The sequence below is a fragment of the Passer montanus genome, unplaced genomic scaffold (genome assembly GCF_014805655.1).
Source record: "Passer montanus isolate IOZ18808 unplaced genomic scaffold, ASM1480565v1 scaffold29, whole genome shotgun sequence".
Classification (NCBI taxonomy): Eukaryota; Metazoa; Chordata; class Aves; order Passeriformes; family Passeridae; genus Passer; species Passer montanus.
In genome coordinates this window covers 6,879,842-6,951,930 of record NW_024367596.1, presented here as the reverse complement: position 1 = coordinate 6,951,930, position 72,089 = coordinate 6,879,842, and the positions used below count along the sequence as shown (strand labels likewise).

At 40.1% G+C, this 72,089-nt stretch overlaps 2 protein-coding genes across 3 annotated transcripts; one reads left to right on the top strand and one right to left on the bottom strand.

Annotated features, from left to right (window-relative positions):
- The first annotated feature begins 15,865 nt into the window (after positions 1–15,865).
- On the top strand, positions 15,866–33,967 carry CCDC39 (coiled-coil domain containing 39). The gene is made up of 20 exons (XM_039713530.1): positions 15,866–16,058; positions 16,361–16,480; positions 17,554–17,700; positions 18,718–18,876; positions 19,781–19,873; positions 19,960–20,088; positions 20,597–20,788; positions 22,415–22,518; positions 22,825–22,957; positions 25,881–26,075; positions 26,750–26,914; positions 27,477–27,614; positions 28,924–29,132; positions 30,124–30,247; positions 30,960–31,119; positions 31,406–31,512; positions 32,089–32,229; positions 32,401–32,580; positions 32,797–32,879; positions 33,498–33,967. The coding sequence occupies exons 1-20, from the start codon at positions 15,948–15,950 to the stop codon at positions 33,652–33,654; spliced, it is 2,847 nt and encodes a 948-aa protein (XP_039569464.1). The 5' UTR covers positions 15,866–15,947; the 3' UTR covers positions 33,655–33,967.
- Positions 33,968–34,098: 131 nt separating this feature from the next.
- On the bottom strand, positions 34,099–43,145 carry TTC14 (tetratricopeptide repeat domain 14). Of its 2 annotated transcripts, none has more exons than XM_039713531.1 (11): positions 42,956–43,145; positions 42,756–42,877; positions 42,377–42,576; positions 41,929–42,013; positions 41,715–41,844; positions 40,970–41,122; positions 40,220–40,291; positions 39,072–39,191; positions 38,868–38,990; positions 38,022–38,139; positions 34,099–36,086 (listed from the first exon to the last, which is right to left on the bottom strand). In XM_039713531.1, exons 1-11 carry the CDS (start codon positions 43,111–43,113, stop codon positions 35,973–35,975), a joined length of 1,395 nt encoding a protein of 464 aa, XP_039569465.1. In that variant the 5' UTR covers positions 43,114–43,145; the 3' UTR covers positions 34,099–35,972. The 2 variants fall into 2 exon arrangements, with proteins under 2 accessions (XP_039569465.1, XP_039569466.1); XM_039713532.1 differs by having other exon boundaries at positions 34,099–36,069.
- Between the last annotated feature and the right edge of the window lie 28,944 nt (positions 43,146–72,089).

Sequence of the window (72,089 nt, the reverse complement as noted above, 5' to 3'; positions counted from 1 at the left end):
TTGCCCTGTGCTCATGGGAGACCCTGGGACAGCACTCAAGAATTCCAGCTGAGTTTTAAGCCACTTCTGTGCACAGCCAGCAGAAATCCTGCCTGTGGAGAAGAGAACAGTTCTGCCTTCATGTGTCTATTTAAGCTTTGTTCACATCAGTAACTTTTGCCTCACTCAGGGCAATCATGTGAAAAAAGCCAACCACAGAACTTGGGACTGGGATCTCAGAGAACAACTTCTAATCACAGCCACTCATGTGTTTATCACCCCTAAGGTAATCCAAAAGTTTTTAATTCTTAGGAGTGTTTCCTCTCAGCAGTGGTTTTCAATGCAGAGTGAATCACTGGTTCTATTCAGTGATTCACATTCCTTCTTGTGCAGATCTAAAAAGTGAACTAAGTTGAACAGACCTCGTGCATTTTTATAGAACATGCAAAGCAAATACACACAGTTTTCACTAGATTCCCAGCAAAAAGTACTTTTTCAGCTGCCTAAAATGTTTCAAGAAGTGGTTCATGTAAAAGCAAATATATGAATCCAAACTTTATTATATACTGTACCAATTTAGACATCTCAGAATTAGTCAAGAAAAGTTGAAACCCTTTCTCTTATGGAACTTCCTCAAACTCCTTTCCCTATTCATTTTAGAAGATACACATTTTTACTTCTTTCTTATGGTTTAGCTATCTAATCAAGAGAACAGGTGGCTAACTGATTGAACACCAGTTTTTAGCAATAGCAAAAATATTTAAAAATTCATTACTCAGCTTCTCCAAAATCATTCATTGTTTTATCTATAATTATTGCAAATAGCTACAAATACTTCAAATCTGTCACTGATATTGAGATTTTTAGACTGCACTTCCTTCATTTTTAGACTGTACCTCTGCCAGGGTGAGAGCTTTACATCTATTTTTCTCCACACTTCTTTGTGACATTTCCAATTATCATGGATCCCTGTGAATCCAGGAACATTCTTTGTTGGAAATGTATGCTGTAAAATTTGTGGTAAAATTCTAAAAATTAGCCAGTAGGGTATAATTCTGCTTTTCACACAGAAAAATGCTCATCATATGGTTGTATGCTTGGACAAATTGAAATGTGATGTACAAAACATTACAGAACACTGCTGCCCACAGTATCTGAGAATCTCCTCTCCCTCCTGGCATTTCCATACCTGTGACTCACTTTGCTGGAACCCACCCTGCACAGCCAGAGCTGCTCAGTGGGACACACAATGAATGCAAAGACTCGAGACACACTGTACAAATGATGTGGGATGAATGACTGCAATTTATGGCTTATATTAGGGGTGCACATAGGAATTCTGGTCAGGACCCCACTGTGGTAGATGACACAAACAGGGAAAAAAAAAAAGGTTGTTCTTCCTGTCAGAAATTTGCAATCCAAATAATTTGAGTTGTAGATGTATCTATGAGCATAATGCACTCTGCTACAGAAATAGCTGCTGAGAAACCTATTCTCCTAAAACAATGACAGATGGTTTTAAACAATAATGAGCAATTGCATTAAAAACATTTAAAAATTCTGCTTCCAAACTTTAACAACAGTTAAAGTATTCACTCTGTGTAACTTAGCCAGATGCAGCAGACAGCAATGAGTAAAAGCCTATCAAGAATTAAAAAATGTTTTGAACATAAAGTACACCAAAAACTATGATTTCTTTTTATACCCTCTCAAGTACAGAATGTCCTGTGAGCTAGTAGAGGACATCCTATACTATAAGTCTGTTGAAATGCTATAATTAAAGGTCTGTCACAGTTTCCATTAAATCCCTGATTTTCAGGGTTTAATTAATAATAACAGTGAAAATTAATGTGAGTAGAATTAAAGCCACTGTCATAGCTCTGCTGCATATTAATTCCTGATTTTAAGTCTCTACAACATGTGGGACTGATCTGGCTTCCTCTCCTCAGAAAAAACTCCTATAAGAATGTAAAATTCCTCACTGGAGACAGTGGATATTTGTCTGAACACAGAAAGTGTGCTCAGGCTCTGAAATACCTATGGCATTTATACAGTAAATTAAATGAACATTTCAGAAAGCCAAGAATTACTAAATTGCATAAAATTTTGGAATAAATTCCTAAAGTTCAGTTTAAGCTCATATACCTGAAAACCAATGAACATTCAAAATTTCTCAGATAATTCCCTCTCAGCAATCGACTCAATGTAAGTTTATCCATTTATCTTTGGAATATTAATAACTATAATTATTTGTATTTTTTCCTAAGTAAGAATTAAAGGGTTGACTCCTTAATGGAGGATGGAGAACATAGGGAAATTTTGGGGAATGGACTTTCCCTGGAACTGCAAGAGCAGATCAGATGTTCTGTTACTGAAACAAAAGCTTCTGGAATTTTGGATTTGGGTGCAAATAATTTAGAACACGGAACATTCCATGAGATAATTCCCTGAAAATAAGCACTGGTATCTCACCATGCAACACAAGGAAATTTAATCTTTCACATAAAAGGATCAAATAAAACTACCTCAGTGTGGAAGTCTAGAGAGGGACCTGGCAGAATACTAGAGGATATTCAGTTCTCTTCAAAGTAAATAGTATTACAGCTAAAAAATGTAAAGCATGAAATTTTCTCAACACTGCTGTGAGAAACAGACCCAGAAATCCCAGACGTATGCAAAACACTGTAGTGAAGGGTGGAGACAGTACCTTCAGAAATTGTTAAAAATTTTAAGAACACTTTGTTTCACATAAAAGAACCTATTATAAAATACTTTTTTTCCCCAGATTGCAAAATAATAGGTGGAATTATTTCATCTTACATTAAAACTTATGTTGTAAGTCAATATCACAGATTTCAGAGGTTAATAGATAAAGAGGATCAATGCTATGCACTGTTAGGACTGCTAAGTAGGTCAAGGAAGTTCACAAGAAACTTTCATGTAATAAAGAAAAGTGGGAATTTATACAGTTAATGAAATCTATGCTGTTGCACTAATGAAAAATAAAGTTGACTTAATTAAAAATTCACATTATATCATATATAATTATAAATATTAAGATGGAGGCAAAGGACAGAGAATATAATCTGTTTTCAGTGAAGCTGGATACATTTGCAGCACAACACAAAAAGGGGGGTAGAAGGTAAGCAATCAAAAAGGCTCTGTGGTGGTTTTGTATCTGCACTGTCTTGATATCTAAACATGGGGATCCACAGTGGTTGTCACAGTGCAAGTCACTAAAAGACAGTCTTTGATCTGCAGAACTTAAAATCTAAACAGAGAATTTGGTTAAAATGTTGGAAAAGGAAGAATTATCATTCAAAATGTTAGGGAAGAAAGAATTCATATCCTTTCAATCTAGATTTGAGGCTGTAACCCCAGACCAAGTTGAACCAGAAGTGTAACTGCCAGGCCCTGCCTCTCTGTGTGCTCCCCAGGCCATTGCTGAGCTGTCCTGGTTCACTATTCCAGCATAAAAACATCCCTTCAAAACCCGGCACAGTAAGGTACTGTGATCAGTAAAGGAATTGGCAAATACCTGAGGCAGCAAGAGACAAAAATGTGTGGCCAGGTGGGAGAGGATGGAGGGGGAAAAACTCCTGCTTTGGGATAAGTCATACATAGAAATTCAGTCATTTATCCAAATTCACTTAGAAAAAATTCTATGGCATGCATCACATAATTTTTTCAGTTCTGAGAATAAGTGGCCATAAACAGACCCTGGATAAGTTTAAAATGGACATTTCAAGACACTTTTTAATCTCTGAAGCACCCAAAATTTTCATCAGCCATCCTGTGAGTCTAATAAGAGCAAAAACTGTAAAAAGATTTTAGATAGAGCTTTCTACTGTATGAGATAGTTGACAAAGGTGATAAAGGGTTGAAAACTCTAAATTGTCCTTTCAGTTCTGTGCATTTTGAAATGCCTCAACTAATTCTTAACTAAGAAAAGCTGAAAAATCTCCCTCAGGTACATTGTATTGGAGGCAGTTAAATCAAGAGACTGATAGTGCTAAAACTAGGAAAAAGATAAAAATCTAAATCTGAGAGCCCTAGAGGTGGAGAATAATACCTTCTGTGATTTGCTAACATTACTAACCAGTCTTCATAGAGAAAAATTACCAACCAAACCAGACTAAACTATACCATTAATCTGGAGTGTATCTTGCTCTGCTTCCACAGTCTTTCAGAGCTTAAAGAATTGAAAAGCCAAAGCAAAATTTGGCATGAGGACATAGTTTGCTGTAATCAATATCATGATAAAGCAGGGTATTTCTCAAAAAAATGGAAAAAGCCAGTAACTGTTTGTGTATATCTATTGCTGAGCTATGAGCCCTTGTGTCAGATTTCAGCTAAGTACCACACCATCACGTTCTCCTCTCTCGTGTTCTTGAACGCTGAAGTCACATGGCAAACATCTGGTGATCAAAGTGAAATCACGAACTGGATAATTTCTATTTGGATGTTACTTTTTGGCTCCACTTATCCCTGCAGCTGGAGCATTTCCTTCCAGCAGCTCTATGCTGTTTTGTGAGCAACGCTGGAAAAATGCCACAAATTTATGAAAAACTTTGAAGGGGTTTAGCATTAACAACTTCTGCTTTCCAATCAGTACAGCTCGAATCAATAGCACTGCTGCTCAATGTAAACAGGCATAATGGGAGTTTTACAAAGCAAGACTATTTGTATGTAACATCAAAACCAGCACAAAGTCCTTTCCATAAGAGTGCAAATCGCATTTAGAGTAAGACCAGGGAGAAAAGCAAGATGACTTTGTGATGATTTGCTGCAAAGTTCACTACACTCTTTGCTTGATAATGAATTTCACTCATATTGTCATGTACTTCAGGTTATGTCAACAGAGCGCTCAACTGCCAAAAAACATGATTTTAGCACACAGAACAAAGGTGAAAAAAATAAAAAGAGTACACATTACTATTTGATTTTCTGCAAGTAATAATTCATAAAAATATTATTTTACTGCCCAACCACAAATTAAAAAAAAAATAAAATGAAGGGAGAAAATATGGAGGATGCTGCTGGGAAGGATGAACTTGGATTCAGGTATATGAAATATTGTCTTATTATGTGGTAAGATTTTGCTTCCATCAGAAATAATAAATGGGAAGAGATTGCTAAATGCATTTCCACTGCAAAGGGAAAAAACCAGTTTCTAGTATGTTGCACTTGCAACAATCTGAATTTTTTTTTGGCTTGCCATAATATTTACAGTATCTTATGTACATTAGCAGCATCTTTTGTTGCCTCTCAAGTCATACTTCCTGTCTGTTCCAAGTATGCTTTCTAACAGCTCTACACACTGACAGCAGCTGGTGAGTGGGTCCAAGCAGCCTTCTCCTGGCTTTTGGACATGTATAAAAGCATGGCCCAATTGTAAATAATTAAAGGATTTACTGATCAGGCCAGGCTCCAGAAGCTGTCGGGAATAGCCAGGGAACAGCCAGGCTTGGTGCCTCAAGCTCCCATGTGATACAACAATTACAGAAGTACACAGATCTTGGTCCATCTCCTCTCTGTTTACATTTAGCCTCTGGCTGCTTCTGCTCTCACAGCTGCTCTTCTTAAACCCATGGATATGCTTTTGAGTTAGCAGCAGTCACTGGACAGGCAGGCAGAGAGCAGCTCCTTTTGTCAGAGATTTTGTAAAGAACTTGCTGGGAATCCTTCATGAAATCAGTTCTCTGAACTGAAACTTTTCACCAGAGTTTATCCACTTCAGCAAAACTTTCAGAGAGAAAAATATCTGAAGTCAGTATTTGTGACAAAGCAAAGAAAGAGATGCATGGCCAGCATCCTAGGATAGAGGTACCAGCCTGGAATGTCAAAGACAAAGTGTTCAAGTGAACCTGAGGCAGCATTTGTACACTTGTAAATACAACACTGCCCTTACTAGAACACCTACATTTCCCAGATCGTTGTCAATACAGAAGTTTTGGGTGCAGACTCCTGGCTGTTGACTCAGGTTTTATCCTGTACAACACTGAGCAATCCATCAGGAGCCATCTTTCCTGAGATGTGCAGTGCTGGATGAGTGCCCAGCCTGCCCAGAACCCCCAGCCTCAGGAAGATGCAAATAGGAGCTTATGGTGAGTATTGAGGGGCAATGACTGGAAAGCTGCCTAAGGACTGTGAAAGTGCTCTCCCAACATCCATTTGATAATGAAGTTACTCCAATGACTCCAGTGAAATTATCCTTACTTCACACAGGAGTCAGGGAAAATGAAGCTGCCTCAAACTGTAAAACTTATCTTGTACATCTTATCATGCAAATTAAATTAAAAACCCCCATGGAAGTAGTCCAAAGAACTTTGTCAGCATGTGGCTGTAAGTCACTTAAGTCATTCAGTGAGACAGGATAATGGCCATCACTTTTCACTTGGCCAGTTCATATTGTGGCACTGGGAGGAAGACAGTCTGTCAAGTTTTTGTCTGCAGTGTCTGATTTTTCACCACATTGCTCCTGCCCTCCCTCCATTGTGTCAGGAGTGCATTAGGTGTTGGAAGGGCAACAAGAGGCTCAACCAGTGGGTGGGGAGGCTGGAGAAGGGGAATTGAATTGTAGGCAGCCTGCAGAGCCTGTGCTGGCTCCCTTTGTGGCTGATGTGTATCTGTGTCCCTGTGCCACATTACATGGAAGGGATTAGAAATAGGATTTCTGATATTTCAGCTGACATGACAGGAGTGATAATTTCATGCAATATGTTGCAAGCTAAATTCAAATATTCCACCTTTTAAAGGGATTGTATATATTTTTATCTGTGCTCTTAGGCTCAGAACCTTTTCCTGAAATGACTGATACAACAATAAAATGCACTTCAAAGATGCTAATACAAAGATAATGACCTGTCTCTCTAAGTGTACCTTACTCACGCCCTAATGACTTAAATGACTACATGAAATGGCAATAAGTGTTAAAATAGCCTCCAAAATCTCTGTGGATCACAGTTTATAAAAGTTTGGGAGATCTTTTGAAAATCAAAAATCTAGCAGTGTTTTGGTTTAATTTTTGGAGGTGCTTTTCTTTTTTAACCAAGGCCAAGAAAATAAAAAAGCAACATAAAAATAACTCTAAGTAGAAGGTATCAAGGTCACTGACTATAAATATAAATAATGCTGCTTCATAAATCTTAAAGAGCTTACTGCAACTACTAATAAAACTTTACAGTATTTACAAGATTAATCTTTTTAAAGTAAATTACAGGATCATAATATCAAACAAGATTATGCTATGTCCTATATAGCATTTTACTATGAACATAGCAGTAACATGACAGCAAATATGCACTTCAGAGATATCAAGTAGCTGTTGCATGAAGAGGGTGACACTGTGTGCCAAATACTAAGCACAGCAACAAGTCTTGGGGCCATCTGATCTCCCCATAAAAATATTTTTGGTAAACCCTTGATAGCCTCATTGTATGTTTAATGGGAAATGCATAATTTTTGATGCCTCTTTGGAAATAAGCATTGAGTATTCCAACTATAATATACAGGTGTAAGATTTTCTAACTGCTGGCTGTTGAAGCAGAAGAAATACCAGGAATGCTACAATGCAGAGAGTATCCTTGGATCCTGTCCTTGGGACAGAATGAAGGAACTTTTGCTAGGTTATAAGCACTTCTAGAGCTCCTGCAATGGCATTTTCTGTGTTGGCATCATGCAGCTCACAGTGTGCACCAGGTAAATTTTAGCATGGGTCTGTTGGTTCAGGTGAGCCCTGTGCCTTATTCTAGCTAAGGATCTCATTCACTGTAAGGTTTGTCCATCATGAGAAGCAAATGTCCCAGCAGAGGCAAGCAAGATCACCACAGGAATGCAGTTAGCAATTAGATCAATAGACACCCTGCTAGAGCACTGAATAGAGATAAAATTTTTAAATAGAAAGCTTTGCTTGCTAAAAATTTTCGGTAGGAAAGAGAACCAAGATCTTTTTCCCATCCAAAAGCCTAAACCCACTTGATTTATGGCTCTGTTTCAGTAGGGCCATGCCCAGCAGAACAAACACTCTGCAGAGGAGCCCAGAGTGGGTCTGTGACTCCAGGCCTGAGTGTCAGGATGCTGTTTGCAGAAGCTCCACCTCATTATGTTACTGTGAGTAACTTCTACTTTCCCTGACCCACCCATAGGTGGTGTTTGCAGTAAAGGACCACACGTGTTTCTGTGTCCTGCAACAAAAGCCCAGAGGATGTTCCTGTCCCTTTCTCTTCTGCAGTTCCCCAGGCAAAAGCTGTTGCCTTGACAACTCTGGGTGTTCTCTGGCTCCACAGATGCTGGCAGGAGGAAGGACAATTTCCTTCCACAAAATACAGAACTGCTAAGGAATAAACAATTAAAAGTGTTCTGATTCCTTCAGTAGTGACAAAACCAGAAAGAAAATGAAGAAACTTGCTACAGACACAGGATTTTATAAGCCAGAAGCAGCGGGATTCAAGCACGGAGAATTCACAAACACAAGTAGGGAACAGAAGAAATTGCAGTTGCTTGAGATTTCAGCACAGAGCTGGGAATGGCTGTGGCTAAGGTCAGGCTAAGGCTCTTCTCTTTGATCACCCTTCTGTAACTGGAAGACCTCTGGCCTTCCATGGCACTGCCCTTGCTGTACCATTACACTCTTTGTAAAGAAGGTGATAAAAACAAGAATGAAAACAAAATTAAAACAGCAGTAAAAGAAATTTTAAAAGGTTTGCAGATTTCACTGCTTTTGTGTATAACATTTCATAATATTAAGTAGTACTAACTTGCTTTATTTCTAATTTTGAGCTGCATTTTAATTTTTTTTACTTTAACTCTGCTTCGAATAAAAGTATTTTTGAAGCAAAAAAGAAGACACAAGAAAACTGATGGTCAGGAACGAGATCACAGTAGCTGCATTCCACTAGAAAGGACAGCAGACAGAGATGATGTATGTAACACAAAGGAAACATGGTGCCTTGAAGATCTGGCTTTCTGTGTCCTGTAACTGACCTGAGGGCTTCTCAGCCATGGAATACTCAGTTGTGTGACCATTCTGTCACATCTCACTACATCCATGAGGAACATCAGATCTACTGAAGCTCATATGTAGAAGGACAGATATGCTGTTGTAATCTTTAAATTCCTCATTACCTTAAGCATATATAAGCACAAAAGCTTTTGGCTTTTCTCATTTATGAAACCTTCCCCTCCTTCAAGGGTTAGCCAAAGCATAAGCTGTGCTATATCTACTGCCAGCAGATACCTAATGATAACAGATTATGTGCATCCTTTACCAGAAATAAATTATCTTTGAAAGTATCCATTAGTAATTAGAGCTGGATTTTCAGAGCAAATAAAAGCTAAAAAGTACAGGAGAAGCTACTCACAACTTCATGATGCCAATAAAATCTGTAATAAAAAGCAATGCACTCTCTATTCCAAAAGGCTGCATCATATCAGTAGACACATCTGAAAAAAGCACCTAACACCACTGAAGCTCCAGCATGCATTATTGTATTTTATTTGAGGAAAGCATAGACAAAAGCTACTGGAGCAACCTTTCTGCTAGCAGTTAAATTTAACATGCTGCCAGGTATGACCAGGCTTCATGATACATCAACCTGCTAGTCAAACTAATAGCACCTCTATTTTAAGCTAAATGAAAGGGGATTGGGGTAAGAAAACTCCCTCTATTGACCACTGGCATTGTTTATTACATAGAAGGTAATTGCTTGGAGAAGAGTCCATCTCTTTTTGCTGCAGAAAATGTCTTGGTTTGCTGTTAACCCTTCTCCCATTACAGTGCAGCCACACTCGTGGCACTGCTCACAGAAGCACAGAGAGCCTTCTGCATGATTGAGGGCAAGAACTTTGTAATGCACTACCTTTATCTGTCATATTTTGGTCTACAGCAGTAAATTTTGTATGCCTCTGCTGACTACTCCCTGGAAATATGGTAAAGATGTGGCCTTTTATACAAAGATAAGGTACACAGAAATGATATCCAGAGAAAATATGGTAATAGAAAAGAACAGGCTCAAACAACAATGAACAGCTCACAGTCAAATCCAAAAGCATTAGAAGATTTCAGGCTGTGTTGGTAGAGTACAAATCCATCTTGGATCAAATTATTCACCCATTTACTCTGGTCTCTCGCTTGGCCTGGCAATTAGTTCAACTGTGGAATGCTACTTAGGAGTACATTCACAATCCCTACATATTCTCTACAGCACAAATGGACTTTGGGAAGGAAGAACTGGATCCAGGCTGCCCATTGTAAACAAAACAGCCATTGCTTCCCCAGGGTGCTAAAGCTGTGCCTGGAAATAAAATAAAATAAATAAAAAATTAAAAATAATTACAAATAAAATATTTCTAATTTCCTACTTGGTATTCTGGGCAATATGAGGGAATTTACTTCACCTCTTCATGTCCCTGTTTTGTCATCTCTAAAACAAGATTCACACTACTGCCTTCACAGGACTCACTGCTATGTTTTGGCTCTGGCAGGGCCATGAATTTTTCTTTGTAACATACATGTGCAGTTTGGAAATTCTGTGCATTCCTGTAAGACAATTCTCTCTTGTTAGGCCATGGACAAAGCTCATCTGTCAAGCAGAAAGTTTTGTTAGCAAAATTCATTCAGCAAAACAACATCAACAAATAGGGAAAACCAAAATCTGGTCTTTAGCACATTCTTGAGGAACTCACCTGCACAGACAGAAGGTAGAAATTAATGTCAGTAGATGGGCCTCATTTGCAGAAAGAGATTTTTCCATTTTGTTTAAGAAACAAAGTGAAGGAAAAAGCTATTTTTGGAATTACAATTTGAAATGCCTGTTGGAGAAATTATGAAAAGCAAAAGTATATTTTGCCCTCTTTTTTCATACCACTTCTGATTCATCATTGCATGACACAATTTTTGCAACAACTTACAGTAAAATATTGAAATTGGTTTAATCCCTTAGGGATGTAAGCTACTTTGTACATGCGTAAATAAACTGCTTTATGCTAAGCTTGAAGTCTCAGTCTCTTCCCCAAAATTGTTTAAAGTAATTTTGGATATAATTAGCAACCCCTGAGAACGCAATTAGTCTATGACTGGCAATTCTGCAGTAATGATTCCCCTCCTGTCAAATGGGTTTTAAATTGAAAGGTCATTTTGGATAATAATTTCTATGATTTTACCTTTCTTTCCCCTCAAAGTTAAAACTTGGGTTAACTCGTGGTGTCTTAAAGGAAATGAACATGTTTACTTGGAGTGTTTTTGAAAGGTATTATAACCTTGATCAACACAAAAATCTTTCAGACCTGCAGTTTTGTTTCTCAGAGTAAGTCCTTGGCTTTACTCCCGAATTCCTCAGAAAGCTGCTACTCATAGCATCAAACAAAAGGGTGATTTTTAACAAGTTTTGTGCTTGAGTCTGTAGAATTTTCTCCCCTAACGCACAATGCTGCATTTCCCTTTGCATTTGTCTGCTTTCACTGAGTGTAAGCAGGCCCTCAGTTACCCTTCAGCTGACTGGTGTCAATGACAATAACAGTACATTTTTATTTTTCAACCACTCAAATCTAAAGGCAAGTTAGCTCTGCACACGTATGCACGCGCACACAAATGTAAGTAATATGTGAACATTTCCAAAGGACAACAAGTCCTTTCGGAATAGTAATGAATAGAGAAATCATCTTGTGCCCTGCATGAGATAGGTGCATTTCAAAATTTCCCTGTATAGCTTCCATGAAAATTGGCCCCTAAGCAAGGGTGTGAGTCATTGATGAATACAGCTCTGAGGCTTCACGCTGTGCAGCAAGAGCTGTAAAAGGCATTAGAGGAACAGAGGGGAGGAGGAGGAGAGAGAGAGAGGGTTAGGAGGTTATTAAATAAACCCCGGTAATGGTTTTACACGAACGTTTTCTGAGCAGTGTTTGGAGCAGGCACACCCCGCCTTTGCCGGGCGGGGCACGCAGGGGCTGCTCTGCCCCTCCGCAAATCACTCCTGCCTCACCAAAGGCTCTGCTCTCGCTGCTGCCCTCCCAGTGCTCGCTGAAACTCAGGACCTACAAGCAACACAAATTACCCTATGGCACATTGTCTTATAGTAACTTTTCAAATGAATATTGCAGCAAAAGGATGGGGTTTTGTCCCCCGTGCCCATCTCCAGCACACAAAAGCCACCGCACTGTACCAGCAATATTGCAGCCTTTGCCAGCACAACTATGCAAAAAGTGTAGAACGGGATAAAGAGAATAAATTTAAGCTTCTTCAAATTTCAAAAGAATTTGATTTTGGATCATATTTGTCTTTTTTCTTTTCCCCCAGACCAACATATTAAATTGCTGTTAATTTATATCATTCACTGGTTAGTGATAAACATATCTGATAACACATCAGACCTGAACTATGAGCAATTCTCCTTTGTCATGCAGTTGTGCTTCTCCTACCCAAGTCAGGAGGTCAAGGTTTCAATAAAGGCATTGGGCTTTTAATCAATACTTCAGTCATTACCATGCCAGATCCTCCATCCTTCAGACTTCCTGCATGTCCTGATCTCACACTCACTTGTGTGGTCCCCTCAATCTCTCTTCCTATTTTTGCTTCTTCCATTTTGCAGCAGCCTAAGAGCATCCATCTGAAAGAGAAGATACAGTGTGGGCCATTACATCCCATCATCAAACACCCTGCCACTTGCAGGTTCACATGGGAAATTGATTATCAACAATGATTAACTGACACCAACTGGCTACACTGGGTTAGTTATAAATAATCCAGGAATCCCCTAAATGAGTCTTCTTTCAGAGGGTGGCTTAGATGTACAGTCAGAAAAAGATATTTTCCCATATTTTATATAGCAAAAGTATTGTGTATTAGAAAGAAATCCATAACTGAAATCTTTCTTTTCACACAGATAACTGTTTAAGGAGATTGGGCATAAACAAACATGATGGTTTCTAACAGGTACAAGAGGAGCTTTAAGTCTTTTGAAGGCCAGAAACAGTGGGTTTACATTTAAATCTTTTGAACAAATGGGCACAGTGGTCTACATAAGTGAAAATTCAACCCAAAAGGAACGTTAACAGAAAAACAATTTGTCATGTAACAAGTACTCCTGTTCCTCTAATACGTTTAAGAGATATAATTTTAAAAATAAAACAAAACAAAAGAACATTCTCTGTATGTGTACATATATATATAAGAACAGGAATTTTATATTCCCTTCTAACTGAAGAGTCGATAACTGACTGGTGCTGTTTTAAAAAGAGACACCAACAAAATCCGCCTGAATCCACAGACACGCAGCACCATCTGGTGGATTAGCAGGTCTGGCAAACAGTTCTGATTTACTGCACACATTTCCACAGGCAGGAGAAGGGTGAAACCAAACGAACAAAAGCATATAATGGAGATTTGTTTAGTCAGCGTCAGGCAAGAGAAAGTGAGGAGGGTGGAATTTACTCTTTACTCATATGACACTTTATACTTTTCAGACACTATGTATAAATCTGGACTCAAAAATATGTGAACAGTACACTTATGACAAAATTTCAAAAGTTCAGCATTCAATTTAACTAACTGCATCAAGATTTATTTAATTTGATTTCCTTCATGCATGCATTAAGGCACGTGTTTATAAATTACCATTTTTCACTAGAAGCCTTGCTTAGTGAACAGGACTGATTGCTCGCCTAATAACAGTTTTCCAATAATTTGCCTTCTTCTTCTCAGGCACTATATGGTCTCATGTTCTTTCACACAAAAACTCAGCTTGGATAATACAAGACTATCAGGTGCTCATCACTGCAAAGCCACAAAGAATTACAGGTGTCAGTTTAAAACCTCTGCAAGGCAAGCTGCATTTATTTTTCACATATAGTGAGTAAAAGGAGCTTCTCCTTTTGGGTAGGAAAGCAAGGGGCCCTTATATGCACAGAGGGATGTGCCATTGTAGTCTCTGCTGTCTCTCTAGGAGTTTCTAGTGTCTTTGGAATTCCACCTCCCCATTGAGCCAGGTCACCTCCCTGCACTCTGCAGTAGGTGGCTCTTGGCACACGACCCTTGAGGAGTCAAAAGGCTCAGTCCTCTGCAGGCCACACACTCTCCTGACACTGTCCAAGCAGCTGAGGCTCAGCTGAGGCTCCCTCCTTGTCATCACACCCCTGCATCACCTCTGCACTGATCCCTTTGTGCTAATCCCCATTTCTGGCACAGTGCTGCGAGATGCTGGTCCTAAGATTTCATTTTGAAAAGACACCTGGCTACACATATCTAGCTTCTAGATGTCTCCTCCATGTATGCTAGAATCAGGACTATATATATATATATATATATATATATATATATATTTCTTTTTTTTCTGCCTATAGAACTTTCCCTTCTTCTTAATGGCCATATATCTCAGCTATCTTTCTACATCATCTGCATCTTTGTCTTGCCCACACTGGTAATAAAGATCCCATCATCCTCGATCTAACTGTACTCAGCACATCATTCTTACAATCAGACATATAATCACTGAGCTGCAGACTGGGAAAGTGTACATACAGCAAGGTCAAAACACAGGAGACTGGCCATCACAACTTCATACATCCCAGAGGGCAAACAGGAAGGTGGCAGGAGGCTGACTGCTGCCAATTACTGTCTTACGACACTGTGTCATCCTTGATGCTTCAAACATATTATTCAGCACTTCTACAAGCATCCACAGCCAGTTGTGCCATATATGAAAAGAGGCAAAAAAGATCTTCCTCATGACATCTGTATTTTTTTCACAGGTAGCTTGAGGCACTGGACCCTTTACCATTCCTTTATTTTCAAGAAACTGTTGCCCCCATATATTGTTATTCCTTTTTTCCCCAATACTTTAAGAATAATGCAGGATTGTTCTCAGAAGATGATCAATGAAATGACCGGCAACAATCTGCACAACACTTCAAGTCACACTTTTGGTGCGTCCTCATCAGGCCTGACTTTCACTGTCCTTCAGCAAACTTTTCTTCTCTAAAAATATCCCATAATAAAAAGATTCCATTTATAGATAGATATGTGGCAAGACCAATGTCTTCCATGGTCTCTGTCTTTTCAGGTGCTTTAGCCAGACAATTGTCACCAACGGAGGGCTTCTGCATCAAGGCTACCCTTCCTTTATTTAGGGACTTTTTACAAGAGCATGTAGTGACAGGACAAGGAGGAATGGATCCAAACTAAAAGAGCATAGGTTTAGATCAGATATTAGGAGGAAGCTCTTTTCTGTGAGGTGGTGAGGCCCTGGAAGGATGTCCCATCCCTGGAATTGTTCAAGGCCAGGCTGGATGGGGCTCTGAGCAACCTGGGCTAGTGGAAGGTGTCATCACCCATGGCAGGGCTGGAACCAGATGAGCTTTAATGCCCCTTCCAACCCAAACCATTCTATGGCTCAGTGATTCCTGCCAGGAGTGTTGCGTCTGCCTTGGTCTGTGAATGGTGGAACTCAGTGGCACAGGGTAATTTACAACCCAGAGGCACTGATGGTTTCACAAGGCGCCAGGCAAGTTCACAAGGACACTGCATTAGAGTTTATGGTCACCTGAACGCAGCGTGGCTCAGGAAACCCACCTGTTGTGGGGATAATGCCAAAGGCCCGTTCACAAACACACCTGTCAGGCGGTGCCACAGCGGCAGTGCTCAGCCCCATCCCAGCTGGCGTCCGCAGGGCCGCCCCTCTGCCGGCCCCACACGCGGCGCGGCTCCGGCAGAGGAGCTGAGGGCTCTGAGGGGCTGCCGGCGGCTCTGGGGCCGACACCCTGCTCTGCAGCACGGCCACGAACGGCACAGCCCGTGCCCGGCCGCTGACCCCCAGAGATCCGCGCCCATCCGCGCAGCGGGCCCGGCCAGCGGGGGCGGCGCCGCCCGAGGCCCCTCCCGGCCGGAGCCGCCGTTGCCGCCGTTGCCAAGCGCCCGGAGCCGCCTCAGCCCCGGCCCTGCCGCAGCCCCGGCCCTTGCGGGCCCCTCCGCGACCATGGAGAAGCTGTCCAGCCCCACCACCGCCTCGGTGCTGGCCGAGCTGCAGTGGGAGCCCGGCTATGCCGTGCCCGTGGCCAACGCCGAGAACAAGGCGCTGGAGGACGAAGTGAGCGGGGCCGGGGAGGGAGGGATGGATGGATAGAAGGAAACCTCTCGGGTTCGCGGAGCTGCCCGGGGAATCGGGACCCGCATCCCCCAGCCCCGCAGGAGGAGCGGTGCGAGTTGTCCGTCCCCTTAGCAAACTCCGGGTTTTCTCCTGAAATCCCTCATTCCACTGCTTCGGAGGGATGTAGCAGCTACTTCTTACGCTATTTTTTCATTAATACTTGCAGTGACAGCTTTTAGGTAATTGCAGGTAATAAGCACTTAACCACAAAGAGTAACGTGGCGATTCTAACTCTTGAACAGCTGCACAAGTTGCGAAAGGAAAAGGAAGACCTGCAGAATGAGCTGAGCAACTGTGAGGAGCGCATAGAAGCAATGACGTCTCATTTGAAAAACGTGAGGCAAGAGATAAACTTCTCTCAGGTAAATCACCCCCTCTAGCAGGTCGTTTGGACAGACAGACCTGTAACCCGAGTGTCTCTCTGTGCCTGGTGCCCCCATCTATTTTGCCAGCTTTGTTGGAGATTTGTTAGGCCTTTATTCCACGATTTCCACAGGAAACAAAAGTTCAACTATGTACATTTCATTTTAGAATTGAGTGTCTCTCTGTGCCTGGTGCCCCCATCTGTTTTTGCCAGCTTTGTTAGGCCTTTATTCCATGATTTCCACAGGAAACAAAAGTTAAACTATGTACATTTCATTTTAGAATGCTTCCTGAATGGGGACTTTTGTAGATATTAATTTAAAAAAAAATTGGTCAAGGAAAATACCAGTGTAAGGGAAAAAAAATTACAGTCTTTATAATGGTGAAGAATTAGTTGTGAAATGCTGGTGAAGACTTAATTCACAGACATGAAAAATGAAGCGAGATGGTGAAGACCTAAGTCTTTACCTACACTCTGAATTAACTCACTAAAAGGGCTACTTTAGATTTCTAAAGAGTCTTGAGAGAAAAATTTACACCTTTTAGATAAAATATCCTGGGTGAAAAAGTCTTAGGAAACTTCCCTGCAGCTGAACAACTTCTTTATTTTTTTTGGTCAGATTCAAACATTAATTTGAATTAAAGGAAAGAAAGGTTAGGCAATATCCAGGTACTGCTATAGGCCAGCAGGGGAGGTCTCTCAGCACAGAACAAGAAAATATATTTTTTGCTGTGCCTCCTGGATCTGATGTAAAGTCATTGGTGATCAAGAGACTAAGATTTTGGTGTTGAAATGTTAAGATTCTGAATATTGGGTGAAAAAAATCTTACAGTTGAGTTTTTTGGGCTACAAAAGCTTGATCTTTGAATACTTGATACAATATGTATATATGTATATATAAGAATATGTGTATTTGAGATACTAAAATAAAATCAATAAATTTTCTCTGAAAATTTCTTTATTTACATGGTAAAATCATCTCTGACTTGGGATTCAATTCTATATAAAAGAAAAGATTGTTGATGTATGCTGTTTGTTTATTGTAAAATACTGAATTTTATTATTCTTCAGTCTCTTTACAAAGCCAAAGAGAATGAAATTGAAACTGAACATCACTTTAAAGCCCTTGCTGAGAGGGAATATGGACGTCTCAAAAATGACATTAAACGGCTGAAGGATGAGATAGCTTCCTTGAGAGAAAAGAAAAACACTCAAGAGGTAAGGTTTGAAATTTTTGAAAGAGAACACCTATATTGCAAAATTTTATGGCTTGTCCTCACTTGCACATGGTGGTATAAGTCATTAATAGTTAATTATAATAAAGCTTATAAACTGTGGTAGATGATCTGGATGGGCTCTTCCCTGTGTAGGCAATTAGAGTGACACTGAGAATGTTACTGCATAGAGTGGTCAGGACTTAGCAAATGTTAATTAGCTATTGAAAGAATTCTGTTCTTCATGCCAGATACACAGCCATGCATCCATCTCACTGTATTTCTAATTCTCACAGGTATTTTCTAATGGTTTAAAAATCAAACGGTTGGTGGCAAATCTTCTCTACATAAAATAAACTTTGGGTCATGATTTCAAGATCAAAGATTTGGTTCAAGTTACAATGTAATCTATTGGTGCTCAATTACAGGTGGTCTTCTGGGTTTGAAACTATGTAATTCATTATTTAATTATTTTTTTTAAAATTTGCTCTTTTTCTTCTTTAGTCTGTTTGTAATCTCCAGTCTCTCAGAATGGGTAGCAGGATGAAGATATTCACACTGTTCAGCTGGGTCTACATTCTCTCATTTTTGTGTCAGGAAGTCTCTTCACAGTCATGTGAAGAGGTCACATTTGAAAATTGATATGTAAGATATGGATCTAATAACAGGGCCTCAATGAGTGAGGGAGAAACTTCACCTTGGGATGCCTCAGATCAGTTTATTATGTGGAACAAATACTCTGCAGATGGGTATATCTTTCAGAGGCTGACTTTTCTGTTTAAAATTATTTGCATTTTAAATTTGTGGCAACCTATTGGCTTGTTTCTTGTTTAAGACCAGGATGTGCAATAGCATTCCTCAATATAAGACACAGTTAATAAAAAAGAAAACTATCAATTCTGTGGACAAGATATGGGTAGACTTGTTACAGTACCTTGAACTGGTTGCTTCAATTACTGTTCAACGGATATTAGACATAGATAGATAGATATTAACCTTTCATTTTCTCTTCCTTTATTAGAATACTATAAATAAAACCACTAAGAAGCTGGAAAACTTAAAACAACAGATGAACTGGGATGAAGAACTTCTGGAGAGCTGGCTAAAGGAATTAAACCGTACAGATAATGATGCCGTTGCAATCCAGAAGTATGCAGTGCAAGATGAAGGGAAACTAGGAGTAAGTGGAAATTACAGCAATTTTCAGAAACAAAAGGAAGAACCATTTTATCACTTGAAGACCTTGTTATCTTATCAAGTCAGATAAAATGAAGACATGATTTTGTACAACACTGCTTTGAAACTGGTTTCCATTTGGCACAACAGTGCAATTCCATATCAGGCTCATTTTGAAGTTGAGAGAGCAGGTTTTACAATAACAAGAGACATAATTGAACACATAAATTTGCTTATTCATCTGGGTAAGATTTAAGTTCAAATTTTTTGAGAGGGTACACAAGTTAAGTCTAGTAAACAGTGCCACTGAATTCAGAGGACTTGGTTCAAAAATTCACACCAAGTTTGGATGGATAGTGTAGGATTTCCCTTTAGAACTGAACTAATGTTGCTGTGAAAAAATTACAGCTGCTTCAGTAAAGCTACCTGGAATAATATAAGCTATAAACATATATTTCTCTATAAAGAGGAATTCCAGTCGAAAGTTCAGAGTTTATAAGGGTGACTTCCCAAGTACATTATTAATGTGGAGATAAGCATCCCTGGTTATTATTCCTTTTAGCCTTTAAATAGAGTGAGGAGAAATTTGGTATTTACTCATTAAATACTTAACCCAAAAACTTTGGTTTACACAAACACTCACTGCTGTATGCCAAGGATGCCACACACACATTTACACACAGCTGAGGGTTACTTTGGCCTTGCTGCAGTTTGGTTCTTATGGCCACTGGTATTGACTGAAAATCTGAGAGGCTACACTGTCAATTTTTTGTTTTCTAAAACACAATGAAATTGATGCCTCAATGATTTAAGCCCTGATTGTAGCAGGGTTTTAAGAATTTATAAAATGTGATCTATTTATTTTCAAATATTTCATTTTCAAATATTTTCCTATCCTTTAATTTTAGAAATTAACCCTTCAAATAGAAAAGTTGACCATGGAAGCAAACCAGAAGCACAGAGCTCTGGATAATGAGCTTACAGAAACCATAACAGCTCAGGTTTGTGCTTAAGATTCTCAAAGATCCCTTGTTTATTTGTGACATTTTTAACTTCAGAAATCATGGGGGTGCTTTCCTTTGAACAGATGGAGCTTGACAGAGCAGCTGAAGATTTTCGCAGGGTTCATCAAGAAAGGCAAGAAGTCATCAGGCAGTGGGAGAATGCAATTCGTCAGATGCAGAAAAGAGATCAGGAGATAGATCAATGTGCTTTGGTAAAACTGCTGTAACTGATCCATATCTGGGGTTTGGGTTTGATGTGGACTGTTTTTTGTGGTTTTGTTTGTTTTTTTTTTTAACATCAAAACTACAGTATAATTTTCTGGGTAGGTAATGTTTTACTTAACCTGTCAAAATGGACAATTTTCACTGAGTAGCTGTAAATCTGTCAGGTAAAGTAAGCATCACTAATCCCTGTTTAATTTCATCTGTTTCAAGTCCACCTGAAGTTTTGCTTAGCTTCTTTTTTCCCAGTTCAATCAATAAAGAATTATTTTATTTCATAAGAATTTACAGTGTCTTTTTTGTTTTTAAATTATTGGAATATTTTGGAAGTTTCCAGTCCAAAACCACTGTAGTGTTTGGTGTAATGTATCCATGGAATAAAGTACTTTTAAGAATGATACCAGGGCTGTCTCAGGCAAATAGTAATCATAATAGGAATTGATCTTCTGGTTGTACCCTTTATTGATCTAACACAACTAATGCAAGCAAATCTGATAGCTAATTGCAGAGGTAAAACAGGAGATCCGAAACAAAGAAATTTTGCTGAGAGAGAAGACTGCCTTTTTGGTAAATGAAACTGTTAATAACATGGAATATGAAAAGAAAATCCTCACTGCTGAGCGGGAAGCAAACAACCTCAGAAAGGAGTTCCAGGCTCAGGATACTCGAAGGACTCAGCTGCAGGATGAGGTAAGGGTGACCAAACAGTTCAGGAAAACAGACTGAAACTAGAACTGAGCACCAGATGGAGGAAATACAGGAATAGCATTTCCTTTTCTCTGGTGTTATACTAGGCTCTTAATAATTCAGCAAAATTCAGCTTTTCTCTGCCAAGTCCTGTTTATTGGGATCTGAACCCTCAACTTAATCCTGTCATTGAGAGTGGTGAAAAGATTGGAATGTATTCTCTGTTGTGTGGGTGTAAAATGGATGAATTTTCTCTTAAATGGTCTAACACTGTTAGATGCCTCAGGAGGCTTCTTCCCTTAGCAGACATAGACTGCAGTGTTGTATAAAGATGAGAGAAATCTCTTCCAGATTCCAAACAATTCCTGTCCTGTGCTCTCAGAAGTGTGTGTTGATGGCCTGGTAGTCAGGTTACAATTCCTGAGGAAAACTCCCAGTGCTTTCATGTGGCTTTCTAATCAAGAGGCAGTGGGACAGGGCTGCCCTGTGAACAAGCCATGCTTGATGCTGTCCATACTGAATTTGCACTTGGGAATGAGCTGCACTGCTTAATTACTTAAATGCCTGTAGAAGTATTTCTAAGAAGTAATTCAACTTTCATGGCTCTGCTGAGAAGGGATACACTTGTATTAACTGAGTAAGTTTTTTCTTAACAATAAAATGGTTACACTGGGGTCCTCAGCAAGCTTAGTGATTTTTGAAAAACCCTGCATCTGGTGTTGTCTTAACTTTGGGATAGCTTTTCTGTAGCAGGTGGTTTACAGACTGATCTCCTAATTAAACTGTGGGTAGCTCAAACAAGGTGTAGGCTATTAGACTACCTTATAATTCATGCAAGCTTGAGGGTTTGTAGAATTGGTCGGTTTTCATCTCAAGCTGTGAGATTCTTGCTTGAAGTTTTTCACAATTAATACTCCATGATGGGATAATAGAACAGTCTCCCCTTATTAGAATATCTGTGGGATGCATGTGAGAAACAAGGAAGTTAGGAGACAGTTCAGCCAACAACTTGTGACCTATAAGAAACCTGCTATACATGCTCTTGATCAGTTTTCTTCATCTGTGAAAGTGAAAACAATGAAACTTATGCTGCTAAGTGGTACTGTGAGGATGAAAGAGCTACTGATTTTACAGTTTTCCTATCCTATTTAATGAGTGTATGATGTCGTATATTTTTTACCAAATTAAATATCTGTGTATTTTTGTCACAGTGATATCTTACTCAAAATAATTTTATGTATCCAGCAAAGTTTGACATAGAAATGTTTATAGATATGTAAGGTTATCCATCTTCACAAAGAACCTCAGCCAAGTCAGCTGTGCACTATAAAGCCATGGTGCAACTTATGCAGATGCTGTTGGACAAGAATTACAGCCCATAGCTGCAGTACTTCCATAATTAATTCTATGTTCTTAATTATTATTAATTTTCCCAGTACTCATGTAATTAGTCTGTTGAATTTACTAGCTGGGTCAATTTACAGTGCCTCAGAATTTGTAGCACTCCTCATTTGGAGAGCACTGTTTAAAAGTAATGGAATGCTTTCCAATAAATAGGAAAATACAATTTTAAATATCTTAACATGTACCAAAGTAAGAGCTTTCTTGCTTTATTTTGTCATTTATTAGCTGCAGACTTTGAAATCTATTGTGAACAAAACTGCTTCTGATCTAGAGTCTTTGAGAACACAAATTACCAATCTGAAGAAAGAAATTCAGGGAAAACAAGCCAGGTAAGAAACAGACCTTTAAAGATAACATTTAATAATACAACCAAATCCTTGAGATAGAAAAGAACCTTAAATAATGTTGATGACTGAAATCTCCAACTTTCTGGTTACTTCATGGATAGATTTGGCACTGGGTAATTTAGGCAAAACACTCTTGGTAATCCTTGTTTTTAAAGGTGGGGAAAACAATCAGGCTTTGCTTATCATAGATTGAAGTTTAGACTGAGGCAATTGCTCTGTCAGATTTGCTGCTTCCTTTCGGCAGCATTGTCTAGGCAACCTATATTTCACTTTTGTCATTTTGTTTAGATTAAAACAACTTAATGAAAAAAATGCAAATCTTTCTGATAAACTGAAGCTGGCAATTGAGGAAACACTCACAGCAGAAGAGAAAGCTTTGAGGTTGGAAGAAATATTGAAAGAAGAAGAAAAAAGTGTTGAGGTAAAATGTTTTTCATGGTTTCTAGAAATGAGGAGTTGTATTTGCAAGCTTTGTATTTTAAAATTATCTCTTTAATTTAAAAATCTTCTATTAAAATGAAATTAAAGTATAGATAGGACATGTAGCTATTTCATCAAACATTGAAGTGTGCTGCAGATATGTCTGTGCTGAGAAAACTCTGGAGGAAAAGAAATGATCCTAGTAATTCCAACTGTATTAGTTCAGGATACTGATACCCATCAATAAGGTTTTTAAAGAGTGAGAATCTTGTCAGGATGACTTTTCAGTATCACTGCCAAAAAAAGCTTCTTGGCTCCAGTAAAACACCACCAAATTTTATAAACCTGCAAAGAGCTGCGATTTTGGCAAACAGTTTAAAAATATTTAGAAATATTTTAATCAGATTTGGCTGGCCTTGTCTGCTCTTCATTCTTTTAATTCTAATACATGATACTCTGACACAACCAACTTGTGAACTGTTAAATAATTAGTTTCATTTTAGATTCATTTTTGTGAATAAAGATTTTGATCTGGGAAGTGGCATATACAAGCTATAATAAAGTGTCTATTTTTTTAACATAATGCTTTATAAAATTGAAAACCCACTTCATAGGTTGCAAATTAAGTAAAATTAAGTGTAGGGAAAAAAATTAATTATCATCTGCTTAGCTATAAAGAGCTTTTGAATAAATGCAGTGTTGTAATGCAATCTTCTGAACTTTCCTGCATTTCAGGAAATCCTTATAATGTTTTGTCATTTTGCTACTAATTCTCTTAGTGAAAAGTATTTTCATTACTTAGCTTCTGACTGAACATGACAGAAATATTCTTTTACATTTTGCTGGACGTCTGAGCATTGGATAAGCTGGAGCTTTCATGGCTCCAGAATGACCAGGTTAAATTAATGTGTCAGCAGGTGTCCCACACGACTGACAACAAAGCTGTGCCTCTGCACGCTCCTTCATGCCACTGTGTGCTCTCTTTTTTCTCCTCCATTTTGTGTTTCCTAGAGCATGCACGTGAAATAATGCCTTGCAGTAGAGTGAATGTCATTTTTCAAACTTTTTAACTCCACAGGCATTAATCACATGTCACATTTTAAATACACTTTCAGAAACTAGAGATGGGATGTCTTTCCTTTATAGAGAGTTTCTTAAATTACAGGCCTTAATGTTTTGGCTTTTCACATAATTTGAAAACAAGCAATGGTGTAGCATTTCATTAAAATGAAAACCTTCTTTTCTTCCCCTTTAGACAGTTTCCAGGGTGGCAAAAGCCTTAGCAGGGTTTCTTTACCCATGTCTGTGGCAGATAACCTAAGATGACATTGAGCTTGGCAGCTCCACAGCTGCAGGGGAATATTTTAGCTAGGGTGAACTGTTCTTGAACAATGTCTGTAATGTATTAGTCAGAAGCCTCCCTTCCATCACCATTAGACACACATGGCTATTTGCTGCATCTGTTAATGTACTGTGAAGAGATATGTACAGGAACAATGTGGATGAAATGTCACTGTGTTGCTCTCTAGTTCTGTGGTACTTCTCCCTTTTCAATTTGTGGCAGAACACTGTTGAACAGTGAGGCTTATTGAATGTCTTGTCTCTTTTAACAACCTCACTTAAAGGGAGAGCAACAATTTCTGTTCAAAAAGTTAATTCAGATATGCAATAAGGACCATGAAGTGAAGGTCAAATCATGATCCAGTGTCAGTGGATGAATTTATAATTGTCATTAGCTTCAGAAATACAGCTCAGCATTTGGCACATGCTTAAAAATCAGTTTGCTTCCAGAAGAAAGTCCCTTTGTTCAAGCATGATGCAAAGTCTACTGACATGTCCTACAGTCCATAATAATTTCATATTAAACTTACACTTGCCTTTTACATCCTGAGTTTTGAATTTAGAATTGCACTTACAGCAAGTTCAACTACAAAAAAAATTCTGTTGGTAGAATGGGCAATGTGATTACAAACCCTTAGAGAAGGCATTAAATTATCTTTCACCATTATTTAAGCCAGAAAGATGGTTACATACATATTAAATCCAGAATAAATGATTGTTAATCAATGCAGAAAAGTGGGTTCTCAGGTGTTTTGCATATTAATTTAAATGTACATCTTCAAATTCTGTGCCAGACTTGAGCTGAATGTAAATGAGTCCTTTGGAACAGGAAGGGGAAATCACATCACTTGTTGCAGGATGGGAACTGGCATCTCAACGGCCTGAGCTTTGGAAGGTCTTGGGCTACTTATGTGGGAAAAGTGGAAGGAGGGAGGGAAAGAATAAAATTGTTTTCCTTATTAGGATTATAAAAAGAAAATAATCTCAATTTTCATTGTTTTCACTCCATTTTAGGTTTCCTGAAATGTTCAGCATTTTTATCCCACTAAAACATCATTTCCTGCACTGATTTAGGTGTTAATGGCAACTTGCCTCTGAGAAAAAGGAAGTGATTTTTGAAAGTGTAATTTTTTAGATTATTCCATCTTAGATAAACACAGACATACATATATGTGCACACACAGCATTACAAAATTTAATAAACCATCAAAAGGCTTTGTATTATATTCCTCAAATATTAACAGATGCTGGAGGCAGTAAGGAGGTTTTTTGAAAAGAGTGACAAGAATTTAGTTTTCTGAAAGGCTGAAAAGAGTAGCATTCCTATAACTGGGAAAAAAGTCATGTAATTGTAGGGTAGGATTAGATTTTAAAAAAAGTAATAAAAATTATTACTTCTGCTTTAAGTCAAATAGTTGTTTTGCCAACCATTTTGAAGACTTACAAAATTTCATGTTCATATTAATGGATACTGTAATAATACTTTTATATCTATGATTAATAAAAACAAATAATTCTTCAGTAATTAATTCTGATGTGATTAATTACTTCTTTCTTCTATTTAATTATCACTTTGTCACCAGGAAAAAGAAAATGAAATGAGACAGTTAAAGGACCTACTTTTCAAGAAGACTCAGGAGTTAAAAGTGCAGAGTGATAAGGAGAAGATAATTCTGGCAGAAATTGAAGGAGGTCAAAAATCACTTAAAAATCTCAAGAGTCGACTGTGCAAACTGGACACAGATCTGTTAAAACAACAAGAATTAATATATAACCAGGTAAAATATTAATGTATTTTCATACTATGATTGTGTCCTGAGTCTACTGATAGCACATTGCTTGAATTCTGTAATCTTGAACAATTTTCCATTTTGGAAATGTTTTGCAGTATCATTTGAAGTCTGCATTTATTTCTGTTTCTAGATGTACAGATAAAATTGAAATTACTGAAACTTGACAAAGTATATCACCTACATTTTCCACTTGTGTGTTTCATTATTTTTTGGATCTGCTGCTTTTCCCTAATTCCTAAAATCCATTCTTTACTTTGATCCCTCTGAACCACAGACACCTCAGGGTATATTTTTAAAGCTATACAAGAGGTACATGCCAAAATCCTGTTATTTACTAATTGGATTATGTGCATATTTCCTATGCACCACTTTGAAAATCTGCTTTTATATCAGCATCCACTGCTAGCAACAAGATGGCAAGTCCATTGTAAGCCTCCCTACAGCAGCCTGTGCTGAGTGTGCTTTGTTACTCTTCTGGAAGATTACCCCAAACCATCACTGCTCATCAGTCATCTGAGATATTTTGCTAATGAGGTCTAAAAGCCAGAAACTGTTATAGAAACAATAGCTTAATTGGGTGACTGTCTTATAGCCAACATTTAGATCCAAGTTTATTGCTTATCTCAGACTATTAATTCTCTTCAAATTTATTTTAACAGGATTTTTATATTCAGCAAATACAGAGACGGCTGTCACGGTTAGAAGGGGAGGTTAATTCAGATGAAAAAGAAGTTTTGGAAGGAAAAGCTGCTGAACTTAAGAAAACTTTGGAAGAAAAGAAAAAGGCATATGATGTTCTACAGTCACTGTACAGGAAACTGCAGGTAACTGCCTTAGAACATCATTTTGACTGTGTATAATTTAGAAACCTTAGTGAATTCAGTAGATTGGGTCTTAATATTCAAGAAGTTGGTATTAGACTAAAAGGTATCTGAACTTTTTGTAACCCATGTGGAAAACTTCATAATTTCCCTATAACTTCTAGGAAAATAGATTATTACTGCCCAAGTGAGACACCTTAGCATGAAGACAAACATTGAATGTTGGAAAGACAAGCTGAGCTTTCATCAACATGTGACTGACTGCTTGCAGATGTCTGAGTTTATCATTAGGCCCATGCAGAAATAGAAGAATGCTATTTTGTAAAGCTATCACTTTTATAGTTTTCATAAATTCATAAGTACAGTTGCATTTAAAGTTGTCCAAATTCCCCATGCAGCACTCTGCATGAGGTCATGCCTTGCAGTTTGCAGAGCAGAATACTGGACACATCGTGGTGATGGTTCCAGGACTTAAATACATCTCATCTCGTTTAAAATTAACTGGTAGCTTTTGTTGCAAGTTGCATTTACTGCAATAAGTTCAATATAATTTATTTTAAAACAGAATGATGTCCAAATCACCAAGAGAACAATTGATAAGACAAGAGAAGAAACAAATGGCGTGATAGTGAAGATAGAAGAACTAACTCTTTTCAATGAGAGATCACTTCAGGAGTTAAAAAAAGCAAAACACATTAAGCAGGTACAGTATTATTTTGCAACTTTACTAATACAGGACATTCTTGTTTGTTTGGGGTGTCATCTGCCTTCCACAGTGCTACGTCATTACAAACATTAGTACCCTTCTGTAGTTTTCTAATTTACACTTCTTTCCCAGACTTTGAAGTCATCTTCACCACTATTATCTTACGAGGCAAAGTGTTGCTTTTCCTCCCTCCACAGCAAGAAGTTTGATGAAATATCAGTTTAATCCCACATCAGTTATACTACAACATCCACCAGGTAGTGGGTGTTGGTGTTTTTTCCCCTGAGAAACAATTAGCTTTAAAATAGAAAATATATTTACTGCTCAAGGATGTCTTTAAATAACACTGAGTTTTTACTCTCAGGCTGTGATGCCTACTAATAAGTTTGGCACAGTGTTGTTATTAAACTGCAAGTATTTTTTTTTCTGACAGATTATTTGAATAAATTTGTATTCCAGTTTTAGGAATTAGAAACAATGTGTAAATCCTTTCCTTACATTTTGATAAGCAGAACAATGCACTTCCCACTCCTCCAACTACTGCATAATTTTTTTTTTCCTGCAGTAAGCTTTAGCCTTCCTAAAGGAAGCACTAACATAGTAGCAAAACGCAAAGTCTAAGTAGCAGGGGAAAGAGTTTTGCCTTTGACTTAACTGGTGCACTTCCTCCTCAATGAAGGCTCTTTCCCTTAACATGGAACTTTTGTGTGGGGATGAAATTCAGGGGAACAAAAGAAGTGATGACCTAAAAGCACTCAGATAAAAATTTTTATCATATGATGTTTTAAAAGAATTATTTAATGTATTTGCATGCTAATGAAGTTCACTACTTGCTGCTTTTCATAAGCTTTGGTACATACAAAATTTGGTCATGTAACAACGTGATTTTAAGGGCTACAGAATCTAGACTATGCTTCAAGACAGTTTAATCAGTTGAGTGAGATATTAACTGCTCCAAAAGGTTCTTTGTAAGGTCTCTTATTTTATTTGAAACCTAAACTACTGAAAAAGTTGTAGAAGGAAAAGTCCAATAACCCAAAACTCAGCCTGAATTAGAAAGTCTGATGAATTCAGACTTTGCAAAACCATTCAGGAAACAATCTACCCCTGTCACAGTCACCATGCTACAGTCACCATGTTAGACTGTTGGCAAATGAGAAATGCAGAGCAAAATGGGTTTTACAGTTGTGTATATATTAAAGGTAAAATAATAATAATAATAATAATAAATATTAACTTATTAAATTGTAAATAATCTTAATTAAAACAATGATTTCTTATTTTGATACCATCTGGCACTGAGTAGGAGATGATGGTTGAAGATAATCTCTTAAAACTAGAGCTGAAGCGTCTTCGAAATATTCTGTGTAATAAAGCAGAGAAAGTTCTAACACTGGAAAAGCAACAATTGGAGTTAAAGAAAGTCATAGCAGAAAGAACTGAGGAAATCAGGATCCATAAGGCAATGCTGGATTCCCAGATAAGGCTGCTGGATCAGGAACGGCACCGCCTGAGGTAACTGTTCTTACAGAAATTCAACTTGTAGCTTTGACCAAGTGCATTTTTTATAGGGACTTACTAAAAAGAGAAGCATTTTACCCAGCTTCACCATTAGAGAAATTGAAGATTAAATAAATGTTGCTCAATGTTTTCTACCAAGACAGATGAGGCCAGCAAGAGACCCCATCTGTGACCCCTGAGGCTGCAGCTTTAACCCCTTGGTGAACAGATCAGTGGCCTTTCTGTGAGTGAGGAACCTCAGCAGAAGTGAGAGGAAACCTCAGTCACAGACATTCTTTTACAGTAAACACTGTGTGTGCAACTCTGTCTTTTTCAAACTAATCTGGGCATGTGAAACCATGTGTCTGGAGGTATGCCAAAGTATATGAAACACAAAAGTTTCCCTCCTATAATAATCAGCCCAAAGTATCTGGGATGGTTTTAGCCCTGAAATCCCAGCATCTAGATTCAGCCAAAAATGAACACTTCAGCAGCTGAACTGCCCTCACTGCTGACCACAGCCCTCACAATGGGAATTAGAGTGATTTGGTGTGCCTGAGAGCACAGTCTGGCCTTCTTCCTTTGGTGTCACCCAGCTGTTGGATACTTCCAGACTCTGATTTGGGGCTGTTCCTGGTTGTTCCTCACACTCACCCCACACAGTGGGAATGTTAAGGTACCATCAGCAGGGGCAGCTCTGGGAGTGCATTGCCAAGCTGTACATTTGGGGAAGGACTGTGGCACAGCCTCCTGGGATGCAGCAATCTGGGATGTGAAAACAGATTTGATTCAGTTTAGAACTTGAAAAGGCACATAAGTAACCAGAACAAGGGATGTTTGTGGCTGGGAGAGCAGAGAATACCACCAAGACCTGTAGCAGCACAATTCCTGGTAGAGACCGCTGGAATAACATCAGGAATTTAAACTGCTGCAGCAAGAACTGCCCACAAAACTCTACCAGACAAACATTTTCTCAACGCATTTGTTTCCTTCCCAAACAATTCAGTGCTGAATTTCAAGATCGCCTGTGGAAAATTGATAAACTGAAACACAAATATGAAGTTTTTACTCTTTCCATGATGCCACCTGAAGGAGAGGAGATGAAAAGTCAGGCCTACTATGTAATTAAGGTATTTTATCATTATTCATGATAATTCAATTATTTAAGCTATAGATTTCCCTGGGCTCTTAGACAAACTCCTTGCCTACTGCCTACTTTTGAGTCTAATTGGTTCATGTTATCTGACATCACTGGTTATTTAAATGATACAGTAATTTCACAGGAATTTATGTGGAGCTTTAATTCTGAGCAGTTTGAAAACTTCACTTAAGTGCTCATTAATTTCCAAATACAGAAGAATTAGTGGTCAAGTTATAATCCACTATGAACTGGAAAGAACTTTATTGGAATCTCACAGGACCTTAAGTTCTTCCTACCTTTCATTTTACCATATGAGATTTATACCTTAAAGAATGTCTCCTTTCCCCTTTCACTTACCAATCACCTATATACACTTCAGTTTTTCACTGGAAAAAAAATCTGTCTTTATCCAAAATGCAATACCCTGCTTCTTGAAGAAGAATCTGTTTATTTTGTTCTCCACAAAATATAGATGCTGCTGGGCAGGACTAAATGAGCTCAGGCAGGGAGGCAGGTATCCATAATGAAGTGCCTCAAACAACTTCAATACTGTACATAACTCCTCCTTCTGGTTCCCTAGGCACCCAAATCTCAGTTCAAGGGGTTTTAACCCCAAAATATTGCTGTATAATAAATATTTTCTGTGTAATTATCTTGGTATTTTCAGTATGTCTGCAGTCACCTAGTGGGTTTGCTTTCAGGCTGCACAGGAAAAGGAAGCACTTCAGCAAGAAGGTGATGATTTGGATGCAAAGATCTGCAAAGCTGAAAAAGAAATCATGGCTATGGAAAACAGTTTGTGTGTACTTAAAAACTGGAACAGACACTACAAAAACTCTTTAAAGGCAGTCCCTGAGACAAGTATGTGAAATAGAAATTAGATACAAAATAGAACTTAATTCTAAATAACACTTATTATTTAACTTTTGTGCCCTCTGCTGGCTCTAAAATCATTCTCCCTCATGAAGTCAGCTACTTTTCCACAGTGATTTGGAATTAGTAGGAGAGTACTTAAAAAACCCTCAAACCTTGAGGCACTGAAATACTGCCAACACCAATACAGTAATGTCCTGAGATACAGTTATTTTCAAGTGAAAACTGAGCTGTATGCACAGCAATAATGCTGCTTCATTGTTTGGGATCACAGGTGAGGAACTTGAGGAAAAATTGAAACTAGAACAGGACATAAAGGATGCTGATGAAAAATACAAAGACAAACAAAGAAAGATCAAGGAACTTCAGGAAAACATCCAGGTAAAATACAAGTAAAGTTCAGTCAGACAAGATTGCAGCATGTAGCTAAATCCATGCAAGTCATCCTAGAGGAAGAATAGGAAATTGTGGTGCAATTTTTTTGATGTTACAGCAAACCCATTCCTGCCTCTTAATATTTTAAATTTTTATTTATTTAATTATTAAAAAACCCAGCTGCCCTTATGGAGCTGATTTTATTCATTCCAGTCAAAGGTATCCCTCTTCTCCTACAGGAAGCAATGTTGGGGTTTTTTTCAGGATAGCTTGCACTGGTAGGCTGGTAGGGTGCCAAGTGAATAGTTTGTGGCCACTATGAGATGTATCTGAAAATACATACCTGTAACTTCATTACCAGTGCCTTTATGAGATGTAAATTACCTGGGAGTTTCTTTGTCCAGGTCTGTATCCACCAAACATTTCGACTGGCAGAAAGTTTCTGGTTAACATTAGCACTAATTGCTTGAGCTACATTTAGAAACAAGAACTAATGACAATGGACCCTTTCACAAATACAAAAAGTGAAAGGATACCAAGCCTGCTTTATAAACTAATATTACTGTTCAAATGAATTTGCAGAGCAGGCAACAACACTTAGATGTACTACAGAAGCAGCAGGCCCTCCTCAAAGAGCAAAAGAAGGAAAAAGAAGTTCTTATTTTGCAGCTGAAGAAAGACATTGATGAACAGAAGCCAAAACTAAACAGGGTTATAAAACAGGTATGTGTATTTATTGATATTTATTTATTGATGAGAACTTCTAACTTTATAGTGATAGACAGTAGTGTGGGTTAAACTCTGTGCGTTAAACTCTGTGGTTTTAACTTAGCAGCTTTCTGAAAAAGTATTGTATTTTCATAAGAATAATGCTTTAAAAATATTTGTGTTAAGTGTTCCAAACTATCCAGAGAAATTGAGTCTCAGAGGGAAGGTGAAACAGAAACACTGGAAGAGAGAGACATTCATCTTCGGGAACTGAAAGCCTTCAACAAAACTGTCAACCAAGTGATAGCTGATGTTCTAGAAGCCAATCCTGGTTTAGTTGCAGCCTTTCAAATGTACTTTGACAAGGTGAGCTTTTCACTTAACTGCCACCAAAATCTTGAGTGAGAGCTCCAGCCTGTTACTGAGTGTCTTTCAAGGACAACTCACAATATGGGAAAGCAGGGAAGTGTTCACCTGCTTCCAACACCTCTTCAAATGCCAAGCTCTGTAAATGCTCTTGATATCCCAATCCTATTATACAAACAACAGGTCAACTTGTTTTTTTCTTTCCAAATTTTCTAGTATGATTTAGAGCTTCCTATGGCTGTTTCTCCCAGTAGTAGTCAAACTTCTCAGTCCCCACAGAGCTCACTACCTCCTTCCAGGTAAGTTCTAACACTCTTGGGTTACTTTCAGGTTTTTCTAGGAACAAGTTTAAGCCAGCAAAATTAGTCCATTACTGAAAGAATTCTTTACTCTTGAAGTTCATCTCAATTTTCTTTTTGCTGAAGACTCTGTAAAAACTTTCTCCTTACTCTGTCATTTAACTACATTCTTCTAGCATATGAGGAAGTTTACTTCAGCATCTATCAATCACAGTTTAGAAAACCCAATGATTACAGAACATTTACTTTTGTTTACTGTGCTCTAACTAAAAAAACAAAAATAAGTGGTTTGGTGTTATAAAGGACAATTTTGAGCCACATTTTACACTTGGTAGTGTGAACACCCCTTCCTAATTAGAGAAGATACTGATGCTTTTACTGGTACCTTTTCCCCTGTTCAGTGTATGCTCAAATAGAGGCTGTGTCATGCTGACCCAGTTATGATCCAACATTTCCAGGGGTTACTGAAGCCATTTAGTGGTGGTAGCTACAGAGATCTCTTAGGGGGTCTCTGGAGTGAGCATGCCTACTGGGTGGCTTCATTGTGAGCCACCCTTGGCAGTGCTGTTTTAGATGCAGGGATTTCTGCATCCTAATTAGTAAATTTTTGCCTTTCAGAGTTCCCAGTAGAAGAGCTTCAGCTTCCAGTCAGGTTTCACCAGCCAAAGTGGAGCTGACCTTGGCCATCCCCACTCCTGAGGAAGCAGCAGCTCTTGGCTCACAGCCGGGCACCAGAGGCAGCACCTCTGGGATTTCTCATCGCAGGAAGACTTAAGTCATTTTTTGAAGGCTACAATAGTTGAGATTTCTTAATTTCTGCAACAAGCTTATATCCATGGAGTTACCTGGAAGACCTGCAGCTGAAGTACAATTGTCATTGTGTGGTTCTGCCACTCACCTTTGCAGATCTCCCTGTAAGCCACGTAACCTTTTCTTCAGCAACACAACTGCTGCCTCCAAGCTCTTGTAAGCAAATCCCCCCCACAGCTCAAACCAAGAGTTCACACTTGAGCTTACCTAGACAATAAATGGTGTTGCAAAACCTGCTCTTCTGCTTCAAGTTGGAGTTTTGGTTTTTTTTTTTATATTACTCTCAGAGAACATGCAGTACACTTGCCTTCACAGCCACAGCAGGGCTCCATGGAGTAGACAGCAAATGTAACAGTGCACTAGGATGAAACATCCTAGCAACATTCACAAAAACCCAGACACAAAAAAATTAAGAAAAATTAAGAAAATTTAATGATCAAATGGGCTATATACATTGATGGCACATGACTTCATTCTGTTATCCCTTTTCTATAGCTGGGAGTTAAGTTTGATAGAAGAATATCAACCGTCAATAGTACCCCAGGGACAAGGAATACCAAGCCCAGCTGTTAAAGTGCATATTTCATGTGAGCACAGCTAACTACACCCAGGGTTAGCAAGGGATTTCAGCCCATCAGACAGAATACTGTACAGGAACACCTCAAATTAAGAGCACAGGAAACTTGTATTTTAAATAACTGGTATTTTATATAAGATATTCTTCCATATCTTTCCACTATATGATCTTTTAGAATTCTTTGACATTCTGAAATGCAGAAAAAATTCTGCCTTTTTCTCACACTTTGTGTGTATTTGCTCACAAGATGCTAAGTTAAAAGTTGACATAACTACACTCATCCAAGTAGTGTATTCTCAGGTACTTCACTGTTTCTTCTGCTTGCTTCCTTTTTCCCTCTCAAATTCAGCTATCTGATTAAAAATGTTAACTAAGTTCTGAGGCAGGTTTCTTTTAACACCACTTGCTTCTTCTTCTGTACCATTTAATGACACCTCTTCATCTGGTTCCTTTGTTTTATCAGTGTCTTCATAACTGATTTTTCTATTCTTAGACTCACTTTCATTTTTATGCCGCCTGTCACTATCATAACCTCTGTCACCTTCATGTGAGCAGCTGCTAGAATATGACCTGTACTTCCCCCCTGACCTGCCAGAATAGTCAGACCCTGGGGACATGTAATACCTGTCTTGACCTGAGCCATGTCTCTTAAACTGCTCCCTTCTCCACTCTCCATCCCTTTCAAATCTCCTGTAGTAATGCATCCTGGGTTTATAATCTGATTTATGATACGAACCTGAAGGACCCCTCCAACTGGAGAAGAATCTCTCTGGTTTACTGTATTTTTCAGTTTTGCTATGACTTGGCTGACTTCTGAAGCTACTGTAAGAATCTCGTGAATCTTCAGACCTACCTCCAAAAGTGTCTTCATCATCACCTGAAGTCCTTGAAAAAGAACAGTGTCTGTCTTTCTCTTTTACCTCCGTTTTTGCGCACACTATGCTGTCCTGCCTTTCCAGCAGCTTTTCCACTTCAAAACTTTGGTTAAGAAAGGAAGCAGAGGTATCAGCTGGAGGGGAATACCACTCCTCTTTCCTATTCTGATCTTTATAATGGGAAGAAGCTCTAGATGAGCTTTTTTTGGAGCTGCGAGCAGACTCAGATCTATGCCGACGCTTTTTCCTACGTTTCTTGTGATCAGAGGAAGAGGAGGAGGAAGAAGCTGATACATCTGATGATGAATCGCTTGATGATGATGATGATGAGGAGGAGGAGGATGAAGAAGAAGAAGAGGAGGAAGTCGATACTTTCCTTTTCTTTTTCAACCTAAAAAAATAATTAACCTGTGAGATAACCTTCAGTGTCAGGTGAAAACTACACATAGAAAGCAAATCTGCATACCCCAGCTTGGACTGTAAAGTGGGAACAGAAACTGAGCCTGACTGACATGACTATTTCAAATGTCATTTCTTCATCAACAAATTAAATCCACTGAACATTTTGTTTAAGAGCCCTCTTTCCCAATTTCATGTGGCATTAAGCTTTGCAAAAATGTCACATTGCAAAATATTCCTTAAACAACTTCTCCTCCACACACATCTCCATTAAAGGTTCTATGCACTAAAGGACACTATTCACAAAAACATTCTGAGGGAAAAGCAGCTTACCCAGGGAGAAGTTCTCCCCAGCTTGCTGTTTGTTGAGATGAATTGCTCACAGTCTCATGTGCACTTATTGCCACACAACCAGTACACTGAATGTAACAGTTACCTCTTTTCTTCTTTTAAGAGCTTACGCAACTTTTCTGCACTTGTTTCTATTTTCTTTGCTTTCTGTCTCTCTTCTTTGGCAGCTTGTTTCTCCCTCATTTCCAAAGATTTCTTTTTTGAACCCAAGCATCATAAAAAAAATTACATTAGTAGTGTTAACACGGGTATTAACCCCCATTCAACCCCATCCAAATGTATACACCAGGAATGTTTTACCAGGATTCCCAGACCAAAAATGAATATTATTCAGGAATTTGGTATTGGCCATTGTGACAGGTTTATATTTAAGGACCATATTGCAGTTTTTATTCCATTAAAAAATATATTTGACCAGTCATTGCAGTGGTACCCATCCAGCACACCAGGAAGCATAGAGCCCAAAAGTTATAGACAGAATATGCAAAATATCCCCGGTATTACCAACATGTAGAAAAATAAGGACAAAACCCCCAAACAACCAAAACAGAGAGAAGAGTTTGAGGGAAAGTGTCATCATTATTGTAAACACAAGAGAAACATGGCAGAACCCAGTTGATGATGAATTCAAGTTGGCCATGTTTGAATACAAACCATTTGGTAACAATTTCACAGAGCAGTTTGATGCATAGTTTACATAAGAAGTCAAGTTCCAGGGGTTTGGTGGTGATGAGCAGCACCAGACGCAGGCACAGCAACAACAGTTCCATTCAGAGGGAAATGCATTGGAGAAAAACACATAATCAGAATTACAGGAAAACACACTGCAGTTATTTCAGCCATTCTACACAACAGGGACAGTATCAGACTTATGTATTAAGTTACAGGTAAATGCAGGAGGGCATCTAAGTAGATAAACAATCCTTAAACTACTAAAGTCCGTAAGAGATCAGACTTCTGCCACTTACAGCCCTACAGTCACTCTGTTCAGATTGAGCAGGAAAGTCTGATTTATAGTTTTCAAAGCTCAACAATTATCTTAACAGCTATAACAAAGGAAACCCTTCACTGCAGCCAAGGCCATGCATAGCAACAAATAGCAGCTGTCATATTCTTCGTCTGCTGCATCAATGACCACAGGAGAATGTCTAAGGAGTAACATTTATCTCCTACTTCCTGAGAATATTCTTCATCCTTTTAACTGACACCTCTTTCTAAAGCAGCCAAATGCAGGTACTGCTCAAATTACACCTCTTTATCTCTGGTGTAGCTCGGTTTTATCAGATTGTCCTATCTCCTCTTCCCCCTTGTTTCCACACATCCTGTCAGCATTATGGCTCCACCAACTGAAGAACTGCTGACTAAGGCCATCTACCCCAGCCTGTGTACATCCTCACATGCAGAAGCACAGAACCACACAAGCCTGCTCCTCAGTGCTCTATTTTACTCTTTGACCCACTCTGGAAGACAACACAAGCAAAGGAGGTAAATAAAAGGGAAAAGATGACAACTCAGATTAGCACAGAGACCCAGCAGGCTCACCTGGGACACATGCTGCGTGCAAGGGAAGAGAGAAAAAACCCACCAGACAACAGAGGAGAAAGCTGAGATATTCAAACTGTCTGCCCGCCCACCCTCCACCTCCTGCTGTTTTCCTTTAAGTTACCTTTTGATTTCCCTCTCATGTGAGCCCCCTGTGCCTCAGCCTTGCCTGGTGTTACTCTCTCTAATTACCCCACAGACCAAGGGTCTGGCCAGACTATGGTAACAATGTTTATTTGGCTTGTGGAAGTGTTTTACACTTTGAACTTCTGTATTCACAGAATGTTTTAAATTAACCTCACTAATCACACTGTGTGATGGGAAATTCTTATCCCTGCTTTGCTCTTTCCCTGTCTCCACTGTCTGGCATTTCTTTACTATCCCAAAACAGTTGGGTCACCAATAGGTACCTTTCTTCTGGTAGGTACAGCCATAATGCTCACTAGAAAACATGTGGAGTATAGTAGGGAAGCAGAGAATAAGACAAACCAGCAATTTCACCCCTCCCTGTTCAAAGGATTTAGTACAATTTTTGATGTTCATTTATTGTCACCGAGAGCACCATATGAAAAGAAAGTAAAGAATCACCTGCATGTGCTTACGGAGTTTGGTTAGGGCCTCTTCTGCTTCCTGAAAAGTCTCATCCAAGCTCAAGGCTTTTTTATAATAACTTTCAGCATTTAGCAGTTTCTCTTCCTCTTCCAACCTAAAATTCAAGTGACAATTCATATACAGTTAGGACACACATTTTGACAGCTATTTCTTATTTGAGGGCTTTCCTATTTGCAAGTATTTCTTATTACCACTATGACACAACCACTGCATCCCTCCAAGACCCCCTCTATCATCTCAGCTCACCTCACTAACAACACAAAACAGTATTTCTGACCTTATCCTCTCCTAATTCTGACCTGTAACACTATTCTTTTAAATATCAATTCCAGTTTCAAAAATACTGTCTCTCTCTCTTCTTATCGCAGGGCTTAAAAGAAACCTATTCCCTGAATATTCAAAACTAAAATTTTACATCAGAGTGGGTCACCAATATTTCAGCAGAGTAGCAGAATTTTGTTAAAAAACTTAAAAAAAGCCCAAACCAAACCAATCCTAAACCTTTTTGGAATATATTCAAACAATTCACAGGACTTTTTCACTGGTAGGATACCAGGCTTGTATAGGGTATCAAGGATTAAAAAGGATATTGAGGATTAAATCTCAAATATTTTGCCAGGATTTTAACTGGGACAGAGGACAAAGTGTAAACGAATTACACAAGAACAGATATTTCCAAGGACTTTTATTTTTCTTTAAACACATAGCCGGGAAGGAAAGATGCCATTTTGTGTCCTCACTAAAATGGTATTAAAAAAAAGTATTCTGAGAAAACTTGTTACCAAGTTTGGCACCAACCAAAATCATAACCCCAACACTTACTGCCCGCCTCTTTCCACAAGGGTCTGACACAGATATTTCCTTGCATTTCTATGGGTAGGACAATTTTCTAAAGCAACTTCAAAATCCCCTATGGCTTTGTTCAGACTTCCTTTGGTTGCATACCTAGAACAACAGAAAGTTGCATATGAAACAGTGATGCTTCTCTTTCACAAAAGGGGAAAAAAGTGAAATAAGCAGACTTACAGAGCTCCACGTGCAACCAAAGCTTCAACATTTTGTGGGTCAATTTCCAAAGCCTTGTTGTACTCATTCATGGCTTCCACGTGGCGCCCAACCTTAAAATAATCCACCCCAGCCTTTACACTGGAGAAAAAATATTTAGAAAATAGTATGTACAATTAGTCTATGCAGATTGTTCTGTTACTCACAAATTATGATTCCAATTCAGGTTAAAACCTGACCTTGTTATTGTGTACTTCACACTGGAATTTCAGTTAGGTGATAGTGACCTAATGCCATAAAAATGTATTGTCTTTAATCCAATATCTTAAGGCATTCAAGAGCATTTCTTCAGACAGTGCTACTATATTACATAATTTTTCATTTATGGAATTATTGTTTAAGTAATTTTCTGCTTAAAACTATGGATGACCTACTACCATTAACCTTGAACAGGCTTAATTATATCCACAGCTAAAAATCCCCATTAGAGCAATGGCACAAGGTGGCATGGGCAGATGGTACACGCTCAAACCAGATCACCTCACACAAATATCCTTTACAGTTCATATTCCCTGAAAACTTCTTGTACATTTTCCAAGAGATTAACTTATTAGAAGAGAATTGATATGAGCTGATTTTTAAAACAATTCATCACAGACTCTTCTTTAAAATTAAAATTTAATTTACTATTACTATTATATGCAACCTTTTCTGCAATTAACATTCCAAATGCACTGGACAGTGTAAAAGCAAAAGTAAATACCCAGGGCTGCTGCTCTATTTAACTTTCCAAACACAGCAACTGCACGTGTTACATCTACAGTCTGAGGCTTAAATGACTTGACAAGTATGAGGTCATTCAACACTCAATTATAAAACAGAAAATTGTGTGCTTGGTGTTACCACAAATCTTGCTCTCAATTCTAGAATGGCTCAGGATATTAAAAGTATTCTTACAACTCCTTTAAACCTGACACATATTTTAGAACTGAATCTCAGGACTTTATCTGTCACATTCCCACTTGGCATATAGGTTTATTTTCAATAATAATCTGGTTATATTGCTACACATGCAGTGGAAAAGCTGTTTCAATGTGTGTTTTCTTTGCAGAAATATAATCTGTAACACAATCTAACAACAAGCTTTGACAAGGAGAAGTATCACATACCATTTCAAGGCCCATGATGCAGACTGTTTTTTCCTCAATGCAGGGGCAAAATCTTCTTCACTGAAATTTTTACTTTAAGGAACAAACAAATAAAAACATCAAGCTGGCTGTCTGAGTCTACAAAGTTAAGCTTACAGTATGCAGTGCAGCTGAAATAAACTGAAATATTATTTGTCCATGCCTTACTGCTCTCCCTCAGTCAGGCCTGTTCTTTCATATTTCTGAAATCAGTTTTCACCAAACCATTCTAGAAGTGCTGAACTGAACCAGTACAACTGCAGCACATTTAACAAAAACATATTAAGTCCACACCTGCTTTGAGCCTAATATACACAGGGGTCACAGCATCAAACATTGCATATATTCGACTCTTATTTTATGAAAGTGGTCAAATCCATTAGTAAAATATTGTGAATAAACATCTGTCAGAAAACATTAAAACCTAAACATCCTGCATTTCAATCCACAGATGGTGGCAAAACAATAATATTCCACAAGTATCTGATATCAAACATTGTGTGTGGTAAGGTGTCTTGCTTATTCAGAGCAATAGGATTTCAAATGCAAATTTCTTACTCTAAAGAAATCTAAAGACTCTTCCTTTTAAATATTTAAGGACATGTACGCTGCAGTCATGCAAGTCAAAATGTAAAAGGTTTAAGTATAAGTGTCCCACTCACAAGTCTATTTCAATGGATTAGAATAATCTCCACAGAGCTACAGGAGAGGAACAATGTAAAAATCACTTACATTTGAAGACTTCTCAGCAAAGACGGTGGATTTGACTCACTTAGTCCCAGTTTTTCTGCTAAATATTCAACTAATGATGGATTAGCAAATCCTGGGGAACGATGCAAAACCTCTTCAAATGTCTCTCCTGTGTTGGCAACTTCCAGGCTTCGCCTTCAAAACAGCACCAGTGTACACAAATGAGACCTCAGGCTCTGTACCCTATTTCACCACGCTTATGTTTAGAATAAAAATGCCCACATGGTATCTGTATTACTGCTCACAAACTGCTCTCTTCTACAGGTATGTATTTTCCTGCTATTTACTGACCCTTATGTCCTTTACCCCAAGTGAGCTTCTGAAACCTAGTTGGGCATCCACCCCCTACTGCCAGGACATACAAAAGCATGACAAATGTCACAGCTGTGTCCCCATCTTCTATGGGGAATTTTAAGATGCTAAGAATTAATATTGCAGTCTCCCATGATTTTGGTTTTTTTTTATTTATTTGTTAACACAGTCCAAAAGCAACACATACCTCACCCTGCCTTTTGCTTTCCTTATATTTTTGGAAAGCAGCTAAAAAGCCAACCACACCTACATATCCAAACACAAGTATGCTAAAGAGAGGAACAACAGGGAAGATGTGATCAGCCCATTAAATCAGAAAGTCCACTGAGGAGTTTTAAGGGACAGCCAGCCTGTCAGGTGCTCTTCAGACACCCTGACTACACCCAGCAAGTGCAGTCAAAGAGCACATCCTTACTTATAGTGCAGTGGGAAGTCATCAGAGGTGATCACACCCAGCTTTGTACTGGAAAGCTTGGGTGGAAGAGCTGAGCTGTAAAGCGACACGGCCAGCTTCTGGTGGTAACGGTCAACGTCCTTAAGTGCAGCTGCAGAAATAACACAGGCAGGGATAAATTCACAGAAATGGCTCAAACCTGAGACAAACTCCTGACACTTCTGCAGCTGCTCACCTCGGATAAGGTCTCCAGTTTGATAATATGACAGAGGATCTCCATGGTTGCTCTGAGGAGGCACATCCCTCACAGGACACAGGGCCTGCAACACAACAGAGCAGGAATGTCACAAATTAAGCCAGAGGGTTGAGGCTTTTTTCCTCCCCAAGAGCATGCTAAAACAGATTACTTTGAAGCACACCACAACTGCAATTCTTAAAATATGTCTTGGTTCAAGTAAAAACTTATGCACCCACAAATGATGAACTTTTCAACCCGATAATGTGGGTCAATGCTGTGAAAGGCATGTTCACTGGCTGGGCAAAGTACTACAAGCTGCCCACAAAGCCAGGCACTACCCATCATCCCAAAGCTGTTTCACCTTTACAAGTTCCACTCTATTAAGAGATGCAAGAGGCAACAAATAAATGTCAAAAATGAGCTATTGACCAAAGCTGTATCTTACAGTGATTTCCAAGTCTGCAATTTCCCGTATGACACCACTTCCCAGACAAATCAACACCATGAAAAAGCCAAATTCACGGATAGATGTGATCCTCCCCATGACGATATCGCCCCGCTCGATGTCGCGGAAGAACAGCTCTCTCCTCTCCTCCCTGGGCACCTCCAGGAACCTCTCCAGGGGTGGCATGACAGCGTAACACTCTGCAAAAGGGCACAGCCAGTTACAAACGGCCAAGCTGCACAAAAATATGATTTCCTGGGCTAACAAGAAGCTTACGCACAGCCTATAAAAGTCAACAGGAAAAATTTTAAGCCTCTTTCTAAAGCTACCGCAAATTCAAGCGCTGTCCTTACAGAGTGACCGCCCCCAACTCACACACCCTCATTCTCCTCGATGCTGTCCTCGATCGGCCCGTTGGGTTTCCACGAGTGCGCGAACAGCAGATCCGCCTTCTTGGCGATGAAGCGCATTATCTCGGTGTCGATGCTCGCCCTCTCTTTCCTGGGGGAAGGAGAACGCGGTGAGTCGCGCCCCGCGGCCCCTCACGGCCCGCCCGGCCGCTGCCCCGGCGCCCCTCACCAGGCGGCCGGCGGGGCCCCGCGGGGCGGCTCCGGGGCGGCCCCGGGCGGCGGCAGCAGCCCGCGGAAGTCGGGGTTGTCGTGCTGCTCGGCGCGGAGCAGCGACAGCAGCGCGGGGCCGTGGTAGCTCAGCGCCTGCCGGAGCAGCTCCCGATCCATCCCGGCGCCAGCGCCGCCGCCTCGCCCGGAACGGGAACCGCCGCTCGGGCGACAGGGCGGGACCGCGCGGCCGCAGCGCCCCCGGCGGGCGGGAGGACCGCGCTGAGCGGCGGCGGCGCTGCCCGCCCTGTTCGCCCCGTCTCTAGTTTATAAACAGACATCAATTAAAGAGAGAACAATTAAAACACACGGCGGAAATTACACAGATTTTTCCCCACGGGAATCCTGCCCGGTTCGGCAGCGGCGGGACTTGCAGGCAGCGCCCGCGGTGGTGCTGCCGGGAGGGGGCGCTGCGCTCCCGCTGGCCCCGGCCTGGAGCGCCCAGAGCGGGGCCCGAGCAGGCGGTGTCACGGCCCGAACTGGGGGTGTCACGGCCTCCCCACGGGAATCCTGCCCGGTTCGGCAGCGGCGGCCCGTGCAGGCAGCGCCCGCGGTGGTACTGCCGGGAGGGGGCGCTGCGCCCCCGCTGGCCCCGGCCTGGAGCGCCCAGAGCGGGGCCCGAGCAGGCGGTGTCACGGCCTGAACCGGCGGTGTCACGGCCCGAACCGGGGGTGTCATGGCTCGAGCAGGCGGTGTCACGGCTCGAACCGCGGGTGTCACGGCCAGAACCGCGGGTGTCGCGGGTCCCCTCGAGGAGGTGCAGCCGCGGCACCCCCGCGTTCTCCGACCATGCCCGGAGCGTGTTCGCTGCCGAGGGAGCGACCCTGCAACAGCACGGGCGGCTCTCGGTCAGGGCTCGCTGCTGTGTCGGCCCCGAGTTACGGCAGTGGAGCCCAGAGAAAGCAAACGGAGCTGGGGAGGGGCTGGAGCACAGGGCAGTGAGGAGCTGCTGAGGAGCTGCGGGAGCTCAGCTGGAGGGAAGGAGGCTCAGGGCTCATTGTCACTCTGCAGCTCCCTGACACGGAGTGCAGCCAGGTGCGGTCAGGCTCTGCTGCCCAGGAACCAGCCTCAGGACGGGAAACGGCCTCAAACTGCTCCAGGGGAGGTTTAGCTTGGACACTTGGAAGAATCTCTTCACAGAAGGGTTGATTAAGGCATCAGAGCAAGCTGTTCAAGGAGGTGGTGGAGTCGCTGCTCCTGGGGGTGTTTACGGAAAGATTGGACGTTGGTTCCATGGTCTAATTGACAAGATGCTGTTGGGCCACAGGTTGGGCTCGATAATCTCAGAAATCTTTTCCAACCCAGCTGGTTCCGTGATTCTGTGAATACAGGAGAGAGCCTGAGCCAGCGCAGTGGTGTGGGTTTGGGGCTCAGCTCCTCATTCCTAACCCCCGTTCCTTGTGCTGTCCCTGGCCAGGGTCCCCTGGCAAGCCCACAGGTGACACGTCCTGGCTTTACTGAAACAGGGAATACGGGCGATTCCCCCGGCAGAAGGCGATGGGCTGAGGCACAACCAAGCTGCTGCCGCGGGCCTGGCGCCAGGCTCGGCCGCCCTGCTCCCCTGAGCTAACTTTAGATGCTGAAAAGACACTTCACTCAGGAGGCTCTTCATGCTAATCACCTCTCCAGCTAATGGAGAAAGGTGCTTAAAACCAGCTGGAAATAATCCAAGCCTATTAGAAGGATCACAGTTTTTCGGCTCCCAAGAATAATTTGTCCCTGGCATTGCGTTTAATAATAATTAATTTTAAAAGGGGGGGTGGGTGGGGGAGAAAACCCACTGCAAACAGCATAATGTCACTCACTTCTTCCCTCAGTACAATGCTGAAGAAAAAATAGCAATCTGGCTGTCAGCAGATCAGGGACACGGACTCCTCTAGGAAGCAGCATGACTGAGAGGGCAAGGATCATATCAAAGACTCTGGTCTCAGAAGCTCAGTTCAAAGCCAGCAGGGATATCACTGGTGTAGCAGACTTGGGGAAGACACTGGAAGGGCAAATTTATATTTTAGTTTCATTTCACATCCCCCTGTTTTAATATAAAAGCAAATAAAGGAGGCACAACTCTTACTGTGTACCAAACAGCTGCAAAGATTTTGATTTAAAGTCCTCCTGATCTGTATGAGACTAGGTGTGCTCTTAGATTGATGGTTACCATGGTGGGGAAACACTATTAACACCAGATGGAAATTTCTAGACATTAAAAGTGATTAGACACAGGCTGACGTGGGAAGGTTAATGCACCTGCATGGATGCAGTGCAAACAGGAGCCTGTCCTGGATGAGTTTTGTGGCAAGAGCAGTGTCCTGAGTAGTGTGGCACACCTGCAAATAGCAGTAGTTTTATTTGTGGGAATGGTATTTTGAGTAAGAGTTAATTGGTGTTGCTTAGCAAATACAAGAGCTAAAAACAGTTATTTGAAGCATGAACTCTGCTTGTGTAAGCATTTCCCCAGCCTCATATGCAGATACACACATACACAGTGTACAAGAAATTAGACATTATGGGTAGACTTCCAGTGAGTTACAACTTCTGGGCTTAAAACAGCAGCAAAAAATCACGCGAAAACACAACCACCTACAATAGCAGATTCTTCTTACAGACATTTTCTTCTTTGTATAAAATCAATTGCATTTCAGGAAATTCAGTAATTTATAACACATTAATACACAGAAGGTAGATTAGTTGCCCCTGAACATGAGGGCTAACTTCATATTTAAAGTGATCCATTCTTTATCTGGGCCAAACACATCCCAAATTATCTTAATCAAGCAAACTAAATTACCCCAAATAATTCCAGCTTCAGAAGCAGCTTTGCCAGAGCAGAGTATGTGCTTGAACTTGTAATTTTTATTCCTATTTTTCAGGTTATAGGAATGAACTGAGAAGTAAGACTGTGACATGCTGCATGTTGTTCCACCTCATCCAGGCACACACGAGCTTTTGCATCCTTTTCTCTCTCAGAGTACTTCCTGGATATTCACTGTGATCTTAAAAACATCTCTCCATCTTTTCAGTGGTGGAAGTTTTCTGCTTTTCTTTTCATTCTTTGCTTGCTTTACTTCAGTTGCCTGATAGGAAATTATTTTGATAAAAGAGAGCCTCCACAGTTCAGACAGGAATAATGATAAATGGAAGAGTTTGGAATAAAGCCAGGGCTATTACACTGCTCAGGAGATGCCTGAGGATGGGGCATGCTCCATATGCTGTTCATCCTCTGTTCCATTGATTTAGGAACTGCCTGGATGAGTAGTGCCTGATCCCATCTGCTAAGTAAACACAGAGTGGGCCGGAATGTCCTGATTCTGCAGGAGGAAGCCATACAAGTCAATATCTCACTCTGCTGGAGGAGGAACACTCCAGATACTTTGAAACGTGTCAGAGCACCTTGGTGTAGGTCTTCTGACACCTCAGGTCAGTGCATGCTAAAAGGCAGCTCACAAAATCCATCCTGCAGCCTTTAGCTCCCACAGTAAAACAATGATGAATTTACACCACACCAGCTTAGGAGCCAGGGTCAAACTCGCAGTGAATTTGCCCCTGGACAACCCAAACAGTGGTAGGCATGATGGAACTTCAAAGTGGCTCTGTGAAATACTGATTTTCATCCAAATCCAGTGAGCACAGCTTGAATGCAACAAGGTCAAGCTGCTTCTCAAATGTTTCCAAGTATTCAATATCACTGGTGAAGCTTACAAGAAAATCTCATTTCAGGAAAGGATTTTGTGCCCAGAGCCCAGAGCCACATTTTATCAGTGACAAAAAGATTAGATTCTCCAAGATCATACATGTCAAAGTCTTATTCTCTGAAAATTTTGGGCACATTTGAAGATAAATTTTAGCCTGCTGCAAATAGGAGTGAAATATTCAGCTAAATATGTCCTTTGGGCTAAGAAAGAGGAAGCTAATAGTAGTAATGAGAAGGAACATGAAGAGTTGTACTTCCAGCTGTGTTATACTTATGGAAAATTCTGCCAAAAGCAGTCCTGCTGCCTAGACTTTCTAATTTATGAAGCAGCAAAGAGACTGTCCAATATCCAAGATATTATTTTAGCTCAAGACTGATGAAGGGACCTTTAGCACGGAATAACTGCTAGCCAGTTAATAGCCCTACTGTGAAGAAAAAAAAGATATCTGCAGGTAAAATCACCATATATGATGGGGGAAATATGGAGACAACCCCAAACTCTGAGTGATGGAACAACCCAAGCTGTGGCCATTCAGGCATTTCCCTTTGTAATGAGTTCATTGTTCAGTCCAGCCTTGGCATGGTCTGTAAGAGAGTATGGTTTCAGTGACATAGACTCACCTGGAGTGTGCTCAGCACCTGCTTTTGGTGCCAAGGACCTTTGCACTTCTCAGATTTCTAGAAACATGTAGACAAAGAACAGTCAGTTGCATGCTATAAATATACAGACTGTGGGAACTGCCTGGGCTGTGAATCGACAGTTAGAGCCTGCTGGAGTACAACAGGAATAATGGTTCAGAAATGTCAGTGGAGACCCCCCTCTGGGCTCTGTGGATTTCTGCCAGGCTGCAGGCAGTGGCACTGCTGAGCCTTTGTACGCTGGGAGCTCAGCTTGAGCACCCAGTGCAGCGTGCTGTGCCTGCACAGTACTGACAAGTGCTCAGAGGTTTCAGGTGAAACTGAAAAGGTTACTGGAGGAAACATCGCCTTTGACATTTTTTTTTTACCCTAAATATGAAAACCAGACTGTGTTGAATGAAAGTTTGCTTATTTGGCAGGAACCCCAGTCAGACAACTTAGCAGTAATCATGACACAGACAATATGTACACACCCACCTGTACAGCTTGCAGTGCATCTAGAAATCCTGCCTGCGGAGCCAATTCCTGTGATACATGGGGGCTCAGCAGCAGGTATGCTGAGCAGACAGGTTTTTGTGAGGTTTTCATGGATTTTCCAGCTTCTATCTCCTACTTCAGCGTGAGGTTTTCATGGATTTTCCAGCTTCTAACACTCCACAGACTGGCAATATCTCCTACTTTATAGCAAGGAAGAATCATCCTGGTTTTCCAGTTTTAGAGTTAAAACTGCACCTTAAAGCAGCATCAAAACTTTCCTGTCAGCAGGGTAGATCACTACTTGGAGCTCAAAATTACATTTCCAGGGTGTAGCAAAATACAGTGTGAATGTTTGACCTCAAGGCTGCAAGCACTACAAAGAGATCTTTAAGCATGCAACTTCTCTTGGTTATTGAGTCTCTCATTTGTAATAGAGCAATATTTACATTTTCAGTATACAATTCTTTTTCCAGAAATTTGTAACTTTATACTGTAATAGAACATGTATGAACTTTCAGAAGTTGTCCAAAGGAGTGTCTAAAAATATTTTGAATATCTAAACCAGTTGGAGTTCTTCTATTTCCAGTAAAACAACTTATTTATTTATGTATCTCATGGTCAGTTGCTCTAACATTCTGTTTGTGCAACATGTGCAATAAATACTGCCTAAATAGCAATGTACAAAAACCAGAAGTTGTTTTCTCAATGGCTTGCAATGACCCAGGCATGTAACCATCGTCACAACCTAATTAGCAGCCTCCTAATTTCTTTTAAATTTGTCACTATTTAAACTACACTAAAATTAGAAAGTTGAAACTGCTTTAATTAACTTATGAAGAGCTAAACAGTTGGCAATACAAATTCACAATACAGATTAATTATCTTCATGTTTGTTCCAATTTAATGCATGAGCATACCTCGAAAACAAATAAAATGTACCAAAATTATTTTTGTCTTTAGCAGGTGTATCTCTCATTAAAAATGATAAGCTGAATTGGTGTGATATGATTTCCAATTAATTTTTATCTCAATAAGAATTTTTTGGAAATACAGTGATTAAGGAATACTTTTAGAAACAGAAAGAGAAGTTAATTACAGAATTATCTGTTCGATATAATTCCAGTAAGTAACAGCCATAAGCAGATATTCATTAATGTCTCAACAGATCAGGTTTGTTTTTCCTATCAACCAAAAGCAGAGGCCAGATGGAACAGTGGAATGCCAAACTGATGTATAGATATGATATTTGTTTGTTTAAACATTTGGTGAATTCCTCACTGTGTTAAATCCAGAAAGCTGGAATGATTTGCAAGTAAGTTAACAAGACATGGAAAAAAATATATCTGCTGTGAATTTAATAATTATCTTCAGGTTTGTAATTTATTATTTGAAGCTTCCTGTTTCTATCATAAAATGTTTTAAAACTGTAAGTAAAACCTGTTGCCTGGAGTTCCAGTCTGCCTTTTGGCTCACTGAAGGAATTACAAAGACTGAGACAGAAACAACTGCCACTGGTTTAATGGACAGTTTTGTGCTTCTGAGGGATTTTGGAAGGAGACTTTATGGACTCCCACTGACTTCTGCAGGTTTCAGGTCAAGCATGAAAGACAGAAATTGGTAACTAAACTTTCTTTGCTTTCCCTGCTCTCTATAATTGTGATTTAATCAGAGCAATCAAGTGTCAAAGTCCAGACATGGTTTGGCTGGAGCTTCTGGAATATAAGAAATATACAGCTGTTGATTTCCTCGTGATTCTTGTTTATTAAGGCAGTTGAACAAAATACATAATCACAGGGAATAGAGGCTCTGAAACAGATGAAATTCTAAATCAGAAATGGGAGGAGGTAGCTTGAAATGAAAGAAAAAAAGAAATACCACTGTGAAATAAAGATGTGTATTGTGCAAGTAATGGCCAGGACTTAGAGCAGAAGAAAGGAACCCCTGCCAAAAGTACAGCGAAAGTCAGAACTGCTCTCTTACAAAAACTCCCAAACCAAACCAAAAGACCCCAACCTCCAATACTTGTCCCAAATCAAATGCAGAGACAACTTGAAATGCAAGTTATGCATTCCATGCATCTCCCTTTTGTAGCATATTTTATGACACTGATACCAAATTGTGTTTTTAATTGGCAGCTAAAATCACAGAATATACCTAAGAAGGAACAAAAAAATCTTAAATTAGACATCTAAATACCTTTGTGATTCTGGCCTAAGAGTGATGATAATTAGTATTGCACAAATTAAGTTTTTACATATGCAAATGGAATTGTTTGCTGTCACAGCTAATTACAGATGTAGCTCTGTGCTGATTTGATTGGGAGTGAGAAATAAACATACAAATCTAAACCACTGGTGTCTAAAACTCCCCTCTTGTAATTGTGATGATCTGATCCTCCTACAGCTGGTAAATATATACATGGGAGACTGTGTGTACGTGTGTAGGAGAACAGTAAGTGGGAGAAAGAAATCCAGATTTTTCCATCTGTACAACATGTCAACATACTCTCTCTGAAAAGGCATCAACAAAATCCTTGTAAGCACAATTCAGGCTACTCGAGTTCTAATCTGTATCTTCACTGACAGAGAGGGTTAATCAAAGCTCCAATACAATATTTCTTTAGTTGAGAAGCTGCAAGGAAATGATGTAGCACTTTCAAAAATGCTGTACAGCTTGGGTAGTGCCAGATAGCATACCTGCAATTTAAAGTTTAAACAGAAGGTTAATAGCCCAGGAAAAGGTTGGTCCGGAAAAGTAACACTTCAGGCTGATGTGGTTGAAGTGCCTGGTTACCCACCCTCCCCACCAGAATGTGCCTCTGAGAAATTCTAGTGGCAGCCAGGAAAACTGATAATTGTCAGGTCCTCAATGCAGCCTGCTATTTTTTTTTCACCTCTCTAACCTGGTTGGTAATCTCATCATGCAAATTTAGCACTTCACTGCTTTAAAGATGGAAAAACCTGCCTTGTGTTAGGAGTGATCACAAAGTACATCTGAAAAATATGAAGAACAGTTTTTCTTCAACATTGGTGAATTTAAATAAATATCAGCATCCAAAGAGAGTTCTGGCTCCTGCAATCCAGAAGAGGTTTGGAAATTTCAGAAGGGGGAAGGGATTTTCCCCAGACTGTGAGTGTTATTTTGACATTGAGTGCCAAGATAAAAGGAAAAGCCTTCCCCAGAACTAGAAGTGCCTTCTTGTAAGGACAATTTACAGGTGGTCAGAAACTACAGAGAGTCTTTGACAAATCAGTTGTGGCAAAGTGCTGTCAAAAAAAGCCCACTCTACCAGCAGCATGTAAAGGGAGGATACATGACAGGGAAAGGATAGGGGAAAGTAGAGTAGAATACACAATATTTTCCTAAGACCAAATGAATGTATCAAAACATAACAAGACCTACTGTGGAACTTTGAGATGTAATGGCAGACTCTGAGCAATAGTTCCTGCTGGTACCTAAAATGGGCTATAACCCTCTGTATTCCACTTCAGAAATTGCACTCACACAGCTGAGAGATGAAACAGTCATTTTGGTCTCTAACAGCTGTGTTAGAAGCCAGAAAAAGCAGGAGAAAGCAGCAGCCTGGCTACTCTAATATACCAATCCTCTTTTTTTCTTTTCCAAAGTAAACATATTGTACTTTGTACTTTAAAATAATGATCACTGGGAAAAAAATATATTGTAAAGTAAGATAAGAGTACAAGAGCTCTTTAGCTTCACTGATACCAGAATGGAAATACAGAAACTTTTTCTGTAATTGCAAATAATGCAGACACTGCTTTGTAACAGGAAAAAAAGGAAAGCCATTATTAGCAAAAATCTGTAGATTCTTTAGGTGGAAAAATTCACAGCATAAATTGTTTACATTTTCAGTGGGGAGCATCCCTCAGTGCATCAAGCTGTCACACAGCTTAGCAGCATGACACATCTTAGTGATTAAATGCTGGCTCCCTGGCAAAACCCAAAAAACAAAACAAATACATTTTCAGTGGAGAAAGCTACTGTTCTTTTGTACAGTGGCTCTCACAGCCGAAAAGAGGCAGCAGCAGGATGGTAGAAATCAAAGTCACTCAGCAGGTGAACAGTAGTTTGAATGTACCTCTTGACAGGGTATCTTTATCTGCCTTTGGTCTCACTCCTCTGTTGGGGTAAAAGACACAATTACTTACAAGTTTCTTTTCAGTTGTTGACCATGCAACATGATGGACCTTGGAAAGCAATTATTACATCCCTTCACTTGTTTTATTTGGAAGCCCCAAAGCAAGCAGAGTTAACCCAGTTACTCAGATGCATGAAATCAGAGCAGTGCAAAGCAAGAGCAGCAAAGGCCACCTGTGAGTGGAAGAGCAGGTGAGCAGGACAGGAGTGTCAGGATCAGGGCTGGGAACAGGGATCAGGGTCAGACACAGCCCAGAGGTTGCCCAGTGGGCCCTCAGTGATGAGACAGCTCCAGCTGGACAAGCAGCCAGTGGGTTTGGGTCTAGGCTCAAGTCTGGAGGCCAGAGCTCAGTGCAGGTGCTGCAGAATAACATGGGAAAAATATTAAACCTTCAACAGCAACTACCTACGGAAAGCAGGGGAAGACTCTCACTGCAGTGCAGGTGCTGCAGAATAACATGGGAAAAATGATATTAAACCCTCAAGTTAACAGCAACTACCTAGGGAAAGCAGGGGAAGACTCTCACTTCTAGTTGTCTTCGTAGTAGTTCTTGGCAGTGAAGAAGCTGATCTTGAGCTCAGCCCATAAACCCCTTAACTCATCCAACTAAACTCCATTAGGACATGTACTCAAGGCCTGGCATAAACTCGGGCTCACCTCTTTGGCCAATGCAAAAGCACTTGTAGCAGGTGGCACAGGTCCATTTCATCATGCAGGTGCTTGTATGTGACTCATCAGCCAGTCTGAAAAGCAGAATTATCTGTATTTCTTGCAAAGCTCACGCTTTGTTATGGCCCACCCATACGTTGCCACATGAGGAGTCAGCTTTGGCTTACTTCAAGTGGTATAAAACCAGTATTTTTTTGGGGGTGACTTAGTAATGTTTACCCACTTTTGTTTTCTTTATGCTGTTTGCAGTTCTAAAGGGGTCACATTCAGCAGCTGATCATGAAAAATACCCTTGTTAGATCAAAGAAAGCAATGAGCAGTCCAGCACTGTCACATGGGGCTGATGAAATGCACGAGCTGACACTTGACAGGGCAGCGATTATCCCGGAGTTTAATAACATGTTAATCATCTTAAGAGTCATTATTTTCTCCCAGGCACACACTGTACTCCCACAGTGACATCAAAAAATCCCTAACAAAACACACCAGAGGGTATTTCTACAGGGCAAATCATACTGGAAAACTAAAAAGATGCTGTCTATAAAAATGGCCTCTTCCACTGTCCTAAAACACAAAACCACCAGAAAGGTGGTGCACTTTTTGTGCAGCTCTATGCTACTCATCCCAAACGATTTTGAATATAATTGCATAGACTTTTATTTACTAAATTTAATAATAATGTGAATGTGAACATGCAGTGTAGTCTCGGTGTATGAACACAAACATCAAAAACCTCCCCCCACATGCCTTATGTTTCTTCCTAGGTTGCAAAGGTTCCTGTGGAAAATCTGTGTTTGATTCATCTTTAGGTGACACACCTAACTGTGACTTCCAACAGAGTTGTCAGTGCCAGGTGCAACAGTGGCTTTTGGTATTTTTTATCTGCATTATCTGTGATTTGAGGTCACAGCTACTTTCACATATTCACCAGTCTGGAGGCTTTTCATTTTATCTGAACCTGCCTGAACTAGAGGTGGGATATGAGTACTATGGGAGGTTGCAATGGGTTTGATTTGGGCATTTTTTGAGAATACTCCTTAAAAGAGTGTCCAAGTTCAACAGACCCATCTAGCCCACAGGGAGACTGCTCCTTCCTGAGGCAGCAACTGAGCCTGTTTGGTGAAGATGGTCCCACTGGCACACATGGCAAAAGAGGAATGAGAAAATGACAGTCAGGAGCTTTGTCTGAAGGCCAGAAACAGACAGTGAGACACTTAGTGCTCCCATGAGGAAAATCCCTAAGGACCAGAACAGAAAGTCATTGAGTTATCAAAAAGTCAATCCATAAGGAAAGCCAAAATCTGCAAACTCCCAAACAGGAAGGACAGACATTATTTTTTAAATCTCATTTAAATTTGGAGTTATTATAGATAAAGAAGTTAATTACTGTAGATCCTATTATAATACAAATGACTTATGAGTTTCAAAGTCTTTGGGGGACACTCACTTAATGTAGATATATATGGACTCATGTGGGAGATGAGACTGGTCCCAGGCCCTGCCATGGGTTTGAGCTGCTCTTGTTTGGAGTTTATTGTCCCCAAGCCAAGCATTAACAGCCAGCCCAGTCCCTGCTGCTGCCTCATAAGGCACTTACACAATGTGAATTAATAGGAGTTGGTGAGAAGGTCATGTCCTGGTACTAATGGAAATGAATTATTCCCAGAAATATATTTAGTCTAGACTGTCTCCAAGTCTTCAAGCAGTGAGGTTCAAATACTTCCCTATGAGATTTTTACAAGTTCATTTCTGTATCAGAGTTTTTATCTTGGTGTTCAGCTTAAATTTTAATTTCTTCATTCTTTCTGCCTTAGAACACTCTAAAGAATTCCTCTTATTTCTTGCTGCTTATCCTATTTGTAGACTGTTGGCAAGTTCTTTGTTCTCAGCCACTTAACCTTCTTTTCACCAGCCTATAAATATTGATCCATTCCAATCTTCCCTTTCTGTCTATACAAAAGTCCCTCTGCAGTTATTTCTGCCCTATACTGAATAACCTTCAATTTGTTTGTTGTAATGAGCTGCCTAAAAACACATGTACTCTTCTGCCAGTATTAAATGGAGATGAACAATGCCTCCTTTTTCATGCTGCATGGGCACAGGCCAAATTCCAACAATTTCTCAGTCCTTCATGTTACTCCTTCCCAGATGTGCCCATCACAGTAAGTATGTACAACAGGAACGTCTTTCCTTGAGATTAATTGGCATTTTTTCCAGGTGGAATTCGATTTTTTTTGCATTTCATCAAGATTCTAAGACCTCCAAGAAACAGACTATTTGCATCCCAGTTTCTTTGTATACTTTTTCCCTAACTCATCCAGAGTGCATCCAAAGCACATTCAGGAAGTTTCATTAACATGGGATTTACTTATTTTTTCTTTGCTCTTAGTGACTGTATTTTCCCAGGAGCTACAAGTGATCTCTGCTGTACAATGAATCACTTTATTCTAACCCAGCATTCACCATTTACCAAACTGCATCTTGATGTTACTCTTGACTCACCATTAGCTTCAGGAAACAAACACCTGTTTGGCAATATTCAAAGGTATCACAGTAGCTGAATCTTATTTCAGGAATGGAAACATCTGCAATTTTGGTGTGTGTATGAACAGATGTATTTATGAAAATTAGGATGATTCACTGCACAGATGACAATGTTATATTTCATAGTCATCATTTCATAGCACATATTTCAATCAGTTTTTAGTAATAGAGTAGATACTGCAGCAACTGCTGCTTGCAGCAATAGGTCTGGGAGCTGTAGTCAATGCTACAATGTGGTGTGAAGCCATGACATAAACTGCCCTGGATGGTGACCTGAAATCAAGAAATTAAAATTCAAAATGAGAATTAAAAATAGAAGAAAATAATTTAGAGGGATTTTTTTCCAGATTAATTCAACTTAAAATGCAAATTCCTATTAAAAAATCTGTCTCAGTAGTCATAAACCACTTCCGCTTAATATCAACATACAAACAAAAGCCTGAAAATCAGTTTAAGGGAGCTATTTTTAGATGAGTTGTCTGTTGAGAAGAAATTTTCCTTCCATATTCCCAGCAGAGCAAATGAGATGCCACTGAGCTTTGGAAGCAGTGCTCATGGCCACCTGCACCCATCTGGCCTTAGTCTAAGTCCTTTCCTGCATTTAGACAAATAAGGCTCCATATAGCAAAATCCCACTGTTTAGGGCTTACAGCACCTGCTGAAAACATCTGGTTACTGCTATTTGTCCAGAGCTCAGAATCTCCTCTCTTCATTCTTGTGTTTTTCCTCCAACTTGTCCTCACAAAAGGTCACAGAATAGAAGGAAGTCCTCCCATTTTGTGAACCTGGTATAATCCTATCGATTTACCTTGTGTTCAACCCAGTTAATTTCAATTTACCCTTTTGTGATTTGTTTCCCTCAAAGGTAATAAACCTGTGCTAACCATTTTACTTCCAGCTATTATTTGTTTTTGCCAAACACCAGGGGAGAAAAATGAATGGTGAGCTCCTTTTCTGTGCCTCCAGGTGATGCAGCACAGCAATCCCAGCCCAAAGCTTACACAGAGCTGGGGCACAGAGCTGGATCAGTTCCTGTCACCCAGTCCTGTCACCTGCCCCATGGCTCTCTATGAGCTGTGACATAATTCAGGATCCTCCCTTCAATACACTGTCTTATCCAGGATATTTCTTTCACTTTTTATATGCCTTTTACACAGCAATCCTGCAGGCAGCTCTCCGTGGCAGCTGGTGCTCTGTGAGGAGAAGCCATCACTGTGACCAGCACTGAGAGCTTGACAGCACCAAACCAATTTGGTGAGGTGCCAGCTCTGAGCTAATGAAGAACACCAGCTTCCAGGCAGACTCATTAGTTCAGGAACACTGTGTTAGAGAAGTTTCACTGCTCTCCATTTCTTTGTGGGGTGTAGGTGAGCCCATCGTGACACCTGAGCATGGGAAGTTCTCTCCGGGCTGGGACTCTCTTCTGTGTCAGATGTAACAACAGAACCTACAGAATTCATCACACACAAGACAAAAGAAATCAGGAGAGAGCAGGGCATATGATAATGTAATTTGTAAGCCTCTGGATCAAGGATATGTTGAAGTTTTCTGATAATACTGACATAAAAAGGTCAGAATCTGATGATAGCAAACACTACTGAAGTCACAGCACTTGGGACAGCAGTGATTTCAGCCCAAATGCATTAGCTCACAATCATATTTATTTCAAAACATTGACATGAGACTGTACCCATGACTAACGAGGTGTAATTTGGTGTTCCTTTCTGTAGAAACTGAATGTTCTCTCTAAAATCCAGTTTCAGTAGATATCTGTATCAGTTATACGTTTTTCAGCCAGCAGCCATTTCAGCTCATTGCTAAATTTGAGGCCTGTGGCTTAGAGCAAAAGAATCATTTGAGAAAAGCTAAACTAGGGCTGAAATGTACCACACTGTGGCCTCCACATTACCCCTGTTTCAGCTCCAGCAAACACTTTCCCAAGGAAAAAACATAACTTGATCCTGTACCAGTATTATTTTAATTAGATCTGTAGCAAATAGCCCAATATATGATTGCTGACTGACTCAAAAATAGCTTCAACTACGAGTAATAAGAAACAGGTTAGAGCAGGGCCTAGAGCCTGGAGATTTCACCAGGCTGCAGATCAAACAGCTGAACTCTTGACAGACTCTGCTGCTTCCCTTTGCCCGCTGTTTCCTGGAACAGCAAATTCAGGAGCCATTTCTCAGTCACTGGCCACTTCACCCTCACAAACCTCTAATGGCATACCTGAACTTCCAAATCTCACAATGGAAACAGAAAAAAAGTCCAAAAAGTTTCCTGTGTCTCAAAGGCACCTCTAATGGCATACCTGAACTTCCAAATCTCACAAAAGAAAAAAAAAAAAAAAAAAAATTCAACTCAAAAGTTTCCTGTGTCTCAAAGAATTGTTTCTTTGTACTTTCTGGACATGCTTTTGTAATGTGTATTTCAGGTGGTTGACAGGCCTCTGTTTGACATAAGTTTGGGGGAAAAATGAAAAAGAAAAGCTCTTAAAATGTTCTTTTATAGTTATTCCACTGAATAAATATTTTTATTGTGGCCAAGCATAAAATGCAAAGTGCTATTTCCTGAGTTCTTGCTGAGGACTTTCAAATTTTCTTTTCTTGAGAAAATTAGTGTGATTCCCACAGTTCCCCAGGGAACTAGTGCACTTTACTCTGGCAAGAACCACAGGGACATAAAGCTCTATGGGCTCATATTTTTTAAACCATTTTACTCATTGATTTTATGCCTTAAGGAATCCAGAGTTGTGTGCCACAACAACGAGGCCACCGGCCGGTGACTTTTGTAAATCTACTATTAATTGCTTGTGTTCCTGGGCTCCAACGCCTCAATGCTTTGAGTCACGTATCTAATGATGTCAAAACTAAAACTTGCCAACCCCGAGGCAGAGGGGGAATCATCAGAGAGGGATGAAGAGCCAAGGTCTCCTGGCTGGTGGCTCCCAGGTGCTTGCTGGTTGGTCAGCCTCAGGCTGGGGAGGGTTACCTGGGACAGCCCTGCTGCTCTTCCTGCCCCTCTGTGTCACCAGGGCACTGCTCACCTCCAGAACATCTTGTTAGTACCAGGCCCCAGCTGGGAAGAGCAAAGATGCCAACAAGAAGAACTCACCTCTCTTGCTGATGAGCAAACCCTTAACAGGAGTCCAGCTCCTCGGATCTAATTACAGGGAAAATCTTCCTCTCTACTGACTGTGAAGAGAAACAGAGGAAATCTTACCTGACTCTGAGCTAGAATTGGACTGGGATTATTGTCTGCTGGAGACATAGAATGTATTTTTTGTCTTTAGGTTCTATAATATCTGGCTTTTTGATAGTGTGCATATTTAAAAATATTAAAAATATCATCAATGCCCTGAAATTATTAAAACAGGCTTCTAACAATACTGTTAGATGATCAAGGTCCAACCTGTTGCACAGACAAATAAAAAAATATTACAGCCTAAAGGAAGTTAGAGCCCTGAACTTTTCAGGAGGATTTTCTATACAGGAAATCCACAAAGAGATGTATAAATTAATACAAAAAATAATTACATCGCAAAAACGTGAACCTCATGTGCCCACAAACTTCTCTGTTCCATTTAAGTCTCTTATCACTTTGAAATAAAACCAAACTGTTTTAATTAACAAGGCACAGGGATTGTAGAAAAATAAAAATATTACTTATAAAAATAGTACTGTCTTTGTACAGCACTTTCAATCATTAGGTCTCAAAGTAATATACTGAAGTATGATGATTCTGAATATCTAGATAAGGAAATTAAGGTACACAGAGGTGAAATCACTCACCTAAAATCCTCCAGTGGGTCAGAAATATCAGTGAAAAGAGCAGATTTTGAAACCTTTGCATCATCTTGATGTGTTGGAGAATTTTTTTTTTAGATTACTGATGTTCAGATCAATTTATAACATGAAACTGAAGTTCAGGTTCCCAAAATGAGCATCTGGCATTGCCACAGAAGTTTATCCTCCTGAACTAGGTAGAACCTAATGTGCCAGGTACATTATATAAAACTGGTAAATGTTAGAGTTTGTCTTGAAGAGATAAAGTTATAGTCCTTTTTGTTATCAAAAATTCTTTTTTGCATCTTCCGAGTCTCACAGTTTGGCTCCCTTGCTACTAACTACACATCTATTTCTTAAAGTTTTCAGTTTTAATGTAACAGCTGCCTCAGAGATCAAAGCTGGTCAAAATATCAGTGGGTGCTGGGAAAGAGTTGTATTCCTTTTGGCGGTTTCCTGCGGTTTTGATCGAAGTACACAGAGATTCCCACTATGCAGAAACTGACTTTAGTGGGATTCAGCTCTATTCAGCTGAGAAACAGGAAAATAATCTCCTCCAGTTAGTCAGATGCATAGGCCTGTGTTTATCCTCTTTCTGTCTCTCATCTCCATTTTTCCTGCCAAGAGTTCATTCTGTATGAGCAAACTGAACGGGTTCAGGGTGTCCATAAACCACAACTGCTCCCCCTTTACCTTCTCTGCGTGTTCTCAGTTGCCAAACCCCGGGGCTGTAAGAGCACAAGAAGGAGCTGCAGCAGAGGTCTGCAGCAAAGGCTGGAGGGTGACAATGCAGATGGTGCCAGGCTTTGCTTTTGTAAGCAGAAGTGTTCCCTCTTTGTAGAAACACACATTTCAAGGGCAGAATACAGTGCTTGGGAACACATCTTGTATTATTTAGGAAGAGGTCCAGAAGGCCACTGTCATATATGTTTGAAATTGAACAAACCATCCTTTACATGACTGCTCAGGTTCACCTTAACAAAGTGGCAGCCAAGCAGATAAAATAGATTTTTTACAGCTGTTTTATTTTCTATTGCCAGGTGTTCTCAAATAAACCTTCAGAAGCAAGAGAATCTATAAGTTTTGGAGTACAAAGGATGATTATATGAGAAAACAGCATTCATAAAAGATAAACAGATTCCCAACCAGTGTAATTACAGCAAAGCAAAAGATTTAATACACTATTATTTACTGAGAAGAGTAGCTTGTTGTCAACTAGATTAAAGTACTTCTAACAATTTCAAATAAAATGAAACAAAATAAACCACTTAAATGGAACTAAAAGAAAACCAGAGTTTTTCTGCAATGGTTTAACTATCTTAGATGAAACTCATTATTAAATTAGACCAGTAAAATTCTGTGATAAAAATAGGGCCATAAATTATATGTTCATTAAAGCCATGGGAAAATGAATGGAATACTAATGAAATTAAACATGAGGGCAAGGGCCAAGTATATGCATCAATCAGGCTTTGTAAAACCCATAATCTGCTCCTGAAGCTGAATAAAACACACATGAGGTCGACGCCCCTGAATTTCTGGAAAGACTAAAATTCTGAAGACTTGATTGTTAGAAAAACAGAGGCTTAATTTTTTGGTATTAGACCAAAGAAATGATTCTTGCAGAAAATAATAATTTATTCTTTTTAAATAAACAAATAAACAAGCAAACAATATATTCTTAATGGAAACATAAATTTCAACATTCTCTGTGAAGGTAAACATCAATATTATTCTTACTGAATTGGGAGAAAACTCTCTTCGACTTCTCAATAACTGAGAAGCAGCTTTTTGGCCCATCCTTTATGAAACTTTCCAGGCCAGCAGCTTTTCAGTGTCAGGCCAATTCTGTTTGTTCCCAAGAGCACAGAACTCCTTGGAGCACATGGGACAGGGTGGGGAATCCTGGGGATGTGCCCACATGGCACAGGATAACGTGGTGATGGTGTGAGATGGGGGACGTGAGAACCCAAGCTGGTTTTTTTAACAGTGGCTTGAAAAGAGAGGTGTGAATAATTCAATATTCTGGCATGCAAAATGGATCTTTGTTCCATGAATGAAATTCAGGGGAAAAACCACAGCTGGGCAAGGGGTGAGCTCTGGCCTGGGCAATGCAGGATGTGGCAGAACTCCCTGCCTTGTCTCACTTCTGGGGAGGGCATAGAACACAGCCCAGCCAAAGGTTTTGATGTTGACACTATCAGCATTTTCCAAAGGAAAAAAATTCTTCCTGGACATTTCCAATGAGCTCTTATTATGTGTTGATATTGAAATGTCAGCACAGCCAACATTTTTCTCATTTCATTTTATCTATGCCCCTAAATTCTTCCTTTTCCATTTGGGATCTCCTCCTCTTGTCCTGAGCTCAGCTGTGACAGTCATTATACAACACTGCAGTGATCTTTTGCCTTCTCAAAGGCTTTTTCTAAGTAGTAGACTATTACTCACTTATAGTTAGATTGCTACTCACTTAGAAAGGGCCTAATTCTGCTTTTGCAGTTCCCTTTATTGTGAGACATAGCACAGAAAATATGTAAGTGGTGAACAAATAGGGAGAACGAGAAGGTCAAGCTTAAACTGATGAGGTTCTCTAGAATAAAAAAGGAGTTATATAAATAGACAATTATATTTTCTCATTAACAAGAAAGCTTTTTCATTTTCTTTCTGGGTCTTTGAATCTACTGTAACAGTCAGTGGGAACTTTTGTTTTCACTGCCTAACTCTGGTTATTCTCAGAAACTTCTAATAGGGAGTTTAGCTTGCAATTTCCTTGTGCTATCAGATGGAGAGTTCTGTGATTATCTTAGTGGGCAAGAGATGAAAACATTCCTCAGGCTGAGAGCTGTCTGAAGATGAACATTTCAGCCTTAATGCTGAGTGGCCAAATTTTGCTTGCTGGTTCCTCAGCATAAATCAAAGGCAACATTATCACAATCACAATGGGAATGAGAAAGGTAGAAGAATCCTAATAAACGAGAGGAAAACAAAACCTCAGGGGTTTTAAGAATGTGGATTAGCTCAGGTAATTTTGAGCAACTATTCTCAAGAAAGCACCTGGGGACAGTTAAGTTTAATTAGGCTGCAGCTCGTCCTCACTGCAGGTGGTTTTGTTTCTGCCACAAAGCTCTTTCCTCCTCTCAGGTGCAGCGAGCACCAACAAACCCCTGGAACTGCTCCTGCCTGATAAGGAAGGAAGGGAGAGCTGACTGGGCCCATCCATTGAAAGAGGCATCACCAGGGCTGATTTTGAATTACCAAGAGCTAAATCTCAGTGCAAGAGGCCAGGCTGGGTGGGAAGGGATCCTGGAGAGTGTGAGCAGGGCTGGGGACACCCCTGGGTTGCTGCAAGAGGAGCTGGCCTGGCACTGCTCCTCCCAGCCCACCATTATTCCTGCCTGGGCATCCCCCCGAGTGTTTGAAGCTCTACTAGGAACACAAAATCTCTCTGTCTATTCTCCACCTTTTCCTACTCATAGCATCACAAAAATTCAATTTATCTGCCATTATAAAATTCCATTTATCTGCCATTTATCCACCAGAAAAATTACAGCTCTGATCTATTTGAAGTCAACACAACTACAGGAAGAAAACTTCAGCAAGTGCACAAAGCTTAGGAAGAGGTTTCAGGTTGCTGAGCAATTTTTTTCCTGTTATTTTTAATTTATTTTAGTTAAATTTTAATCAGGCAGAAAAAATGTGAGCCTAAAAGCAGCTGGAATTAATTATACTTTGTGTTTTCTATATTCACCCACAATTTTTCTTAACATGGTGTCCTTGACATGTTGCATTTGTGACAATGTGGCGGAATGGCTCAATTTTGTACATAATTTATTGAAAAATTTTAAACTCTACATTCTTTGAGTAATTTTCATGTATAATTGAGCTTAAATTGCATTTGGGTTATTTTGAATTGGGAAATCTTATACTGGATCAAGTAATATTAATATGTGCTTATCATCTAATAAGAAGCCATTTCTAGGTCCTTACTGATTTTTAAAATATCCTGGAATCTCATTAAAATGAACTCAAATTACTGTGAAATTAAAATATAAACTTGGCGTTTGAATATAAGAAAATAGGGATTTTTAAACTTCCTGAATATTTCCTTACTTTCTATTGAATTATGAAGTTGTCCCAAAAATATTTTTGATCGCACTGTCTGGTTTTAAAGTATTGATCCTAGTTTTAGAGAAACACCAGAGAACCAATGAAATTCTGGCAAAATAGACAAAATAAATTACAGGCCAGACTGTAGCCCTAATGCTCTTAGGCACCCTGAAGCTCTTGTGAGGAGCCATTTAGATCCTTCAGCGTGTCACACTGGCTACACTCCGCTGTCACCTTTGTACCCTCGCAGGGGCAGCTGGTGCAAAATGGGACAAAGAGCAGGAAAACGGGTGCATGGAGGCTGCTAATTTGGGAAGATGTGAATTTTCCCTTCCTCATCACACAAACTCTCACAGTAGTCGCTGAAGTGTCCAAAAATAGGAGCTCGCAGCCCTAACTATAGCCTTGTGAAACAAGGGGGAGCTCGTAGCATCTCTCCATCTCTCCTGCTAGGGAGGCTTGTGGTTTGGGGAGCAGATGGATGAAATGGTGCAGCACATTTCAGCCACTCTCAGTAAGTTGGCAGAATATACCAGAGCACAGCACAGTTCAGCAATATCATTTTAATTATGACACAGCTCAGGTTTTAGCATCAAGATCACTTTGGCCTAATTTTGATTCGTATTGACATGCTAACAGGAAGAAGGGATGATGGGAAAAGAGAAGGAAACTCTAAAATACATTAATATTCATGCCAGCAAAAAATTCGTCATGCATGACCTCAAAAAGTGTAAAAAAGAACATTATTAACAAAGGCAGCACTTGGGAACGTGGCTGGGTTTATGCTGGTGTCAGCATTTCTGTGGGACATAATTAGCCTTCTTTTTTTCATTGTAATTGGATCTTAAAACACTTCGTCAGTTCTGCAACTTGGAATTTCAGTGCCAGCTCAGCAGCAAGATCCCTTAGAAAAATATTTGGAAATTCAAATCTCTTCTGAATATTGAATAAAACACAGTTATTTCAACTCTTTAAGATAGGCTTGTTCTGATGGGCTCTCATGACACCTCCTTGTTCAACACCTCGCTGCTCACCTAGATCTGCAAGTAAACTTTTGCTCTCCCATTCCTCCTGGAACTGATGCATCTAAGAGGATCAAAATTTGTTTATATTACTACTTTATGCAACAGAAGAATCACTACATTTTCATTGCATCCGTTTGAGGGTCTCCCTGAAGGCACAGGGGTGGCATTGGTCTAGAAGTCTGAAGAGTCCAACCTTCAGAAGTTTTGTTCTTGACAAGAACATATGAAAAGGTGTTTGATTTTTTTCCCTGACGATTCTGTCTTTATAAAATATATTTTAAGATGTAAAGAGAGTGTATTTGATATAGAAAATTAGTAGGCTAAACAAGCAAAGCACCAACAAGATTTATTTAGAGCAGAATTTTACTGCATCACTGTAACAGTAAAAAAATCATTTAATTGTAAATACTGGTGTTATAATGTTTATATCCTGGGATTGCAGATTTGTATGCAATATGGCTTGACTTCTTTCAGATTACAAATTCAAAATTCGTGAAAAAGTAGATATCAAATTACAACAGCAAATGGGTAGAGTTTGCAAGAGTTCAGGATGCTGAAAAAAAGAGCATTTTTCATTTCTGACCATTGATGTCACATGAGATGTGAGATTTTTAAAATCAGGGCTTAATTTTTTTTTCAGCTTTCCAAAGCACTCACTTGCCTAGAGATCAAGACAAATGGCCAGGAAGATTTATAGAAACACCTAAACATTGGTTTAGTCAATGTAAATGAAGCCTGTAAACCTGTCAGATACTTCTGTAGATCATACTGGATGTCCAGCTACATATTTAAAAATAGAAAACAATTACAAATCAATTCCTTTGAAGTTGTAACCTCTCATAAACCTTATCAGCTATTGGCACCTCAGTATCCAGGGATAAATTGCTCACAGCTTGGATTCTTATCTTAAAGATGCTCTTTACCTGTATGATGCAGCAGCTAAACACAGATGGACAAATCACAGCTGAAGCAGCAGAGTGTTTCTGCTGAGGGGCAGTACCGGAGCTACAATAGCCCTGCACATGCCATGGAACCATTTGAGGCATTTCTCTTGTGAGATTTTATATTCATGCCAAACCAGGTCAAAATGACTGAGATTTGTGATTAATTTTCCCATAATACCAAAAGGAATTTTTCCTGTTTCAGCTTACTCCTGTGTCGTCTAATATAGACTTGCTAGGATTATACAGGGAGATGGCACATGTTTTGCTTGGAACAGATGCAAACTTGGATCTAAAATGAGAGGTGTGTTTTGTAGGTTGTTACTGATGACATATGGGCAGGATAAATTCAGAACAGATTGTCATTTAACACCACCAAGAGCCTTACCCTTCAAATGAGGCTGGATATGATCCTAACAGGTTACATCCTGCCTGCACTCGTCTCTTTGTGTCCCAGAGGAATTGTTTCAGCTCCTCTGGCACCGTGACAAATTCACAAGATCACGTGTCATTGAAAAGGAGGACTTTGATGACCTGTACTGCTGCAATGCCCGGCTCTCGTGGTGCTGTGTGTCCCTTTGTGCTCCTTTCAATCCACACGTGCACAGCACAAGCTCCTCAGGCCTGTGCCATACTGAGGCTCACAGCAGGAATTCCAGCATGGAACACCCTCATGGGACATCTGATTCCCCAGTGTTTCACCTCCAGGTCTCTGTGGTGCAAAGCAAGTGAGAGCCACTCTGCCCTGAGAGTGCCAAGGGGTGGAGGGAAGCCTCTCCCAGGCCATGATCACACTCGCTGGCAGCTTGGAAATGCTGATTAGCAGAAAGGTATTAGGCTTTAGCTGTAAATCTGAAACTTTTGGCTTGCTAGACAGTCACCTGTGGGTGACTGTGGATTAATGATGGGAGAGATGGCTGCTTTCCATGGAGCTGCCTTCTGGCTTGTAATCAGCTCCTTATTACCTCACCAGTCCAAGAAAATTTCCAGAGAACTGTGCTGGCCTTTTCTCTGGTGGCATGAGAAAGAGTGATCAAAAGAAAGGGAGGAAGAAAAAAAGAGACCAGAAATAAGTCACTTAGTGTTCTGCTCCTCTGACAAGAGCTCAGAGCGGGGTGAGAAAAGAGCTGTGTGAGTTGTGCAGCTGCCAGAGGACACTGAGGAATCCTGAGTGCCCAAATGAACACCTGGCTCCATGAGACTGCACGTTGTGCCTGCATGTGAGACTAGTCCTAAGTGATGTTCTCAATTTCCATATTAATTCAAGGACTGCAGCCAAAGGTAGAAACCCAAAGTCTCCAGGGAAGAAAAACAAATTGCTTTGAGTTCTGAAGGAAATCAATATTAGACGGTGCATTGGTTAAAGTGTTGAAACCCATGGATCAGTTCCAGATCCTGTGTAAAGAGATCCCTTAGGAATTCTTAGAATAGATCTTCATTATATTCAGCTTAGAAGCACTTCAAGAAGGAGACAAAGTAAAGCTGGACAATTCTGCAAGTAGCTTGTCTTTTGTCTTGGAACCCAAAATATATTTTGGTGTAGTTTCAAACAGACTGCAAAACCTGTGAGCTCTGGCAGCAGAAACACCACTCTGCCTCCACAGTAAAGAGCAAAAAAACAAACACCTCGTGTTGAAAGAAATAAAAATTTACGTGAAATGAGAGACAGCACAACCACCTTCAATTACAAAGCTGGATTCTAGAAGACCACTCTGAGGCCTTAAGAAATACTGTGAAATTAGGAGTAAATATATAGGTGAGTTACAGGAATATGAGTTTTGAGAAGAGAGAAGACACTGCATTGGTTTAACCACTCCTAGGCAGTAAAAGGACATGCTCTTCTGTTCCAGCTGTGCCACTGCAATATCCTGCCACTCTCAGCCTAATCCTCATGACAAATCCTCAGATTCCTTGTGGTAGAAATTATACTGCCTCAGATCTGCTGATGCTCAGGCTGCTTAAGTGACTTTTGCTTAACCTTTATCAGTCTAAAACAAGGCGCATTAGTTGAAATGATCCAACAGCACATTTTTTCACTAACCCATCTAATTTTTGAATAAAATGGGTTAGCAAGACAGTGCTGCTGGCATGTTTGAGGGGGCTGTTACCTCCAGCACAGGAATGGTAAGTAGGTGCTGGGGACTGTAGAACTTTTGACAGCTTGAGAGAGCTGTTTGCAGACTGAACCTCACACCTCACCCTTCTTCAGTTACCTCTTTCAGGTTCATTGCAACCTTAATGCTCTGGGCAATAAGGAAAGTTAAGCCAAATGGTGGACCAAAACAAGAAAAAATTAATCAAAACAAGAAAAAATAAAAAAATTCAAGACTGTTATAATATCTGTCTTTGCCCAGTCCCACAATCCCAGTCAAGGATTGTAGGTACTCTCATTTAATTAAAAATCAGAACCCAACCACCCCTTTGGCAAAGACAGTGTTGGTTTCATAAATCAGTGAAACAACCCACATTTTCAAGAACTTCCTGAGTCTTCAAAAAGCCAGTAAAACCCATATCATCATCATGATACATGGTTTCATAACTAAATACTTATTAAAGACCAAAAGCACACATAAACACTCTCAAAGTCAAAAAGCATACAGAGATCCATGCCACACTCCATTTACACAAAAGCCTGGATAAAAAAGGAGCAAGTCACCATCTGCTGAACCATCTGTGCCATCCAAGTCCTGTTCTTCATTTATGGTCACTGGGATAGGAGCTTCCACAAGGGAAAAAAAATGCTCAGCATCATCAGAATCCCCAAGTAAATATTTGGTACCTTCTCATGCCACCCTCAGCTTAGTCCAAATAGTGGTTTCAGGACAAAATTTTGGCTGTGGACAGATTTGTCTGAGCTTGCTATATACTTAAGGACTGAGGACATGTTTTTAAACAGCAGTTCAAGTGCTGAGTGAGTTGTCTGAGGGGTTCTGCTGTTTCTGCTTCAGTGCTTGCCATGGCAGTAGCCCATCACCTTGGCAGAGAGCCACTGTGGGAAAGGCTGCACTGTGTGAGCTTGTGGGACTGGGGCCATGTGCAAACCAGTGAGTTTTGCCTGTTCATCCTCGTCTGCTTTCAGTTTAAAAAGGAAAAGCAATGAGACTAACAAGCCCTGTATTTCTTTCTGTACAACCTGGCATTTAAATAATTTTTTGCTACATGATAACTGTTTTAATGTAAGCCTACTTTGATGTTTAGCCTACCAAAGCATTTGGGTATTCAGAAATTACTTTCCTCCTCCAAAACCAAGTAGTCTGTGGAAGAAATGTCTCTCTGAATGTGACGTGAGCAATGAAGAATGGAAGTTTCCTTAGACATCTAAATATTTCCTCAATCAGTTCACCTGTCTGTGTCTTGCCTTCCACCCAGGCAGGCAGAAACCCAGGCCTTGTACTTTCCTGCACTGAAAGCACCTGTGTGTGTAGGGGACGGCTGCATGCCTGGGTTATTTACTGTGCAAACAGCAGGAGATGGAGCAGACAGCTCTTCCAGTCCCTTTGTCTGCAAACACGTGGGTAAATATTTAATCCAAACCAGCCTGTTTGGTGCTGACCAAATTCATGCATTCCCTGGTTCCCAGAAGCAGCTGTTGCTGCAGAGGTCACAGTTTGGTGGAGATGGGCACAGGTGTCCTGAAGGACAGGGGATGTGGTGGCAGAGATGTGTTTTGGACAGAGTTTCTGAAGCAGTGACCACTCCTAGCTCTGAGCTTCTCCCACCACAAAGGAGCACCCTCTGTGCTTCACTGCTGCCCTAGGCTGTAGGAAAGTCACCTTCAGAGGGACTCCACAGCAGTGAAATAACAAAATGGGTCAGATGAGCACTGCTTATCTTCTCCAGTGCAAAACAGATGAGTTACTTTAAAAATCCCGGCCCAAACCTTGCTGCTCTGACATCTCATGTTCCCTGAGCTATCACAGGGCACCTCTGCACAGCTTCCCACTGCTCGTGGCCTCAATGTTCTGCACAGCCTTTTCTTCACTTTACAATTCTTCAATTATTTTGCCTTCAATCACTGAAGAGAAAACATGCATTAAAAAAACCCAAAAAACCACTAAAAAAGAAAAAAGTGTCTCTTTCTCCCTCAAACTCTTATTCTTCCTTTTGACCCTTCCTTTTCTGAATGCATGTCAGTGGATTCTCCCAGAAGGGATTAATTACAACAGCCCATCAGCAGAGTTACCATTTCCCATGGACATGACTGTGTCCAAATGGCATTTTCAGTCCCATAACAAACACAATTAATGGCTGCTGTCACCAGGTTTCTGTAGCAGCTCCGTGCTCCAAGCTGCCCTGAGCAGGCACAGCTTTGGGTAAGGTAAAGTGACCTTAAATCTTCTGCTCTCTCTTTTGTCTTCAGCTGGAGATTGGCTTGGTTTCATGGCACAGAGCCATCTAATAGAGGCTGCTCTGGTGCATCATGGGCTGGCACGGCCCCAGAGGGATATTCTTGCAGAAAAGGATGTGCTGGGGCTGAGGGCATTTCCCAGCTCATGGTCCAAGGACAGCAGGCAGAAGGCAGCCAATAATGTGCTGCCACTTTGTCACTCTACCACCTTGAAGGCCCATTTGCTAACAAGAAATTCCCAGGATTTTGCTAAGTTTAGTCCCTAGAATGGGACTAATGAATGATCCTAGAATGGGTCATTATCTATCTCAACTGGTTTTATTTTCACGTTTCATAAACTAATCCCTAGAACTGGACAAGGCAAAGGGAATATCATTGGAAGACTTTTACAGTCATGTCTCATATACATAAATGATAATTCAATGTGTAAAGCATCAACTAACAGATTTTCAGTTCATGCTAATGATCCATTCTTTAGAACGAAGGGAAATAATTTGCACAACTGTGTTAGCCATTGTTTATATAAATATTGTACAAATTCATCATAAACTCCCAGTCTTAAGAAAGGATGAGCTATGATAGCTGAGGAGTTCTCAAGGTACCTATTTACTAGAAAGGGAAGCAAGACCTAAAATGAGCAAAATGTTGTGTTTAGAGGGGGATCCCAGAGCACAATGCTCATTTAAAACAGGAAGGGTGAATTCTAATCACAGCTAATAGACAAAGCAGACTCACTTCCCACAGAAAAATGATTTAGTGCTTCCATTAGAATTCCCACACAGCTTGAAAGCAAGGCTGAGAAAACTGGCATGGAATTGGGCACTGGTGTAGGAAAAACACAGCTCTGCCTTGAGTGTAGGAAGCTGCAAAGGTAGTGATAAGTGGATAATGGACAGGATTAGCACAAAGCCTGACTGCCCCACTGGGAGTACAGAGGCAGGGTTTATTCCTCTCCTGAGAAGGGGGAAGGCATCCAGGCCAGTACACCTGAGCTGGAAAAGGTAAAAAAAGACAGATTCTGGGTTTTGTCCCGACTGCTCTTTGTTAAGGATGGAATTCTCCAGCAGCATAACTGTGATAACCTACTGTTCACTCCTTTAGGGACTGGCCCCTTTGGGATCCTGCTGTGCTGAATCATGAATTGGACTGGAAATGGGATATTTATCTTTCTTAAACAACGTTCATATATTTTTTGTGTCACAGTGCATAGACTTGCCTGACTCAGCACAATTTTAATGAGAAAGAAGTAGAACTCCCTCATAATGAGGAATATTCAGGCCATAAAAATGGACTATATTCCTATTCCTCTCTGGCTCTTTCCATCCCTGACAGAAAAAGCAAAGAGGATCAGTTCATAACTGTCCCTCTCAGCCTTGGCTTCTTGTGACAGCAGATTGCAATGTCCAGCCAACAGGGCTGCACTGCTTCCTGCACTTCATTTATAGGGAGGATAAGGACTTAAGGATATTTGGAGACAGTAATTTAGGGGAGAACTCCTCTAAAAGCCGTGGATTTGGCAATATTTTCAGAAGAGTGTGGCTCTGCCTGTTCAACCCTCCCTTGTGCATTTCCAGACAGACCAATACAACCTTTTCACAAGCTTGTTGGATATATCACTAAACACCCTCATATTTAGAAGTCACAAAAATAAATTAATGCCTTTCTATTTTACAATTAGATGTTTAAGAATATTACCTTTGTGCACCAAAGATTTCTTACTGCTAGATTTCCAAACCACACCTTGTTTCTGCTTCTCAAACAAAGTTTTACTGAAGAGCCACAGCTGAAGGATGAGGAGTTGAAAGGTGTTCCAATTTTTGCTTTTTCACCAGATTTTATTCCTGGATTTAAGCCATTTGTTTTTCATTGGCAATAAATAAATCCAAAGGTATCAGAAGAGGCACTGTCTAGCCTGCAGCATTGCTGTTACCTACAAAATGATGAAGAAATCTGAGCCAGGTTCACTGGCATCCCCTAAATGCTGCAGTGTACCCACATTTGGCTGGGAAAAAGCACATTTAGATGAAGTTCAAGCTGTATCCCTTCTGCAAAGTAAAAGAAGGTTAAACCTGTTCCTCTAAGGCTTCATCACTCTGTTAGAAATGTGAAAAATATTGTATCTTTTAACCAATCCCATTCCTTTGCTGCTTTCTCCATGAGGAACCTTAATTTTGAAAAGCCAGATCCCTTGTGGAGGTTAAAACAAATATTTTAACTTAGTCATTAGGAAATAATTTGTGCATCCTTTTCACCCTTATTCATCTGCTACATTCATTAATTTTAGGGAATTCTAAAGGTTGTAGAGATTGTAAGTCTGGGTGGAATTAAAGGCTAAAGAACTTCATATTGTGCTGCACTCCACCATAAATCATGCCAGGCTACATGGCCAACCCCATTTTCTATCATTAGCAGAAGTGATACTGCTCCCTCTACGGTGAAACTGTTTAAGGGAATTCAAAATCCTGTGCCACCAGTCCTGAAAACTTGTCAGCACTTGAATCAGGAGGATCCTTAAGTAAAAGGCCTGCGTTTTTTACTTTTCAATTATTCCCCAAGAGAGGGACTGAACTGGGGCTCAGTAGGATGTCACCATCTCTAACAGCTGTGATTCCATTTAGCAGCTGCCTCACAACCCAAGAGAAAATGCAGTCTTGTAGAAAGATTTCAAACTTGCAGTGCAGAAGGGAGCAAACCCATGATTTTTAAAATTTGAA

Bases quoted from the DNA above. Each gene is read 5' to 3' on its own strand.
- CCDC39 (XM_039713530.1), top strand. From the start codon at position 15,948: ATGGAGAAGCTGTCCAGCCCCACCACCGCCTCGGTGCTGGCCGAGCTG. The intron at 26,915-27,476 runs GTAACTGCCTTA...ATTTTAAAACAG, and splicing joins CACTGTACAGGAAACTGCAG to AATGATGTCCAAATCACCAA. The intron at 32,880-33,497 runs GTAAGTTCTAAC...TTTGCCTTTCAG, and splicing joins AGCTCACTACCTCCTTCCAG to AGTTCCCAGTAGAAGAGCTT.
- TTC14 (XM_039713531.1), bottom strand. From the start codon at position 43,113: ATGGATCGGGAGCTGCTCCGGCAGGCGCTGAGCTACCACGGCCCCGCG. The intron at 41,123-41,714 runs GTAAGGATGTGC...GCTGTTTTGAAG, and splicing joins GACTTCCCACTGCACTATAA to GCGAAGCCTGGAAGTTGCCA. The intron at 39,192-40,219 runs GTATGTGATACT...TTTTTTCTCCAG, and splicing joins GCATCATGGGCCTTGAAATG to TGTAAAGGCTGGGGTGGATT.